We start from the raw sequence: 72,089 nt of genomic DNA, 5'->3' as shown, positions 1-72,089 counted from the left end.
CTATTCATCTTCAATGACATAAAACTTGTAGTATTATTTAGAATTTAAAAATGAAGTACACTAATGAAATGTGTAGAAATGGTTGAAGCTTAAGATTATAGTTTTTAATAATTATTTGGAATAAGAAATGATATATTTTCCTAATTTTTATAGACAACTTTTTAGTTGTTGAAAAATGCTAAAAATTTAGGGTTTAGTTCCCACCACAAAACTATATGGAAATAAACTTATTTTCATTTGAACTCAGACTATGTTATAGATAGCACATATATCTAGAACAATTAAAAATAAAAAATGACTTTAGAGCTGTATTTTTTCTTTTATAGTGATTCAAATTTGAACTCAGTTAAAATCGATAGTTTTCATCTCCCATCACATTTTTCAAAAAAAATCTATTCTAACGAGAAGAAAAATTATACATTCTGAAAGAGGACTCTCTCCTCTAGAACGTCATATAATTTTTTATTTTTTTATATATGATTTAATATTTTTTTGCTTCTCAAAATTGATATCTTTTCAAGTGTTAAAATACATGCTTGTAGAATTTTTTTACTACAATATACTATATCTAATTAAAACACTCTAAAATCTATTGGAAATGATTGAAATGATCATAAGAAAAGCTGTTGGAATGATATATGGAACTAGTAAAGAATGTTCTCAATCATTGTTTTGTTATTGATGTCAAACTTGCTACTTCCAGGAATGACAATTTCTTTAGTGATCCAAATACTATCAATTAGTTGATTGTCAAGGAGGAGGCAATCAATAAGATGTAACTAGAACACCTAGAGAAAGGTTGAAGTTATGATGTTGTAATGAAGTACAAGGATCAACTAAGCCATTGATGAAAAAGTGTATTTGATGACATACTATAAGATACAATGAATGGGCACACTGAAACATATCAAAGATGTAAGGTTTTAGTTAAGACATTTGTAAAGATCAACTAAGTTCATTAGAGAGAAGAACCTGAGTAAGCTAGTATGTGCTGAGAAAATTCCTAGTAAGTGCCGAGTAAACTTCAAGAGCCGAGAAAGTTTAAGTGCCGAGTAAACTTCAAGTACTGAGCAAGTTCAAGTGCCGAGTAAACTTCAAGTGCCGAGCAAGTTCAAGTGCCAAGTAAACTTCAAGTGCCAAGCAAGTTCAAGTGTCGAGTGATATCGAGTGTCGAGTAGAGATAGGTGTTGAGTAATAAAAAGATGCCGAGCACCAGTAAAACCAATAGTGCCAAGTAACATAGAGATGCCAAGCACTAGTAAAACCAATAGTGCCGAGTAACACAGAGATGTCGAGCACTAGTAAATCAATAATGTCGAGTTGCTGCATTATTTTGAAAATTGAAGATTCGCCAGATCTAAGCTGACAAGGTTGTTATCTAGAAGTTTGTGAATTAAAATGGAAGATAAGAATGATGAGCTGGTGGCACAGAAGTTTACAACTGACAAAGTTTGAAGATAAAACAAGATATGAGGTAGATACATTGTATCATACCTAATCCATTCGAAACCCTAAAATTGGAGAGGGAGAAATGAGTGGCAAAGGCAAATCAGATTTCTATTTAAGGAGTCATAAGTTAATAAAAGAGAGAGAGAGAGAGAGAGAGAGAGAGAGAGAGAGGTGGTCAAGCATGAAAGCATGAAATGTTGAAGGAGGTGCTAAGGAGATGAAATGCTAAAGGAGGTGCTAAGGAGATAAGAGAGCATAGTGACTCTTTTTCAGTAAGAAGACCCCTGATATGGATGTATTGGTACAATGAGTTAGAAGACTCAAGGAGACGAAGCTTGAGAAGAAGTCAAGCAGTCAGAGCTGAAGTGATTGAAGCCAAACATTATAATTGAACTAATAGTGTGATATGAAATCTACAAAGTATGTTGTAAGTTATATCAGATCAAAAGACCATTATCGTTACTTTCTAGCAATTGTAACAGTAAAGTTTAAATCCTATGGACTTAGGTTGGTTTAATAGCCATGAGATAAATCCTTTAATAGGGTGACATTCCAAGTGAATGTTCTAAAGTCCTTTAACCAGGGCCATTCCTAACAGTTTGGTGAAATCCTCTAACAAGGTCACATTTAATAGTGTGTTGTAAGCCTTTAACAGGGTAGGCTTTTAATAGGGCATCACTTCAGAAGAGTGAGAATCAAGTAGCATGTTACTGGTGGTTTTTTCCAAATTGGGTTTCCACGTAAATCATTGTGTCATGTGTTGATCTTGCATGTTTTATCTTTGCATGTTGATTTACTGTAACTTATTAATATGATGGATGAAAAGTGTATGGATTCATTAAAAGTAGTGAAAAAGTATTAATAGGGCATTTGGACCTTGGATAACTGATTCACCCCCCCCTCTCAGTTATTCTAAAGAATTCTAACAATTGGTATCAGAGCCTTATTGCTGACTCAGTTTAAAGGAACTATAAGCAGAAAAGATCAAAATGCCTAACAGAGAAGTTTTCAAGCTCAATAAAGACAACTTTGTTGCATGGTAAGGCTTGATGAAGCTACATATTGGATCCATAGGAGATTATGTCGAAAATTGAATTGTCACTGAACATGTAGATCCAACAAGTGCTCCTACTGCAGAAGATATGAAAAACAAGCAAGAACACAATCAGACAATGCTGAAAATTGCCTCTGCACTCAGCTATGCTGAATTTGATGATATCAAAGGATGTGATACTGCATTCAAAATGTGGAAAGCCCTATCAGACATCTATGGAGGAGATCAAAATGTACAAAGACCAAAAAGAGAAAGTCTCAGAGGAAAGTTTGATGACATGAAAATGGAAGAAAATGAGAATGCTGCTCAGTATGGTGCAATAATAAAGGAAGTGGTAAGTGCAATAAGATGCTTGAGTGGTCAATTGGATGAAGATACTGTTAATAGTAAGTTCTTAAGAACCTTGCTTCCTATCTATGCTATTAGAGTATTAGCAATACAAGAGCTAAGATGTATACTAGGAAACAATCTAAGTTTTGAAGGTATAATAGGTAGACTCGTTGCATTTGAGTTATCTAATTTTGACAACTACAGACCAGAGAATGTTGAATTTTCCTTTAAGGCCAAGTTATCACTGAAAGATGTTGAACAGGTAAAATCAAAGAAAGGAAGAAAAATGAAGTATGTATCCAGTGACAACAACACTAATGAGGAAGATGTGGAACAATTGGAAGCATTTCTTGCTAGAAGATTTCACAGAGGTAAAGGAAAATTCAAAGTTAAGATGCCTATCATTTGTTTCAATTGCAATGAAGTAGGTCATATTGAAGCTAGGTGTCTACAGAAAAAGGATTACAAGGAAGGCAACAAAAACAAATTCAAAAGAGATGATGACAAAAGAGATTACAAAGAAAAAGGTAAGAAGTGTTACATTGTTGAAGAAAATTGTGATGAAAATGATGATGAAGTTGTTTATGTAGCCATGAAGGATCAATTTGATGAAGAAAAACCCACAGCACTAGTAACATGTAAAAACAAGAATGACAAGTGGATCATAGACAGTGGATGCTCACATCACATGACAGGAGATAAAAGTAAGTTTGTTAACTTTACTCAGTATGATGGAAATAGTGTTAGATTTGGTAATGATGCTCCATGTCAAATCAAAAGAAAAGGTTCCATTAAGCTCACAGAACAAATTTCATGTGATAATGCATACTATGTTGAAGGATTAAACCACAATTTACTCAGTGTCTCACAGTTAGAAAATATAGGATGCAAAGTAGAATTTGGCAACAAAACTGCAAAACTATATGATACTAATGGTAAACTTATAGGAAAAGGAGATCAAACAAAGAGTAATCTATTTTACCTTGATATGGATGATGTTTCTTGTTTTATTGCAAAATTTGATGATGAATGGTTATGGCATAGAAGATTATGTCATGTCAACTTTGACAATCTGGTCAACATCAGTAAAATGAAGAAAGTCAGAGGTTTATCAAAATTGAAGAAGCCTGATAATATCATGTGCAAACAATGTCAGCTAGGAAAGATGACTAAGTCAAGTTTCAAGAGCAAAAACTATACTTCTAAAGAAGTACTTGAATTAGTTCATACTAACTTATGTGGTCCAATGAAAGTACAAAGCTATAGAGGAGATAAATACATAATGTTTTTTGTTGATGACTATTCCAGGATGATAACTATTATGTTCTTAAAACAAAAATCTGATGCTTTTCAAATGTTTAAGTGGTATGTGGCTAGAGTTGAAAAGGAAACAGAAAAAAGCTTGAAATGCCTAAGATCAGACAAAGGTGGTGAATTCACATCAAATGAATTCGAGATATTCTGTAATGATAAAGTAATCAAAAGACAAATGTCAGCTCCTAGAACTCCCCCACAAAATGGAATTGCTGAAAGAAGAAATAGATTTGTGATTGACTGTGCTAGAACACTAATGATGGAAAAGACTATTGCTCTAAAATACTAGAGAGAAGCTGTAAGTGTAGCTATTCATACACTGAACCGAGTACAAGTCAAGAAAGTTACAAATACAAGACCTTTTGAATTATGGTATGGTCACTCACCCAATGTAAAACATTTCAAAGTTTTTGGTTGCAAATGTTTTATCCTTAAAGATGCTAGAAATGGAAAATTTGATGCAAAAAGTGATGAAGGTATATTTCTTGGTTACTCCACTAGAAGTAAGGCATATAAGTGTTTGAATATTAACACTAAAAAAATTGTGGAAAGTTCAAATGTAAATTTTGATGAGAACACAGAAGTCCAAGCTGAAGTACCAAAGAAAATGGAAGAGTAAAGAACCTTTGTGTATTCTTATGAAGGAATGACTGTTGATGAGGATGATGTCAATCAAATTGAAAATTAACAACAAGTATCATTTTCAGCCAAGTCACAACCAGTGAATGCTGAGTTGCAGAATGAAGCTAATGCACAATCTGATTCTAAAAATAGTACACATGATGAAGAACAACCTAACAACGAAGTGCATAGTGATCCTGAATCCGAAAGATCAAACATGGAAACAAGGACAGAGCCAAGATTATCCAAATATGTAAAAAGACATCACTCTGTTGAACAGATAATTGGTGACAAAGATGCAAGACCAATGACAAGGAAAAAACTAAGACATGAATCATGTCTAATCAAAAAATCTAAATCTAAGATAGTAAATGGTGCATTACAAGATGATGACTGGTACAAAGCTATGGAAGAAGAGATTGATCAAATAAAGAAGAACAAAACCTGGAGTCTGGTTCCCAGACAAGTTGACAAGAATGTGATTGGCACCAAGTGGGTATTCAAAAACAAGCTAGATGAGAATAGTGAGATTACCAGAAACAAAGCTAGACTAGTATGCAAGGGTTATGCTCAAGAAGAAGGAATAGACTATGGGAAAACATTTTCCCCTGTTGCTAGAATGGAAGGAGTAAGAACTTTACTTGCATATGCTTCCTACAAAGATTTTAAAGTCTATCAGATGGATGTAAAATCTTCTTTCTTAAATGGTATACTAGAAGAAGAAGTCTACATTGAAAAACCAGAAGGATTTGTTGATGAAAACAATAGGGATATGGTGTGTAAGCTACATAAAGCACTCTATGGTTTGAAACAAGCACCTAGAGCATGGTATGAGAGACTTCACAATTATCTAGTGCAAATTGGATTTGAAAGAACTGATGATAACAACAACATGTACATCAAAGCAGAAGAAGATAAATACATTATTGTATCTGAAATCTTTGTGGATGACACAATGTTTGGTGGAAAGGAAGTGCTTCGCAAAGGCTTTGTTGACAAAATGAAACATGAATTTGAGATGTCTATGTTTGGAGAAATCAAATTCTTCGTTGGATTGCAAGTACATCAACTCAAACATGGTATATTTGTGACACAATCAAAGTACATCAAATAGATTCTTAAAATGTTTGGATTGGAGGAATCCAAACCAGTCAGCACACCAATGGCAATAGGAAATAAGCTGTCCAAAAATGATGAATCTGGTGAAGTCAATCAAACAATGTACAGATCCATGATTGGAAAACTACAATATGTTGTACATAATAGACCAGATATAGCATTAGTAGTTGGAATAGTAGCTAGATTCTTTGCTAATCCCAAATAAAATCATCTCATAGCAATAAAAAGAATAATGAGATATCTTAAAGGAACTGATAACTTTGGTCTATACTACAAAAAGAATGAAAAATTTGAGCTCAATGCATATACAAATGCAGACTGGGGAGGCAACATTGATGATAGAAAAAGCACAAGTGGAGGTGCATTATTTCTAGGCAAAAGGCTAGTTACCTAGACTAGCAAGAAACAAACATGTACATCCTAGTCCACTGCAAAGTTAGAATATGTAGCAGCTATAATCAATTGTACAAACATTGCATGGATCACACATCTATTGAAAGGAATAAAAGAAGAGGTAACAAAACCTATGATATTATATTGTGATAATACAAGTGCTATAAACATATCCAAAAATCCAGTGATGCATGCAAAACCCAAGCATATCGCAATCAAGTATCATTATGTCAGAGAATTGGTAGAAGACAAATAAGTGAAGTTGGAATACATTCACATAAAGGAACAAACTACAGATATCTTCACCAAACCATTACCCAAGGATGCTTATGAATATCTTAGAGGCAAGTTGGGGGTAATACCCCTAACTTAAGTAGTTTAAACCAACAAGGATGCTGCCCTACATCAACAGAAACAAATCATTGAAATATCAAAAGGGTGATGCAGAGGATGATAGCAGGAGCAGAAACTCCAAATCAATCACAGGCATGGTGACAGAGGGAGAAAACAACAAGAAGCCAAAGCTCATATTTAGCATGATAAAGATGCTACATCTTTGGCATTTATGTCAAAGAGGGAGAAGTGTGTAGAAACCTAATCAATATATAAGAAAGAGGATGATATATATAAAAGAGGGAGATATATGAGATCAGTAGTAAAAGATGCATCAGCAAAGAAATATAGAAAACAAAGTATACAATCTTGATGGTAACTAAGTTGATCAATTGATCAATTTGGTTTGCCATCAATGCCAAAGAGGGACATTGTTGGAAATGATTGAAATGATCATAAGAAAAGTTTTTGGAACGATATATGAAACTGGTAAAGAATGTTCTCAATCATTGTTTTGTCATTGATGTCAAACTCGCTACTTGTAGGTGTAGACACCTAAATTTGATTACACTGCTTTGGTAATCTAATTTAGCCATCTTTAAAGGCATCATTAATTAAATTCTTATTTAATTAATCCTTTGCCATCCCTAGTTGATTAAATTAATTAATCATCTATAGTCCTAATTGATAAATCAAATAATCTATTATTTATCAATTAAATCCTATTCTTCTATCTAATTCGAAAAATCCCCATTTATTAAATAAATCTATTTGATAAATGAAATCCTCAAATTCAAAAACCCCTAACCTATCTCTAATCCTCCATTTAGCCTAATCCACCCCCTAATGTTGTCACATTCCTTAAACAAGTTTAAGAATTTCCTAATCCAAACCAAAGTCTCCCCTCAAAAAAACCCAACCACTAAGTCATGAGTGCTCTTACAAAACATAAAAGACTCTTAAAAGCCCACTCATGACTCTTACACCCATCTTCCACACTCTTCCCTCTTCCACACTCATTCCTCTTACATCCCTCTTACATATTCAACCCCACTCATCATGACTTTAACCAACCCTTTACCCTACCCTCTCACACTCATCCTCCTTGTGACAACTGTCACCTTCTCATTGGTGCTAAACAAGAACAATCCATGTGCTCTCCTTTGAGTGCATCCTAGCCCTCCTTAAGCCTTCATCCATCCTTTCATCTAAGCCCTCCATCCCTCTACCCCTTAGCCTATAAATTGAATCCCATCCCAAGCCATTTCATCAACAATCTTTGAGCTAAAGTTACCATGCTATTTTGAGAACCAAAGCCATCAACCATACCCTTATAATGCCAAATTGAGAGCTCACAAAGCTACCAATTTGCCATTACCCATCTCCATTGAAGCAGCTTTTGAGCATCTTGAGCATACATCCACAGCAAAAGGACACATCTACAGAATCAAGAAAGCATGGAGTGTTTTCTCTTGTGAGGTTTGCACTTCTTGTTCTATTTCTTTGTCTAAGCATATATGTGAATTTAGTTTTTGGTTTGTGAATGTTTACTTTATTTGTTAATGTTCTTTGCACACTAAAATTCTTGTTCTACATTTTGGCACGCCCGGTGGGACCCCACTATGGGTCATTTAATCATCTATTTTCATCTATATGTCATTTTTCTAACCATCTAATGTTTGTTGTTGTTTGAGTGTGTTGTGAGGGTGTTTTGCTTATTTTTGCAAGTTAAAGAACGCACTTAGGAAGAAGAAATACCATCTAAAAAAAAAAAAAAATTGCATTTTTCAGCTTTTTTGGCGCAGTTTTGGCGTCTACAACCTGTTCTGTCTGCGAAAATCCGCATCTGCGAAAATCGACTTCTGCGAAAATCCGTGTCTGCGCAAATCGACATCTGCGAAAATCTGCATTTGCGCAAATCGACATCTGCAAAAATCCGCGTCTGCAAAAATTGACGTCTGCGAAAATCCGTGTCTGCTCAAATCGACATCTGCAAAAATTCGCGTGTGTGAAAATTATCATCTGCGAAAATTCGCATCTGCGCAAATTGGCGTCTCTGCTTGTCACCTATTTTTTGTGCTTGTTTGAAAATCTTTATTTCTGCACTTTGTAGCAAAAAAAAAAAAAAAAAGGAGTATAAATCAAAATTTGACTTTTAGTGGTTCCATAGGATTTAGACCATTTTAAGCATTTTTACGCGTAGAAAAAACAACAAAAAAAGTTAAAAAAAAATTTCCCATAGTTAAGCTCTCATTTTTGAAGATTTTGGCTAACTAACTAAATTGCTTTTTTTTTTGTCTCATTGCAGGTTGGAGCACATATGGAACCACTAATCATGTTTCTTGTAGGTTTTCATGTTGCTAAAAAATGAACTTGAATGTTTAACCATTTGTCTTTGAATGCATGTTGCTAAAAAAATGAACTTGAATGGTTAAACACATTTTCCATTGAATGAATGTTGCTCAAAACACACTCTTGAATGTCATGGATTAAAATCAACTTTCCTTGGAATGCATGCTTAAAACAAAAAATCCAATCTTGAATGCCAAGGATCAATTAACCATTACAATATCAAACACTTCATTTGGAGGTTCTAAAATTGAACGAAACAAATCTCTTTTTCACATGCAATCTAGGTAAAGTTTGATTTTTGGACATTTAAGAAACTTTGTTAAGTTAAAATACAAATTTACAAAAATCAATTTGAGTAGTTCCTTGGACTCACCTCTTTTCTAATCACCCATCAAATATTAACCATTGGTTGCAATCTCAGTGCCATTTATGGGGATGGGTCTACTTGGAAAAGTTGTTAAATGTTCCACAATCTAACTCACTCACTTGGTCTTTGGACGTTTGCTTTAACTTTATCAAAATTCTTAAATGGCCAAAACTCTAGATTAAATCGATCACACTTCAAGTTTGGGCACTAAAATTGAACAACAACTGACATGGAGAGCCTCCGGGCGTGCGCTTGAAATCGAATCTCACACACTTTTGTTTTGGGCTTAAAACAAACTCACACTCAATCTTGAACACCTTAAAGAAAATTAATCGATACTTGACGTGGAGGGCCTCTGGGCGCGTGAGTTTGCTTTTGTTGACCCTAACTCTTCTTATTGTTTGCATTCTTTGATTGATTTACTTTTGTTGGCGCTTCAAGTTGGAATTGAACATTGTCTCTTAAACATAAGTGCTTGCAAAGTCTAGATAAGCACACATAAGAGTCAGTTGGTAAAAGAACAAGCGTGTTTTTTAGCCCAAGGTCATCCAAGTCTTCTCTCCCCTTGTCGTCTTTCGAGGCCATCTTGGGTGCATAAGATTAGGATCCAAAACCTTGTTTCTTTTTAGGAGGCTTGCTTGGGGATTTCATCACCCCTTGGACGACCTCAACTCCAGCGTTCCGGCGGAGTATAAGCATCGGGAGGTGAATCGAAAGACACCTCTCTTGGGATCGAGATTTTGTCATTCAGGCTAAGCCTCAAGGAACTTTATACCCTTGAGAAGTGAAAGAGGAGAAGTGGGTTACCGCTCCTCTCAGCTGTGTGACATCCTTTTGGTCTCATCTACGGATTTGGGCCTCACGTACCTTGCATATATCGAGGACTCCCTAGCTAAACCAATTGTCTGCCTTGCAGAAAACCATCTAGGATGTTAATGTGTTTGGAGTGACTGATCGAAACATTTGTAGAACATACACACTCATTGGCGCAAGTATCACATTCTAAGAACCACAAACTTCTATCTGGGTGTTCCTATCTATTGCTTGTTTTTTATTTTACTTGTTGAATGAATGTTTGCCAAACTTGGTAAATCCTAGCTTAGGGCACACTTAGCGTAGTCACTGCCTATTTTGGAAGTTGAACAAGTTGAAGCAAAACAACTGAGATTTTTCCCAAAGCCAAGCAAATTCAGGAATTTATGTCGGAACAACACAAACCCAAACAGAAGTTTCACAAGGTCAAACTCAGGCCATCTCTAGCATACCAAGAACTTTCAGCCAAGAGAAAAGAAATAACACCAAGCCCACGAATTTCCAAACTCCACAAAGCAGAGGACAAAGCTACCGACGAAGCACTTCAAGAGGCCTGGTTAGAGCGCACCATCAAATTTAGCCAACATCCAGGAGTTAATCCTGCTTATGCCTTACCAACTAGGCATGATTTCTATGATTAGACACCCTTGTTTCTCCACATCTTCTTGGATAAGCTTCACTTTAGAGTCATCTTTGTAGAAAAGCCAGCCATCTTAGGTTATCCCCTTAAGCAATATTAGCTCATCCATCTCATTTATAATCAAACCATCTAGCCAGCAATCCAAAATCTGCACATCTAAGCTTTCAAAATTGTTGTCGCCTTGCTAAAAGTTTGCCATTCTTAAAATCTTCCAAATCCACCAATCTCACCAAGGTTATCCCTTTGACAGAGCTTTGTCTAGGGTAATCTAGCTTTGTTACTTGTTATCCTTCATCACCTTGAGCTAAAGGTTGGGATCCGCAAGTGGTCAATCTCGTGTTCTTCCTAAAGGATCATCAGTCTATCCTTAAGTTGACACAATCACCACCAAGCTTGCACATAGGAAAGCAGACCTTTTGTGCTTTGACAACATATCTTTGAAGTTAGAATCTCCAACCCAATCCTCCTTAGGTTTTGTCATATAGCTTTACCTCAACCTAGGAAATCATTTGCATAGAAAAGCCTTCCCCCTTTTGCATCCATCAGCATTATTGCATCTCATCCCTAGGAGCATTTTTCATGCCACCCGTCACTCGCTTAGCCAAGAAGAAAGAAACAATGGAGCCCTATCATTTGGATCGAACAGCCTCACCCCCCTTGAGCACTCAGCCATCCTTTAGCCCAGAGCAAGATATGCCATCACCTACTGACATTGAAGCTTTCATGAACCAACCAGGAAATGCAGTATTGGTAAATGCCATTATAGACAAAAACAAAGAGACAATCATGGCTAATTTTCGAAGGGACAATGTACGAACCTTTGACTTTGGAAGACCCCCTCCATTATCAGATCCATCTCACCCATTGTTTGGGCAGCTGCCACCACCCATAGGCTCTTATGATCCAAATTATCCTCAATATATTCCAAAAGAAGAGCCTCCAACCAATCCATATGACCCAACAGACCCAAACATACCATCATCCACCCAAGTTGAAATCTCCATGCCGCAAGCCAACCCAACCACCACCACTCCATCCTTGGTTCATACCTCTCTACTCCAAACCCCCTTTACTCAAAATACCTCACCGTTCACCCCCTTCACTATTGCTGCTGCTCCCCAACTCAGCCTTCCAAATCCACCCATCTCCCAAATCAGTGCTAGCATCTTTGGCCAACCTCAGCAATATACAACAGGGATGCCACCCATGGGGCCAAGTAATCAACCTTTCATCGCCCCCAGCTTGTTCACCACAACCCAAAGTACAATCCCATCATTTCCATTAAGTCTTGGGAGCTCAATACCACCAGCAACAAATCCACAAGCTACTACCTTCACTCCACAAAGCTATCAAATCCCACAAGCTACAACCAATCTTCTACCAAGCTCCCAAGTGACCCCAGCTCCCACCACCACTCTACCAAGCTTCCAAATCCAGCCACAAAGCTATCAAACCCCATCAATTCCATTCCCAAGCTCTCAATTCCCACCACCTCCACCACCAACTAATCCATTACCTCCAATTACCAACTACTTTTCAATGCCACTTCTAGGAGGTAATCCACCACCCCAGCCAACCACCAATTATTTGTAGATGCCATCCCAAATGGGGGCACAACCCACATATATTGGTCAAACCCCACAAGCCCTCTGATCCTTTCCCCAAGCCTCACAACCATCTTATACCTTACCTCCACAAAGCAATCCATTTACCCCACAGCCAGCTTATGTTCCTCAATCCCAACCTCAAATCCCATATCAACAGCAAGCCTCGCAGCACATGCAGCAATATGCACCACCTCCCCCTCAACAACCCATCATCCACCATGCAGCTACCCAAACAATGTACAATCCCTATCAACAAATCCCTCATAACCATCCATATTCAATGGCCCCATCCAGCACATACCTACCTCAAGGCACTCCTACATTGGGGGTACCCCAACCATCACCTATCAATTCAGAGTGGGAGAAAATGAAGACATCTTTGAAAGCCATCCAAGAAGGGAATGATCCAAAGACATTCAAGTTTGAGAATGTGTGTCCTTACCCATTTGACAGAGCCATTACCACGACACCATTTCCCAAACACTTTGAGGTACCTAAATTTGACAAATTCAGAGGAAAAGGAGACCCTGTCACACATATCAAAGAATTTTACATGCATTGCCAAGACGTGGCATACAATGATGTCTTCCTCTTGCGCCTTTTTCCCAAAAGCTTGGCTGGACCAGCTCTTGAATGGTTTTATAGAATTCCCTATGGCACAATTAAAAACTTTGCTGAATTATCTGAGGCATTTGTAGCCCAATATGCCCATATTGTTGAAACATAGCTATCAATAGTTGATCTTGTCCACACCAAGCAAAAAGGTGGAGAAAGCCTTGTTGAATACCTGCAAAGATGGCAAACCCTTACCACCCGCATATCCTGCACCTTGCCAAAATGCCATGTGGTGAAAATGTTTATTGATAATGCACATCCCAGCTTGGCTCACCACATGACCATGAACTGTTTGCAGACCTATAAGGATATCAAAGAGGAAGGAATGATCCTTGAGCAATGACTCATCAAAGATGGTGTGGTAAAGCTTTACAAAGAGGCCAACCAAAATCAATCACATTCCAATGACAAGTCTAGGTATTGGAACAAAAATAAGCATGTTGCAATAGATGGGGTTACTGACACTAGACATGTGAATATCGTTGGTCCTTCTCAAAACCAGTCTAACCCACCATATCAAACAAACAACCAACAAGCTACCAATTACCAACAATGAAATAACCATCAAGCTAATGCCATCAATGTAGCTGCAGGGCAAAAGCCCAGATTCTAACCTGCACCTAGAAACTATACACCCCTTGGTGAGCCATTGGATGTTATTTTTGAGAAATTGGCTAAGGAAAACCTCCTCAAATTTCCTCCTACCCAGCAAATTGATCCAAGCCAATCCAAAGCTGCATGGTACAAGGACAATGAGTATTGCAAGTTCCATAGGGTAAACGGTCACACCACCATCAGATGCATGAAACTGAAAGACTATGTGCAAGACCTCATTGATCGGAAGGAAATCACTGTTGGCGCCCAAACCTCTCCTAATGCAGGCTTACAGATTTATCAAAATGCTTTCCTCCACACAACAACCAAAATCCTGGAAAAGCACCTATCCAAAACAACACCAACAACCGCCAACCAAACCAACAGCATGGGAAGAAAAATGACCACACTTCATCCTATATAGACTATGGTAGCCTTATAGGTTGTATATCTAAGAAAGAGCCTTCTGTCAATGTTATCAATATCCGAGGACCAAACAATGAGTGTGCGGTCGCCACTCGAAGAGCGCGATTTAACATCGCAAGCCCACCAGTTTCATCAACACCATCAGCTCCATCAAAAAGCCAGTACAATATCTTGGAACACCTTGGGAACATGCCAGCCCAAATATCCATTTTAGACCTTCTCCGCACTAGTCCTGTGTACAAAGACATCCTTGACAGTGGTCTCATAGAATCCCGTGTCCCTTCTGATATCAATGCTACTGATTTTCATAATCTTGTTGGACACCTTTCATCCTCATGTGCCCTATCTTTCAAACACACCGACATATCCGCGGTTGAGCTAGATCACACCCTTCCGCTTCGCATAGCCATCATGGTATCCAATTTTGCCATGAAAAGAGTAATGATAGATAATGGATCAGCCTTGAACATTTGCACTCTAAAATTCATAAAATAAGCTAGGTATACTGAGGCAGATATGATCAGTGAGGTTATCACCATCAAAGCTTATGACAACTTGGAAAGGACCACAGAAGGGACTATTTTGCTACCAATCAAGGTTGGGCCAGTCATTCAAGAGATAGTTTGTCATGTTGTTGATCTAAACCTACCATTTAACATCCTCCTCGGTCGCCCATGGATTCATGCTATGAAGGCCGTTCCATCCACCTACAATCAGTGCATCAAATTTCTGCATCAAGGCACTGAGGTAACCATCCATGCCGATCCAGAACCCTTTGCTTACTGCAATGCGGTTGAAGCTTCATATACAAACCATTTCCCTGGAATAGACATCGACACAGCCATCGCCAGCTCATCCCACACTTGTAATGATGCAGAAACCATCCTTGCCTCCACCCTATCTACTGTAAAGATCAACAACAAAGGTTGTGGAGAATATAGTCTATCAGATGCATTTGCTCTCGGAGCAATCCCACTTGATCCACATACCCATGGACAGCCAACATATCAAAAAGCTAAGGAGATTCCACCTCCTCGATACAAACAATTTGGCCCAACCACCTTTGTGTCCTCAAAAACCCCTCTTCATGAGGAGCTCACTCCAGATATCAACAATTGGTTACATAAGGATGCACCTCCAAGAAATCAAGCACGCCTTGATCACTTCAGCCAGTCCCCAACAACATAAGCTCATCATTGAAAAATGGAACTATCAAGGAGGTTGACTAGGACCAGAAGAAAGGGGCATGCAATGTCCCATCGAAGCACATAATTGGGAAATAAAGTCAGGTCTTGGCTTTGGCATACCCACATCTGGGGGCACCAACGAGAATGGTCACGCTTTTTCGAACATCCACCGTGACCTTGTCAAAATTGAAGACATTCCTAAGGAAGTTGAAAAGAGAGCCTACGACGATATCCCAGACCAAATCTTCCTAGGAGACTTTGTTCTCCGAGAACTATCCATCCATCTCATTGACCTACCACTTGCTCATCCACAACTCATAGATTGGGACCAACCAAGTGTCATACATATTGATGAGTTCACATCAGAGGAAGCGCTTCTAAGATTCATGGGAGCTGAAACTCCTCATAAGAAGACAAAGCCAGATTCTACCTACATCTACAAGCTAGATCCCAAGGGGTATTTTGGAGAAAATCCCCAACCTAGTTTCGATACACCCAAAACTAGAACTAAGGTAAATCTGGGACTAGCTAAGGCAGCGAAGAGAACCCCTCAGCAAGAAAATCCAGAGCCACAAGCAGAACATGAGGATTTAGTATTGCCTCCTCAAGATAATCGACTAGAGGTGTCTTTTATTCTAATAGAGGATACTAGAGAAGTCAACATTGGTTCTTCAGAGATCCCTAGAATTGTTCACATTGCTGCATCCCTATCACAAGACCAAGCTGACCTCCTCTTTGAGGTTTTACGAGAGAACATTGGCCGATTTGCATGGTCATATCAGGACATGCCAGGACTTGATCCAAAGCTTGTAGTTCATCATCTTGCAGTCGATCCAAAGATCAAGCCCGTCAAACAAAAGCTTAGAAAAATGCACCCCAAGGTGGCATTACTAGTCAAAGCTGAACTAGACAGAATGTTAGCTGCTAAGGTTATCCAACTTATCGACTACTCAGAATGGATCTCCAACATGGTCCCTGTCACTAAGCCTTCCAGTGACATCAGAATCTACACTAATTTTAGAGATCTTAACAAAGCTTGTCCAAAGGATGATTTTCCCTTGCCCAACATAGATATGATTGTAGATCTTACAGCTAGACATGAAATTCTGTCCCTTATGGATGGATTTTCTGGGTATAATCAGATCAAGATTGCAGAAGAGGACCAGCATAAGACATCATTCACTACCCCTTGGGGAACCTTTTGCTACACCATGATGCCTTTTGGCCTAAAGAATGCTGGGGCTACCTATCAAAGAGCTATGATAGCCATTTTCCATGATCTTATCCATAGCATTTTGGAGGATTATGTGGACAATATCCTAGTCAAATCTCACACCTTCATGGATCATCTTGCTGACCTAGAGAAAGTCTTTGATAGGTTGGCCCAATATCATCTCATGCTAAATCCCAAGAAGTGTGTCTTTGGGGTCACATCTGGAAAGCTTCTAGGCTTCATAGTTTCTAAACGAGGTATAGAGATCGACCCCAAAAAGGTCAAGGCTATCTTAGACATGCCTCCTCCCCAGACACTGTGACAGCTTCGCTCTCTTCAAGGAAAACTTCAATCTGTTCGGCGCTTCATCTCCCAACTTGCAGATAAGTGTACACCATTTTCACACTTGCTAAAGAAGAATGAGAACTTCAAGTGGGATCTTTTATGTCAGCGTAGCTTCGATCAGCTCAAGCAGTATCTCACCAATCCCCCTATCTTGGTTCCACCAGTTCCTGGTTGTCCCTTGATCTTGTATATATCAGCAACACCTACTGCCCTAGGGGCACTTCTAGCACAACATGATGATTATAGCAGAGAGAGAGCCATCTACTATATCAATAGAACCCTAGTTGGTTATGAACTCAATTACACTCCTATGGAAAAAGCTTGTTTGGTAGTTATTTTCTCAACTCAAAAGCTTCGCCACTACATGCTAAGTCATACCATCCAACTAGTCTCCAAGATTGACCCTCTCAAGTATATGCTCTCTAGAACAACACTTACAGGCCATTTGGCCAAATGGGTTATGCTACTAAGTGAGTTTGACATCCAGTATGTGGACAAAAAGGCAATCAAAGGGCAAGCTATAGCAGATCACCTAGCTGATGCACCTCTAGTAGATGCATATCCTTTGCTCACAGAATTTCCAGATGAGCATATCTACCTAATTGAAGAATAGCCCCCATGGAAGCTTTATTTTGATGGCTCATACACCTCTCATGGATCAAGGGTAGGAATATTATTAGTTACACCTCAAGGAGGTTACATTCCAAAAGCCTTCAAGCTACAATTCCCTAGCACCAACAATATAGCAGAATATGAAGCTCTTGTAGCAGGATTAAAGATAGCTGCAGAATGGAATATCACTGAGTTACAAGTCTTTGGTGATTCCCAACTCATCATCAAACAAATCTTAAATGAATATCAAACCAAAGATGAAAAGCTATTACCCTACAAAGAGCTCGTTGATCAGCTGACCCAGCATTTTACAAAGCTTCAGTTTACACAACTGCCTCGAATGCAGAACAAGGTAGCAGATGCCATGGCCACTATCGGCTCGCTCTTGGAAATTCCCCAAGAAGCTACGCAGTATGATTTTTTAGTTGAGCAGCTCCTCACACCTACCTATGCGAATGAGGATTCAAACCCTGTTTGTATCTTGGTTGGTCCCCAATCCCCTTGGTACCATGAAATTTACGCTTACCTTAACGATGGTATCATATCCCCTCACCTCACACGTACCCAACGCTAGAACCTCATCCGAAAATCATCCCACTATGTTATCATAGCCAATACCTTATATCGTCGGGGTTATCATGATACTCTCTCTCGATGTTTAGATGAAAATGAGGCCACGATGGCATTAAAAGAAGTACATTCTGGACTTTGTGGTGCCCACACGAGTGGTATTGTCCTAGCACGAAAAATCCTTAGAGCAGGCTACTATTGGCCTACCATTGAAGAAGACTCTTGTGACTTTGTCAGAAAGTGTCTCCCATGTCAGCAGCATGCAAATCTTGTGCACACTCTAGCACAGGATCTACAGCCTATTGCACCACCTTGGCCTTTCGCTTGTTGGGGCCTTGATCTAGTTCGAACTATCACCCCTCTCTCATCTGATGGACATAAATGGATAATAACAGCTACAGACTATTTCACTAAGTGGGTCAAAGCAGTCCCCCTAGTCTCAGCTACAGGAGTTCAAGTCTCCAAGTTCATCTTGTACCACATTGTTTGCCACTTCGGCATCCCATCCACCATCTTCACTGACCACGTTGGTAACTTTGAAAATCTCAACATGGAAGAATTATGCACTTCCCTCCGCATCCATCACCACTTTTCTAGCCCATATTTTCCACAAGGTAACGGCCAGGCAGAGGCAACTAATAAAACCCTCCTCAAAATCCTAAAGAAAGTTGTCAATGATTTCGGCCGTGATTGGCACCTTCAAATAAATCCGGCTCTATGGGCTTATCAAACTTCCTTTCGTACATCCACAGGAACAACTCCATACTCCCTAGTCTATGGTGCCGAAGTGGTATTACCTATAGAAGTTGAACTTCCCTCACTACGCATATCTTTGCGAGGGCAAATCTCAGATGAAGAATACAGAGTAGCTCGACTCACCCCTAGCTAGATCTCTTAAACGAGAAGAGACAACAAGCCTATGACCATCTCACAATCTATTAAACTCGTCTCAAAAGGAATTTCAATAAGAAGGTGCTCCCACTACACTTTCAGCCAGGTGACATGGTCCTCAAAGAAAATATGAAAGTCCAAGCAGATCGAGAAAAGAAAGGCAAGTTTGAACCTACATGGCTTGGTCCCTATGTGGTTACTGCCTCCTTTGGCTCCGGAGCCTATCAATTATCTACACCAGAAGGAGAACTCTTGAATGATCCCACTAACATCATTCATCTCAAGAAGTTCTATGCTTGAAAATCCTTGGTATACCTAGCTTTTGAAAAAATACAAAAAAAATAGTAAAGAGAAATAAGCGTCCAATGGTGAAAACTTGGTAATTCAAGTGCCTTGGATAGGTACCTTGGTGAAAACCTGGTAATTCAGGCGCCTTATGTGCTAAAGACTAATCCATTATCTATCACTATCCTATCCCTCATCCATCCACCCACCATCCCATAAAACACCTGCTTGTTCCTTGGGTGTTCCAATCAAATATCCAAAATCTGATGGAGCTTGTCAATACCTCCTGTACAGCTTGTAAATCTTGTACCAGAGCTTGTATTATACCTTGTAAATCTTGTACCATACCTTGTATATATCTGAATCTTGTCCAAAGCTTGTACCATATTCCAGCTTGTAAATAATCTTGTATCCTAGCTTGTATCCTATCACATGCACACACAGAATCCCATTTTCCTTAATCTTTTCACAAACCATCTACCTATCCACCTATCAACTATTATAGACATCCCATCCTTCACAAACATTTCCATCTCACAAAAAACCAAAACATGAACAAACTTGTACATTTGTAACATATCTTGGTCTATCAACTTGTACATCCTCTTTAGCTTAGTATCATTGTATCTATCCGGCTTTCGTGTTAGTTCATCCTTGGTCAACATCTTGCACACATCGCACACTTTGGTTAGATATTCCAATACATCCTTTAGCTAGATCTCATGTCACCAAAGTGTTATCCTTCTTAGTTCAGCTTGCCAGACACATCACTCATCTAGATCCATCAGCTTAGGTGCTCTGTGATAGATCCTTGCATGATATAGCTTTCCTCATGTCTGATCTTGGTCCGTTAGTACGTCGTCCTACCCATCTCGTTGGCAAACAGTTCTCTTTTGGATTTTCGCTTTCTTTTGATTTGGGATCTTCCCTTTTTGGGTCTTGAAATATCTTTTCCAAGAAATCTCCTTGTTCCCTCCTCAAGGTTGCCACGATCTTCCATATCATGGTACGCTGCGAATGGGGCAATTAGAGCGTAAGGTCTTGATCAGGTCTTTTTCTTGTTTTCTTTTTTTGCTTGTGGGTTACCTAGTGTCGTTTCCACGTTGCTTCCTCTGGGATTCATGTGTGATATTGGGGCAATCCTTGTGTGTTTGTTTTGAGTCAGTTCGTCAGTCCTCTAGACGGTTGGTAAAAAGGCCTTGATGTTCTTGGTAACCCTGGCAATTAACCAACAGCCCTATAGTAAATCTAGTGCTCAACTACATGGTGGTACTTCTCTTTGAAGTATCCCCCCACTCAAAAAGCTTCAATGGATTCCCTTCATCTCCATTATCCCCCATCCATATCCTACATCTGTCGCTCCTACCCCAGCTTATGCATCAGTATCTCTTTGAATCATTCCTCATGCTTAGCTTTAGGGATCCACAATCTTAGTCTTAGGGATCCACCAATCAAATCAATCCACCAAGCCTCATCTTTCGAGATCCACAATCCTAGTCCTAGGGATCTCCGAAACCCATCTTCCACCAGTCTGACTCTTTGAAATCCTGTTGCATTAGCTTTATCATTCTATCATCCATCTCCCTACCATGGATTCCTTTTATAGCGCTCCGCTCCTCCATCTCCCCCCCCCACCCCCAATCCTGGAAAGTCTTAAGCTTGCTTTACTATTGTGCCTCTAATTTCCCTTTATCATTCTCCTGTAGTGAAAGTTTGAGCTAATTCAGCCCCTTCTCTTTGCCAACCCATGTCTTAGCTCATCTCAATTTCTTGTACTTTTCAAGAAGTCGTCGAGCCTCATTTCTCTCCCCACCGCCTTCTTGAGGGGGCATCATCTAAGTCTAGTCTCTCCTCTTCTTATCCGAGACTAGGGCAACCTTGTTACTAAAACATCTTCCTCGTGTCATCTTCATTCAAACTTCTTTGAAATAGTGTTGTCTCAACACTATGTCAAAGAGGGGCAAAATGTAGACACCTAAATTTGATTACACTACTTTGGTAATCTAATTTAGCCGTCTTTAAAGGCATCATTAATTAAATTCTTATTTAATTAATCCTTTGCCATCCCTAGTTGATTAAATTAATTAATCATCTATAGTCCTAATTGATAAATCAAATAATCTATTATTTATCAATTAAATCCTATTCTTCTATCTAATTCCAAAAATCCCCATTTATTAAATAAATCTATTTGATAAATGAAATCCTCAAATTCAAAAACCCTAACCTATCTCTAATCCTCCATTTAGCCTAATCCACCCCATCCACCCATACTAACCAAGCTTAGCCACTAACTCACCCACCCTCATTAATGTCATCCACTTGCACATCTCTAACATCCCTAATCTAATCCTAAACCCAAGCCTAATCCACCCCCTAATGTTGTCACATTCCTTAAACAAGTTTAAGACTTTCCTAATCCAAACCAAAGTCTCCCCTCAAAAAAACCCAACCACTAAGTCATGAGTGCTCTTACAAAACATAAAAGACTCTTACAAGCCCACTCATGACTCTTACACCCATCTTCCACACTCTTCCCTCTTCCACACTCATTCCTCTTACATCCCTCTTACATACTCAACCCCACTCATCATGACTTTAGCCAACCCTTTACCCTACCCTCTCACACTTATCCTCCTTGTGACAAGTGTCACCTTCTCATTGGTGCTAAACAAGCACAATCCATGTGCTCTCCTTTGAGTGCATCCTATCCCTCCTTAAGCCTTCATCCATCCTTGCATCTAAGCCCTCCATCCCTCTACCCCTTAGCCTATAAATTGAATCCCATCCCAAGCCATTTCATCAACAATCTTTGAGCTAAAGTTACCATGCTATTTTGAGAACCAAAGCCATCAACCATACCCTTATAATTCCAAATTGAGAGCTCACAAAGCTACCAATTTTCCATTACCCATCTCCATTGAAGCAGCTTTTGAGCATCTTGAGCATACATCCACAGCAAAAGGACACATCTACAGAATCAAGAAAGCATGGAGTGTTTTCTCTTGTGAGGTTTGTACTTCTTGTTCTCTTTCTTTGTCTAAGCATATATGTGAATTTAGTTTTTGGTTTGTGAATGTTTACTTTATTTGTTAATGTTCTTTGCACACTAAAATTCTTGTTCTACATTTTGGCACGCCCAGTGGGACCCCACTATGGGTCATTTAATCATCTATTTTCATCTATATGTCATTTTTCTAACCATCTAATGTTTGTTGTTGTTTGAGTGTGTTGTGAGGGTGTTTTGCTTGTTTTTGCAAGTTAAATAACGCACTTAGGAAGAAGAAATACCATCTAAAAAAAAAAAAAATCACATTTTTCAGCTTTTTTGGCACAGTTTTGGCGTCTGCAACCTGTTCTGTCTGCGAAAATCTGCGTCTACGAAAATCAACGTCTGCAAAAATCCGCATCTGCGCAAATTGACATCTGCGAAAATCCGCATCTGCGCAAATCGACATCTATGAAAATCCACGTCTGCAAAAATTGATGTTTGCGAAAATCCGCATCTGCTCAAATCGACATCTGCGAAAATCTGCGTGTGCGAAAATCATCGTCTACGAAAATCCGCATCTGTGCAAATCAGCGTCTCTGCTTGTCACCTATTTTTTGTGCTTGTTTGAAAATCTTTATTTCTGCACTTTGTAGCAAAAAAAAGAAAAAAAAAGGAGTATAAATCAAAATTTGACTTTTAGATGTTCCGTAGGATTTAGACCATTTTAAGCATTTTTACGTGTAGAAAAAACAACAAAAAAAGTTTAAAAAAATTTTCCCATAGTTAAGCTCTCATTTTTGAAGATTTTGGCTAACTAACTAAATTGCTTTTTTTTTGTCTCATTGCAAGTTGGAGCACATATGGAACCACTAACCATGTTTCTTGCAGGTTTTCATGTTGCTAAAAAATGAACTTGAATGTTTAACCATTTGTCTTTGAATGCATGTTGCTAAAAAAATGAACTTGAATGGTTAAACACATTTTCCATTGAATGAATGTTGCTCAAAACACACTCTTGAATGTCATGGATTAAAATCAACTTTCCTTGGAATGCATGCTTAAAACAAAAAATCCAATCTTGAATGCCAAGGATCAATTAACCATTACAATATCAAACACTTCATTTGGAGGTTCTAAAATTGAACAAAACAAATCTCTTTTTCACATGCAATCTAGGTAAAGTTTGATTTTTGGATATTTAAGAAACTTTGTTAAGTTAAAATACAAATTTACAAAAATCAATTTGAGTAGTTCCTTGGACTCACCTCTTTTCTAATCACCCATCAAATATTAACCATTGGTTGCAATCTTAGTGCCATTTATGGGGATGGGTCTACTTGAAAAAGGTGTTAAATGTTCCACAATCTAACTCACTCACTTGGTCTTTGGACGTTTGCTTTAACTTTATCAAAATTCTTAAATGGCCAAAACTCTAGATTAAATCGATCACACTTCAAGTTTGGGCACTAAAATTGAACAACAACTGACGTGGAGAGCCTCCGGGCGCGCGCTTGAAATCGAATCTCACACACTTTTTTTTTGGGCTTAAAACAAACTCACACTCAATCTTGAATGCCTTAAAGAAAATTAATTGATACTTGACGTGGAGGGCCTCTGGGCGCGCGAGTTTGCTTTTGTTGACCCTAACTCTTCTTATTGTTCGCATTCTTCGATCGATTTACTTTTGTTGGCGCTTCAAGTTGGATTTGAACATTGTCTCTTAAACATAAGTGCTTGCAAAGTCTTGTTCTACAGTAGGAATGACAATTGCTTTAGTGATCCAAATACTATCAATTAGTTGATTGTCAAGGAGGAGGCAATTAATAAGATGTAACTAGAACACCTAGAGAAAGGTTGAAGTTATGATCTTGTAATGAAGTACAAGGATCAACTAAGCCATTGATGAAAAAGTGTATTTAATGACATACTATAAGATACAGAGAATGGGTACACTGAAACATATCAAAGATGCAAGGTTTTAGCTAAGACATTGGTAAAGATCAACTAAGTTCATTAGAGATAAGGAGCCGAGCAAGCTAGTATGTGTCGAGCAAATTCCTAGTAAGTGCCGAGTAAACTTCAAGTGCTGAGAAAGTTCAAGTGTCGAGTAAACTTCAAGTGCCGAGCAAGTTCAAGTGCCAAGAAAGTTCAAGTGCCGAGTAAACTTCAAGTGCTGAGCAAGTTCAAGTGCCGAGTTATATCGAGTGCCAAGCAGAGATAGGTGTCGAGTAACACAGAGATGTCGAGCACCAGTAAAACCAATAGTGTCGAGTAACACAGAGATGCTGAGCACTAGTAAAACCAATAGTGTTGAGTAAAACAGAGATGTCGAGCACCAGTAAATCAATAATATCAAGTTGCTGCATTATTTTGAAAATCAAAGATTCACTAGATCTAAGCCGACAAGGTTGTTATCTAGAAGTTTGTGAATTAAAATGGAAGATAAGAATGATGAGCTGGTGGCACAGAACACCATGTAAAATGTTTTAAGGATACAACTGACGAAGTTTGAAGATAATACAATATATGAGGTCGATACATTGTATCCTACCTAATCCATTCAAAACCCTAAAATTGGAGAGGGAGAAATGAGCGGAAAAGGAAAATCAAATTTCTATTTTAAGGAGTCATAAGTTAATATGAGAGAGAGAGAGAGAGAGAGAGAGAGAGAGAGAGAGAGAGAGAGAGGTAGTCAAGCATGAAAGCATCAAATGCTAAAGGAGGTGCTAAGGAGATAAGAGAGCATAGTGACTCTATTTCAGTAAGAAGACCCCTGATATGGATGCATTGGTACAATGAGTTAGAAGACTAAAGGAGACTAAGCTTGAGAAGAAGTCAAGCAGTCAGATCTGAAGTGATTGAAGTCAAGCATTAGGATTGAACTGAAAGTGTGATCTAAAATCTGAAAAGTATGTTGTAAGTTATATCAGATCAAAAGACCATTATCGTTACTTTCTAGCAATTGTAACAGTAAAGTTTAAATCCTATGGGCTTAGGTTGGTTTAATAGCCATGAGATAAATCCTTTAACAGGGTGACATTCCAAGTGAATGTTCTAAAGTCCTTTAACCAGGCCCATTCCTAACAGTTTGGTGAAATCCTCTAACAAGGTCACATTTAACAGTGTGTTGTAAGCCTTTAATAGGGCAGGCTTTTAACAAGGCATAAATTCAGAAGAGTGAGAATCAAGTAGCATGTTACTGGTGGTTTTTCTCAAATTGGGTTTCCACGTAAATCATTGTGTCATGTGTTGATCTTGCATGTTTTATCTTTGCATGTTGATTTACTGTAACTTATTAATATGATGGATGAAAAGTGTATTGATTCATTAAAACTAGTGAAAAAGTATTAATAGGGCATTTGGACCTTGGATAACTGATTCACCCCCCCCTCTCAGTTATTCTAAAGAATTCTAACAAACTCTATATGAAAATATTCTTGACTTTGAGATCTACGAAATGGTTTTTTATATTTTACTAAAAATATATCATAAAAAGTAGTAAAAGTTATTGAAATGCCAATTTTATTAAACAATACTATTTCTTTAGTAATTGGATACAAACTAGTATAAAACACACATTTAATAGACATTTCCAATTGGAAAAGTGTGAGACCACATATAACATAGCTAGAATTAATTTATCTAGATTATATGTTTGAGAAAAAATGATTTTTGGATAGAAATACTCAAATTTAGTCATTTTGATAAGTCAACCTAAAAGGTGACACAACTTTGTACTTTTACCCATCTTCATCAACTTCATCATCAACATTTATGCCCTTTTGGGTATACTTAATGTTCTTAATTCTCTCCTTTTTCTTACTTAGATTCTTCCCTCCTTTTATTTATCTTTTCTCTCTTCATTTATTCTCTCATTCTCTACTCATGTATTCATTCTCTGGCCCTTTAGACATTGTGTCCCCCTTTGATAACAATACAAAAGGTATCTAAAATTTCCAATGTAAAAATTATAAAATTATGTGGTTATTTATTGTACCTTACATGTACTATTTACATAATTTCATCACAAATATTTTTACAAGCCTATGATATATCCCTAAAGAGTGAACTCTTGCATCAACTCCAAAAAATATATATGATCATCCATGAATTGATGCAAGATGCATCATTATTTAGTGAATCTTGGATAGGGAAAATACCTCTAACTTACTTCTTAAATATTCAAAGGAATCCTTAGGCAATGTCTTGGCAAACATTTCTATAATTTTTCCTTTAGAATTCACATATTTAAGCCTTACTTTATTCTCTTGTCCATTCTCTCTCATGTAGTGATACTTAATAGATATATGGTTGGCTTTTGCATGAATCACTAGATTCTTTGATATATTTATTGTACTAGTATTGTCACAATAGATAGTAACGGGATCAATAACTTCTTCTTGCATCCCTTCTAACATTTTCTTAATCCACATAATATTATAATAATTCCTTGTCGAATAAAAATACTTAGCTTCTATAGTAGATTTATAAATGTAGCTTTGTTTTATCCTCAACCATGTATTCATCTTTCTCGTAAGGTGAAATTTCTACCACTTGTAGTCTTTTCGTAATGTACATTACCAATCCAATAAAAAATTGTGTAAACCTTTAGTTTGAATTCATCATCTTCTTTGTACCATAATCCAAAATCTTTTAAAGTCCCTTTAAGATCTTTGAATATTCTTTTAAAAATAATCATGCATGTTTGATTAAGGTTAGAGGAAAACCTTACAACTATTCTAACTCCCTATGCAATACCTGGTTTACTATGCACAACATATTGTAGCTTAAATCCAATCATTGGTTAATATTGTGTCTCATTTACCTGAACTATAATGTCTTCATTATATAATTTTCCTCTAGTCACCATAAATGTATCAGGTGGCCTTGATTCATTCATTCCTAAAGTCTTCAAGATCTCCTTTATGTAGTTAGTTTGAGTCACAAATATACCATTCTTTATTTGATGAACTTGTAAGCTAATGAAAATTTTGAACTCACTAAACATAGAAAAATTATTTTCATAGAAAATCATTACCATCAAATTTAATGTCATCAATAAAAAATTCAGCAATCAATACCATGTTTTCAACTACACTCCTCAAATATAAATTACTATTTCACTAGTTCTTGCATATCCAATTTTAATCAATTATAAATGTGACCTTTCATAGTAGGCTCTTAGTGCTTACTTTAGCCCATACAATGTTTCTTTTTCAATTAGCAGATTATGTGCCTCTAATGAGGTTCAACAAATCCTTGTGGTTGTTTTATGCATACTTTGTCTTAAAGTACTCCATTCAAGAAAGTAGATTTAAAATCAATTTGGTACACTTTGAATCTCTTATGAATATTATAGGACAACAAAGTTACAACTCATTCCAATCTTACATTAGTAGAAAAAGTCTCACTATAATCTTGAGCATATCCTTTACAAACTAATCTTTCATTGTTCCTCACAACTACACCATTTTCATTCAACTTGATTCTAAAAATCCATTTTCTTTAAATAGATTCTTATCAATAAGTCTCTATACAAGTGTCCATGACTTGGTTTCTTAATCTGATCAATATTTTCATTCATATCATTTGATCTAATCTTTGTTCTCAAGTGCAACATCAATGGTTCTAGGTTGAAATTAAATTATTAAACATGTAAGGTTCTTCACTTTATTTCTTATCATCGATCTAGTGCTCTTAGCTATAGTGATTTGTTCAAGTGAATGGTTCTTTATCACATACTTGGATATGGAATTTTTAGTTCTTTAATCTCCAACATTATCTCTACTCAATTGGGGCTCTTCATCTTGCTCAAGTTATTCTATTTGTTGTTCACATAGAATAGATTGTTGCTCAGTAGCATTAAGTTGATGTTTCATAGAATTATACTATTGTATGAGTATTATATGTTGATTCTTGGGTACTAGATCACTTGTATCTCATCAAATTCATAGAAAACGTTACTATAATCATTATGTTCCTTTCTGCTATTCTCCTCACTCTTTTCTACAAACTCATCAATTCTCACATTTGCACTTTCAATCATTGTGAACTAGTAGTTTTATTCGAATATCTATAACATTTTATCTTAGAGGAATAGCCAAGGAAAATACCTTCATCACCTTTGGAATCAAATTTGCTACTTATTACTGTTGTAGCATGTACTTTCAAATACTTTAAAATAACTCACATTAGGTGTATGACCATACAAGAGTTCATAAGGTGTCTTGTTTGTTACTTTCGTCAGTTGAATTCCTTTCAAGAGAATATAAACTATAGTACTAACTGCTTCTCTCAAAACCATTTTACCAATCCATTTCTCAACCATTAGTGTCCTTGCATTATCAATAATATAATTATTTCTTCTTTTAGTAACTATATTATGTTGTGGTATCCCTAGGGTAGACACCTACCTCTTAATTCCATTCCTAGCATAGAAGTTAGTATACTCAATATTAATAAATTCACCACCTCTATTAGATCTTAAATATTTCAATTGGTTTTCAATCTCCTTTTCAAAACTAGCTTTGTACCAATTGAGCATATTAAAAGAATGTGATTTAACTTTAAGGAACATGAGACTCATCATTCTAGAATAGTCATTAATAAAAATATGAAATATCTGCTACCATAGTAGCTTCCCTCTCTGATTGGTCCACATAAACAAGTATTCACAAGTTCCAAGATATCATTAGAAGTATCTTTTTACTTGCAAAATTTGACTTTGTCATCTTACCAAGTTGACATTCTTTGCACTTAGATTTCTTAGGTTTTTCAAATTTTGGTAAGCCTTCAACTCTTTTCTTTCTATTGACCTTAACTATGTTCTCAAACTTAACATAACATATCCTTTTGTGATACATCCATCCATCTTCAATGTTTTCAAACAAGCATGTATCAACAGTATGATTGAGGTAGAATAGACTTCCTTCAGTTTGATTAGTAGTACCAAGAAAATTGCCATCATCATTAAAGATTTTCACTTTCCTATTTTGAAATTCAAGCTAAAGACTTGTATCATTCAACCATAAAATAATCAATAGATTATATCTTAGTTCTTTTACCCAATATACATCATCCTATTGTAATTTATGATTAAGCATCAATGATTCTCTACATTAATTTCACATGGAATGTCATTCCCTAGCTTAATAGTTCCACCATCAAATTCTCCAAATTTGTCAAACTTACTAAGATCACCAGTGATATGGTGTCAGTATCCACTGTCAATGATCCAAGTATCATTCTTGATAATATTGAAAATAAGTACTTCACCCTCTTCATATTTTTCCTCATTTGGGTTTTCTTTAAAAGAAACATACACCACTTCTACTATATATTTCTCATTATTAGTATTTGACTCGGTGTGCTCTTCCTCAATAATATAGCTTAATTTCTTCCCCTTGTATTTGTACTCTTTATTCTTCTTGTACTTGTGATCTTTCTTTTCATCCTTGTACTCGTTAGGAAATATAGCTACAAAATTTCTCGCTTCATTAACTTGAAATATATAAGAGCTCATTTACCTTTGAATTTACCTTTGGCTCTAATTAATCTCCTCCCAAGAAATACTTCAATATCAGCTATATCATCATTTGATTCTGACTCAATTTCATCTTTATTTCTCTTGTCTTTCTTTGAACTACCAATTTCTAGTGAATAGTTGAAAGCATTTCCTAGTCTAGGCCTACTATTATTGTAATTGATTAATTCAAATATAGTTAACCAACCAACAAAACCACAAAGTGTAAGAGAATTACCAGGAATAGCTCTAATTTCTTGAATTGCAAAACCTTTAATAGCATAGACAAGTAAGATTTTTCTAATAATATTACTTAAAAATTTACTATCATTCATAACTCCTCCAACACCTCTGATTTGTAGCTTACAACTTCCTTCATTATCATGTCATCAAATATTGTCCTCTCAAACTTTTTGACTTATCTCTCAATAAATTATCATCTCCACCATGTACTAGTGCCAATGTATCCCACATGTCTATAGTATTTGTGTAGTGCTTGATATCATAAAATTCCAGATCATTCAGGGAAGATGCAATTTCAATCATCATGTTGTTATATTTTCTTTTCTGATTCATTTCATCCAAATTCATAGGACCAACAAGAGCAATCTATGAAATTTCTAACCTGTTTAGAGCATGATCTTCAAATCTAGATTCATGTAGATTTATTATGTTTTCCATGAGGAGAAGTTCTCCTTGTTTAGGTTAGCTGCCTCTCTCTTTAATAACATCTTTGAATCTTTAGCTCAAGTCTGTTTAAACTTATTTCCTTCAAGCACATAGCTTTGATACCAATTCTTAGATAATGGAGAGGATGGTGAATCAATTATAACTAGTTATCCCATGGGCCTTAAATATAATTGAAATCCAAATTAAACTTTTAAAAAAAATTGCAATACTACCTCCGTAACCACATTCACAGTAATTATTTAGATTATACCAAGCTAAAGTATAAAACATAAATTATTAAATAAAATTTCCAATTCATATTAACAAATCGCACAAATGAACACAAAAGTTTAACTTCTAAATCCTCTAAAGGGAAAAACTACATGAGATCGACGACTCAAATAATTCACTCCTTTAAAGTAAGCTATGTTTAGAGCCAACCTTACAAAAGATATATATGCAAAATTGTAGTGTGACCTAGTTAGATGATTTTAACCAGAGATCATCTAGACCTTATTACTCCTTGACATTTCTAAAGAGTGACCATCTTTAAAGGACCTACAAACATCACTTATCATCTTTTCAATATATTATTTTATAGAGTTCTTAGGTCCACTTGGCTAAGAGATTTTATCTTCTATAATGGAAACAAAGCAATAGTCAAATGATCTATTTAGGTTTAGCAATACCTTTTCTTTATTAGATCTTTATTCTACTTCATCTTGTTCCTTCTAATCTTTTTAAAACTAATTCACACTTTTTCTTTTTCATGTTGCACTTCCCCTACTTGATCTTCTTTCTTCTATTATGACCAATTCACTTTATTCTTCTTCTCTTGTCAACTTCAACTATAATTCACACTTAATAAACATTCAACCAACAACTAATCAACAACCAAAAGGTCTTAATCATCTCCTCATATAGTTAACTTTGACCTTCTAGATCCTTCCAAATTTTTCAATCAAAACACATCCCTTGATCTAAGATTATCTCAAATACAATGATACTAGAAACTCTAAAAATAGAACATTATTGAGATTTGTGCTTGTCTTTATCATGCTTAAGTCTTCTTCATGATATCTTTATTACATTTTTCAAGCTGAAGATCTCGTAACAAACTTTGACTTTAGCCTTTGAGTTTCCTATACATTTTTTATTTTCATCATATGTCAGCCTCGGATCTTAAATTTCTTAACATGCTCTTCTAGTTCATGCTTATTGAATATTATGACTTGACTTAGGTAATGTTGTACTAAGTTAACACTAGAATAAATTGGTTAACACAAAAATCCATGTTTACTTTGTCAAGTGCTCAGTTAATAATTTCGTAGTTTGAAAATACTACGTTCCTTCTTTCACCAACCATGCAGTTATGAACTTAAATACAAAATTACATGGTTATAAAATAATTAAACCAATATTACATTATTAGCATCATATTCATTCAAGTGTCCATTGAATAATGATACTTATCAAGTCTCTCATCATCATGCTTTCTTCAAGTGCTCTTCATCAATCATATCCTCCCCATAAATCAAATTATATGGCACCCTAATGAAATAGCATAATGTCTAACAAACTAAGTCTTGACACAAATGGCAACATAATAACTTATATGACTCTTTCACCTATAATAATAAAATTATTATTTATAGTATCAATTGGGGCTAGCACTTATTGTGTGCAAGAAAATCTTAAAAATAAATAAATTTGAATAAAAAATAGTGAATGCAAGACCCTCAATACATAAAAGTATAAGATCTGGCCCTTACTTTGGTATAGAGATCTCATTATCAATTATATCAAGTTGGAAAAAAAAGATATTATGATAAGATCTAAAAATATGATCTTACATGCCGATGAAATTCTAATGAAATACAATATTGCTTTTCTCATGCCAACCTCTCGTAGTCATACATCCACTACACACTTTTCAAACACCTTCCAGACATGATCATAAACTGATCTCTCATTGATATAGATTATAGGGAATAAACATATACTAGGTGTAATAGCCTACCTAGCATAATAAAAGATATAACAATTACACTAAAACACACCAATGTGGTTCAAAATAAGATGATTAGAATGTTTATAGGACCCAACTCTTTAATGAAAAATATTATACACCATCGCTAATGCACTATGGAATGTCATAGTTTTTTACTTCATCAAATTGGGTAGGACCTAAATGAAGAAACACCTACATGCTATTAGAATTTCATTTCAGTATCCTTAATCAACACAAACCATCAATGTGATAATCACACAATCTAAGAACATAAACAAGAAACATGAATACAATAAAAGAAGATAGCGTTTTTTACTCAAAATCATAAATAATAGCAATTACAAACACAATGATAAGGAAAAAATATAATATGAGATCCACAACCTCTTGATCATCAACTTTAGAATTCTCATCATCTCCAATAAGAATTACATATGTGGATCTTCACTATAACACCTAAATCATGCAAAATACCATTACAATATTCATTTTCTACACAAAAAAATAATATATTGGTATCAATAAAATAAAAAAACCATTAATGTATCATACCATAGACGTCTAGTCATATCCATGGCTTATAAAAGAAAATCTAGTAATCTCAAACAATATTCTCAATAGCTAACTTATGTCAATTACAAAAAATTACCAAACATAAATTTGTAATTTTTTTGACATAGCATAAGGTATACTAACTTCTAGAATTGTTGTGCTCATCTTTTGTGGTTTTATGCTAGGGTTTTTTAATATCATTTGATGATTTCATGTAGTTCATCTCATGTATTTTTAGGACATGAGATGGAGGTTTTGTGTAATGATCCTATACATTTTGGTTAGCCTCATTATCTCCATATAAGAAGGTTTATTTTCATGTTTATTATGCTATTTTGTTTATTTCCAAATACAATTTTACTTTAAATTCCTTAGATGGGATCTCTTTTTTCATACATATTTTTATTCTTAGAATGAATATTACTTAAATTTGTCCATGGATACGTGTTATTCAACCCACATATTCCCTTGATCTATTATCGTATTTCCAAGTGGCCACTTGTATAGTACCATGACAAATATTGTGATGGATGTAAAAATTGATGATTTACATTTAAAATTAAGGAAAATACAATATATTTTTTATGGCCATTTTCATGTGATGGAATATGCTCATTGCTATATATTAAAGCAGTAAGAGACACTTTGACTCTTCATAATTTATTTAGTCCTTCTACATCAATTTTTAGGATAGAGTCTTTTCTAATGGGATGTTTCCTTTCCCTTCTTTTAGTAAGGTATAGTCTGTATTTTCTTGTAATGGCTTTTCATCTCCTTGATTGATATGAACACATGTTAGCTTTAACTAATTCAAATCCTTGACCAATTTTAATTATGTACTACCTGCGCACCATTAATTTGAGACCACTTTACATGATGACTTTAAAGATTCAATCATCCAAATTGATAAAGATTTTTTAGCCAATTTTGATAATAGTTAATGCATTCCAAACCCTATATATGTATTTTAAAAAAATCATTTTACTTTAATATTTTAATATCTAAAAATACATATATTGGAATTACTCACTTTTTCCTTTTGATAAAATTAAATTTACTATAATTTCATTTTTATTTTAACAATATTTATTATAATATAAACTATTATTCATTATTAAACAAATTGATGATTTTTTTATTATCTCAAATTATTATACATATCTAATAATTTCTTCATTATTATCACATAGAATGTATTTGATTTACATTATTTATTTTGATTTACTTTAAAAATATTATAGTATATATATATATATATATATATATATATATATATATATATATATAAAATATATAATTAATTTTTATTTTTAATTTTAGAAAGTCGCCAATCATTAATAATAACTCATTTGTATAATGTTTGGATTACAAAAACCTATATATATATATATAGTATAGTTTTACTACCACTATAATTATTTAATAAAATATAGATAAAATAACAAACTAGATTATGCTTTTTCAACAACCATACTATTACAAATTTTCAATCATATATATTACAGTAATAAATCTTAACTCCAACTAGTTAAATTTCCATTTGATTAATATTAAAGCTTATTAATACTTAACTACCTTTTAACATTTCTTTCCTTTAAATAAATTTAATATTAGAAATTTCTATGCTTTTTCACCGTATTTATAGTTAATCCAAAATGGAATATAAAGAATTTGTCTCTAGTTCATCTTAAAAATGTGAGAACATTTTCATGTGGTCTTCATTGAAAAACAGTGATTCGAGATAGTCGTTCTTGAATACTGGCCCTCACTTATGAAGAAAAACGTGTTTGCATTCAATTAGAGCCGTGTAATTTTAGAAGATTGGTTGTATTCATTCTTCAAAGTAGCGGTGTCATTATGATCTAGTGCTGGAAGCACGTTGGCCCTCATCTTTCATGGAAAGATATTGATGGATCACAATCAATAGAAAACGATAGATACATTGTCTAACCACTTTTCGGACAGGTGGATAAAGTTAGGCTTGACGACGCCTTGCTGCTTTTGAATTTTTAGTAATTTTGCCCCTCTATGTCAAATAGTGTGCGCATCAACGTGGACTGAACCAACAATGAAGCTGACCACTATTAAGAACATCAGCAAATATCAACATACAAAGGACAAGAACAAACCACGATGTTTCAGGGTGGTGAGGAACGAAATATATCCACAAATACCATAGAAAGCTCTCTAATGATGTTTGAATGTAATAAAGTGTTCTGTGTTGATACAGCAATATTATGATCATTTCAATTGTGGTCCATTTTGTTGGGAATTGGAGGGTCCCTTAAATTTATGGAGATGTCAATTGATAATCTTTTGGACGATAGAAAGATCATGAGGAGGGTCATTAGTTGTTAGTTCAGAACATTACTTGTCAATGCAAATGAATTGTTGTTGTTTGAGTGCATCGAACAATTCTCCTCTTTGTTTTGCAATTCAGGCACATCACAAGGAATCACAAGGAATCATTTCCATTTTGTTTACTCCAACCATTCTACACACTAGAAAGATAAACTGATTGAGGAAAGACATTATTTCTTTAATAGTAATAATGTTCACACAATTTAGCAAAGAAGAAATGTTTCTTTGTACTAACCACCTTCTCAATCACAATAATATCTTTCAAAGAGAAGATTCTAGCTTTTGAGACCTCCTCATTCAAATACTATAATGGTAAGCTATGAACTCAAATTAATATTGCAATTTTTTTAATTACAAAAATTGTATAGATCTAAATCTAGTTCACATTTGTCGAAGAGGATAAATGTTGTCTAAAACTTAGTTAAGGCTAGTAATTAATTTTCTTTAGGTTTAATCAGAGTTTAATTGTATGTAAAAGAGAACTTAAATGAGAATTTTTGTGTTGGTAGAACATCATTATGATCATTTAATTGGACCTACTTTGTTGGGTTTTGGACTGTTAGAAAAATTTATTGAAAGAAGAATCTTTTTTCTTTTTTTTTAATATTGAAGAATGAAACATGATTAGGAGGATCATAAGTCACAACTAATTGAAAAAATCTACGCATCACCAATGAGTTGTTGTTCTTTGACTTTATCTAGGTTGCAAAAAGGACAATTTTCTCTACCAACCCCCACCTACTAGAAACTATTGACAATTTGAAGGGGGGAAGGATCCTATGGGTACCTAAATATTTTATGTTCAAATGTACCAAATGTAGTAGAATAATTTCCTATCGTGTGACAATTCAAGTACATTAATGAATAAGGAAAGACACTACTAGTCACCTTATCATTCACAATAAGATCTTTCAAGAATGAGCTATAGTTGTTCATACTTCTTCATCCCAATATACTATAATGTTAAGCTTGGAAATTAGACCCCATTAAAAAATTTTGAATAACAATTTTTTAATAAATCAAACCTACTTGCAACATTTTAAAACAGAAACAAAATTTATTAAAATCCCATAAATTTTTATTTTTTTTTGATGACAATCAATAATTTATTAAATTTGTTTTGTTTTCAAATATGATAATAACCTGCTTTCTATTTATCAGATAATAAAACTACTTTGACTATGCCCCTAAAAGCTATCATTTCTACTTGATATGTCCCCAGCGTTATCGTTAGACAAATATGTTTAATAGAGTTTCCTAATAAAAAGTTATAAACGTCACACTTTTACTAATAGAGAAAGAGCACTCGAGAAAATATATTGTACATGAATAAACAACTAGCACTAGCAAAAAAACATCATACTTGACTAAACAGTAGACATACAAGGAATCTGTCACCAGTTGTTGGGTACCAAGTAAGTTCTCATGATTATTTTCAACCTCAAGATAGAAAAGCTCACGGAATAAATGCTGGTGCATGCATTCAAACCTTGACCGGAACGTGGAATTATAGGGTTGCCTTCAATCCTTTTGAATTTAAACCTAAAATTTACACAAGACACAAGGCACAACTTCAACTAAACAAAACATTTATGAAGAATCCTGAAATTTCTACGAAGCTTGATTCGGTGGCCTCTTTATTAAAAAATGTACAAATGTACAAATCCTTGCAATAACATAAGATTTCCGACATGGAAGTTATATGCATGCTATTCAATAAAAAATCAAATGTTCAAGTGCATGAATAATCTGATTTCAGTGGTTAATAGAATATAATAATATCATCCGTATTAGTGGTTATTGAAATAAGTTTATGAAGGTTTCTCAGTAATAAGCACGCCAAGATAGTGCCAGTCCAATCCCAACTTTCTTTATTTATTCTTTTCAAGCAAAGTGCAAATCAGCAAGTCAAAGAGATCAGGTTAACTTACACTGCCTTTCATAACCTTTTCCTGGAAACTTAGCCCATTAAATTAATTAAAAACCCCAACCATTTGAAGATTAATAAATCAAATGATGGTATTGATTCGATCCGAAGAAGGACAACTAGAAGAACACATGACGTCTAACTTTGTGGACATCAAATTACAAACATAAATGATAGGACCCACCCTCCACTACTACATGATCACGCTTTCTGTATATAGATTATTATGGTCTCTTTTTTCTACAGTTTTCATAAATCAAGGCATTTGAGATTGTTAAAAGATGGGTAGGACACCATGTTGTGATAATGCTACTGTGAAGAAAGGGCCATGGTCCCCTGAAGAAGATTCTATGTTGAAGACCTTTATAGAGCAATATGGAACTGGAGGCAATTGGATAGCTCTCCCCCAAAAAGTCGGTATGTAATCTTCCTTCATGCTTAGTAACCCTAAAAGCCCGACTTGAAACCCTGCAATTTTTGTTTCTTAGCCAAGGAAAAAGGTTTGTGATTGGAGATTGTACTAATTTTGAAGAGCTTAGAAAGAAGCCATACTTTAGAACCTGTGATTGTAGTCTGTCATAAGACCTGACCAGTACAAAATCCATATAAATATCATGATGATAAGCAAAATAGCTTTACAGATAAATAGTCCCAATGTTTAAATGTTTTTATGTGGGTATATTAATGTTAACATTGTGGATAACAGACTTTTACAATCTATGATATTATATTTATGTTTTTGAATAAGATTGTGTGTAATTTTATTAGCATTAATATTTCAGATCATACTCAATGATTCATTATCTGAATGAGAGAATTAACACGATAAAATCACACAAATAGAATGTTTAAATTGTTTGTCTTCAGAACTTTGTAGTAAAATCAATTGAAACAGTCGATCTTTTAGCTGTTTGTGTTTTGGACATTTTATAGATCAGAGGAGGAAAAACATATCCTAATTTAGAGACTGGGGTCAGGATTTTGTTACGAGAGACGAGAAAGTGGACCCGCTCTTTATGGGGAACCATGTTCATTGCCATCTCAGGATTTTCTAATGTAGAAGAGTAGATTTGAGGGTTGAATCAAGTGCCTACCAGTTTAAGGTTGTGTATCTTATTTTTTGTTTTGTAAGATCAATACAAGTGTTTCAGAGTACAAATATTCGAGTAATACCAGTTCCTTTTTCCAGCAATTGCGTTAGAAATCGTCTATGAACGTAAGAGCTTAGAAATCTATTTTAGAGGCCACTTTTATGTGAGAACATATTATGAAAACTTAAGAAACCCAACTTTAAAAACTCTATCAAATACGTCTTTGTGGTTTCAACATTTTGAAAAATTAAATTCAACCCATTGAACAACACATATCACAACTAGGTTTTGGAAAGGTTTTAAGATTTACTTGTCATATTAGAGTCTGCGTTTGAGATCTCTTTTGTAAAAACCATATGAATACATTGCCATTGTTTGGATTATTACTTGTCTCTTTCTGAACGGACAGTATTCCTCAAGAACCTCCTTACAAAGTGTGTGTGAAAGAGCGATAGATATTAAGCATTTGTACATCATTGTTTGCTAATATTGCTAAGGTATCTTGATTAAGGCAGAAGTGATCAAGATGTTGTAATTCTGCCACTTTTTCTTTGTATGAAGTCTGAGAGCTTTGTCCCACAACATTTGCTGACAAGTACCCTTTGGTGCAGGCCTAAAGAGATGTGGAAAGAGCTGCAGACTTAGATGGTTGAATTACTTGAGGCCCAATATTAAGCACGGAGGATTCTCAGAAGAAGAAGATAATACCATTGTCAGTCTCTATAGTAGTATTGGAAGCAGGTAAGATCCAATTTGACCTTTAAGAAATTAATAGCCATGAGAACTGAGAAAAAACAGTCTTTTCATTCAAATAACTATTTCTACCATTTTTTATGAGATCTAACACATTGATTTCATTCAGATGGTCTATCATTGCAGCCCACTTGCCAGGCAGAACAGATAATGATATAAAAAACTACTGGAATACAAGATTGAAGAGGAAACTGTTTGGAAAACGCAAGTATCAACACAAATGTCGCCATCAAACAGTAGTAGTCACAGAGCCAGCAGAAAAAGCTGAAGTGAATAACTTAAAAGGTAATGACGTGCCCAACACAAGTTTATATGGGACACAAGCGCTGTCTCATGGAGTATTTCCGCAGCTATTTGATCAAAACATTTGTATTAAGGTAGGCACCTTGGCTGAAACAAGCCCAATCACATTGCAAGATAGATTTCATCAAAATCACCAACAAGGATATGATCAGGATATGTCTATGTCTGAACATGGTTGCTCTTTGAAGAAGCTGGTAGAGAGTCTTGAATCATCTCTTACTGATAATAGGAACGACATGACAAAAATGAACACTTATCAAATGCAACAATCTAACGGCAATAGTAATTATAACATTGGTTCTACTTTGGAAACAATAGCCCTGGATTTAGATGAGATTGAACCAGCTGCTCCACAGGAATGTGGAAGATTTGGCGAGAATCATGAAAATTCAGAAAGCCCAACTATACTAGATGCGGCAGTATTACCCCATAATGATGATTCACTTGGGTTTTCTCAAAATTCTTCCTCTATCGGTTGTGGGTCTTCTCATAGAAACTATGAATCAGACTGGATGGAGAGTTTCAATGAAGGTATTAACAGCAAAATTAACTTGGAAGCATACATAACATCTATGGATTGGAATGATCTTCTCAACTGCACAAACAATTATGATAGCTATGTGCTGGTCGAACAGCAGAGAGAAGAGGGCGATTCTCAAGGCATATTACTCTAGCGGATACTTCTACCCTAAAAATAAGTTGTAGGAGAAAGAATGATTGTTTATGTATTTGGCATTTATTTATTTGGGTTATGTTCACTTACAAAATCAATCGAATAAAGAATAAGATAATAAAGCAATTCTCTTTTGGCTGATTATATGTTTTTGAAATTAAAAAGTAGTAAAAAACAGGACTGGTTTAGGAGACAAAATGTTATGAAACAGTTAAAAATAAAAAAAATTCTAAATCAGAATATCCCAAAGTCTAACAGTAAACCTACTAATAGCCATAACTATAATATGTACAAAATCATTAATTACAAAAAATCCACAAAAACACTATAAACAAAGCCCATATGGATCAACTGCTGAAGTAGAAAACATATCAAAACCCTAATAATCAATAGAAAGCTAGCTGTTCTTACTCTTCTTCTTCCAGCCAAAAACCGGTAAAGTTGGCCAGTGGTGCAGCCAAAATCAGTAGATTATATGTTACGTGGGTTATAGAAACAAAATTGGAGGAATGAAAAACAGCTATATAAAGGCACGTTATTACCTTGTAGTGAAACTTTATTGAGGGCCGATAAGAAAAAGGAACTAAAAAGATGTTAAAATTAACGTTTTCACCATGATGGATAAGGCGAGTAATCTTAGAAGCGTCATTATATATGTAAGCATTAAGCTTAGATGCGGATTTTTGTTTGTTTTGAGATTATTTATATCAGTGTTCTGAAAGTAAATTTATTGGATGAACATCAAATGATATGTTATACATTATATATAGTGGTATAGTAATCAAGTCTTTATATCTGAGACAAAGATTACCTTCCATTTACTTGAACTTAAGCTAATCTCCAGGGGTGATCAAATAATAGAATGGATGGAGAGCTATAATATTAAATTAATATAAAGAAAGAATGTAAGCATGTGCATACTTCTAAAATGATCCAAAGCTACAAACAAGTAATGAACAATGTTTTATGAACAAGTAATGATATTCACATCACAAGTAATGAACAATTATTTCTTCAATAATTTTATGAAATTTTTTTACCATCTCTTAATAATGTTCAACTTTCAAACAAAAATTAATAAGCAAAGCAAGATCAAACACATAAAAATCATAACACTATGGTTTTTTTTATCAAGAAAAACCCAATTAAGACAAAAACCCTCGTGGGAATCAGTACCATAAATATCTCACTACAGAAGTAATAAGGTGTCATATTTAAGGCTACTTGGTTAAAGACTTAAGTACAAAATAGAGAATGCACTTCCATTTAGGTCTACGGCCTAGAGCTCATTCTTCAATTATAAAATCCAAATATATAAAGAGATAAAAACCAATTACATATTCAAAATGAACTTATACTCATCTACCAAAATGATTGTCCTAGCATTACAATTACTTTTGAATAGTTTTTCTGAAGCTTAGCTAGAAAATATTGTCACACAACATTATATCTGAATCTACAAATAATATTTTCTAACCTTACTTCACATTCCAATAGCATCCATAATCACAACCAAAACTTGATCTTCAATAGCAAGTCATAACACAAAAATATAACTCTGTTGGTTTCCAAAAATAAAATGTGTGTGATCCCTAACTCTTCCACAACCAAATCATAAAATTATATAATGATAACCAATATAAATTATGTGTGATGTCAAATTTAACAAAATGTAGACTACAAATATTGATCATGTATAATGATGTATTATACCCAACTACTTAGTTCTTCATAACAAATGTTTACAAGATATTCAATAATGAATATCTCATACATTTTTCAACATTTAGTTCTGCAATCATTAGATTAGACACAATCCTATGTCTAGTTAATTTTTCTACTATTCCATTAGTGACCTTGACAAAATATGTTTGATCCAACCATAACATATGAATGGTCCAATGGACTACTTTTGGTACAAAAATAACTTTAAGTAATAAAATCTTCTAGTGCACCTCTTTATATCCAATCATTTTCAAGATTAAAGATAAGTAGCTCCTACAATGAAAACATACCACATATATAATACATTTTTGCTAACACTCTCCAACTTTGGAAACATTTTTGCTAACACTTTGTAGCTTTGGAATTGATGGAAACAAATAGGAAAAAATGACTAAGTGTGTATTCCAAGTATGCTAAAGAAAATTCCCAAGAATTGAACTCCCATTTGGCATCAATGGCAAATTCAATCAAAAGATAAAAGTCAAATTGTCTATAAAATATATTCTATTTGCATACACATGTGTAGAAGTGATAAACAAAATCTCACAAGATTTTGACAAAGTTTTCATAATTTATCGTCAATGCAATGATTTTAGTTTCCCACATCTTCCTCAACCTATATCCAAAATCTAAATTTATGATTACAAACCATAATCATTCTCCTGAAATGAATAAGATCCAGGTGAAGTGGAGAATTTCTTAGAGTCACTACATCCTCAATAGTTCTTCATAGACTATTTTACTTAAGAACTATTACATTTTGTAAGTCGATAAATCTTCAAAACACTCTGTTCTTCTCAACCTCAAGTGTTTCAGTAGTATCAAGAGGCTTCAATATCTCTCCTATGTATATACAAGAAAATTGCTGAAATATTAAATGCAGATAGACATTTTCCCCTAGAGCCAAATGCCCACCTAGCACCCTGACCATGTAAGAAATATTAATGCTCGGTAGGTGAGTTTCAAATTTGGAAACGAGGGGGAAAACATTTTGAATAGAGACAAAAAGGAATGTTTTTTATTCATTTGATGGTTTAGTATATTAGAAAGTTGGAAGAATTATAGAGTAGAGCAGTGCAAGTGCACAAAGCTCTAAAGGAAATCGATCAACAGATCCAGTCATCATAGTTTAGAAGATAGAAGGAAGTTTGTTCTTGTTTCTACAGTTGCATGTGTTTCCTCTTGTCATTTTGTAAGTTTTCTATTTATTGGATTTGTCCTATAAAGTAATGACTGCTCCAGGCATTGTTGTATGCAGCCATTAGAGCTGCAACTTTAAAGTTTTATGTTTTACCAGTTTAAAGATTTTAGGGTTTTTTGGTTAAAGCTGAATGCTCCCAAATTTTTTAATAATTTATCATATTTGAATAGCAAGAAAAAAGTAGGCATACATATCTTGTTGTTCTTCTCTTATTCATTACTGCATGGTTTGCATTTGAGAAGTTCTTTGTTGAAATCTTCATACTTCAGCTCTATTGTTTTAATGGTGCAAAAATCTATGTTGTGAGTTTAGTTTACAACTCACTTAGTTTGGTCTTTACCAAGTCCCTCTTTTTTTTTCTTTCACCGAGTTCTCTCTATAGTTATTACTGAGCTCACTCATCATCCTCTTCTGTCAAGTACCACTTTGTAGTGGCTACCGAGCTCACTCAATATCGCTTGTTGTTGAGCTCATTTGGCATATACTTGTGCCAAGTTTCCCTTTGCTTGCTGAGTACACTTGGCTTCCTCTTGTACTGAGCTTACTTGACACCCTCTTGCCACTCAACATCCATTGATGTCGAGCAAAACTGCCACTTGACACATTCATGTGGTGAGCAAAACTAACACTCAGAAATAGTTGATGCCAAGTGAAATTTTTAGGGTTGTGATTTTTTTTTCACATGGTATCAGAGCTTTGAGGCCCCACATCCACAGTGAGTTAGGGCATTCATTTTTTTTGGGATATTGGACATGGCAAGAGATGCAGGAAATATATGGCAGCAACCACCATCCTTCATTAGAAAAAATTATGATACATGGGCAAAGAAAATGAAATCCATAATGGTTGTAAATAATTTGTGAGAGTTTTTCATTAATGGGTTTAATGATGTGATAGACCTAACTCAGTATGTTGCCCTTACCAATAATCAAAAGACTCACCTATAGGAGTCAAGGAGAAAGGATACAAAGGCATTAAGTTTGATTAAGGCAACAATGATAGAGATAGTCTTCCCCAAGATTGCAACAACAAATTATGCAAAGGAAGCATGAGAAATCCTTGAGATGAACTTCAAGGGAACTGATAAGGTCAGAGTAATAAAGCTACAGATAATCAAAAGAGAGTTTGAGAACCTTCAGATGAGGGATAATGAACCCATTGTAGAGTTCAGTTCACAAATCTCCACTTTGATAAACTAGCTCAAATCAAATGGAGAAGACTATGATGAGTAAAGAATTATAGAGAAAATATTGAGGAGTTTACCTTAGAAATATGAAAACCTTGTGATGACCATAAAGGAAGCAAAGGAGCTCACTGCATTAACCATAGATGAGTTGATGGGAACTCTTCAAACCCATGAGCACTGGATAAAGAGATCAGCAACTACCTCCTAAGAGCAATCTTTCAAGGCTCAAGAGAATTCAAGAGATGGAGAGACGAAGAAATGGCTCCTATAGAGGTTCAAGAAATAGAGGTTGTGGAAGGAATGGTTAAAGGAATGCTCGTGCAGAAAGCTCAAGAGGAGCAAGCAACCAAGAGGAAGCAATCATCTCTCAAAATAGCTCTAGAGGAGGTAAAAATAATTACAACTCCAACAAGAGCAATGTTGAATGCTACTACTGTAATAAGTATGGGCACTATGCAAGTGAATACTGGAAGAAATAGGGTAATCAATCAAAGCAAAATGCTAATGTGCCTGATGTGAACATGGGAAATGCAAACAATCTCATAGCCTTCATCATGTGTAACATTGGTGAAGAAGGACGCCCTGAGGTAAGGTACCTAGATATCGGTTGTAGCTAACACATGAGTGGTAAAGAAAGTTTATTCTCTTTCATTAATAAGACTTTAAATTCTGAAATTAAAATTGAAAATAATGGAACCATTCCCATAGTGGGCAAAGGATCTATTATGGTCCACACCAAGCAAGGTGAGAAGAAAGAGATACAAAATGTGTATTATTCTCCTGATATGAAGCACAACTTGATGAGTGTTGGACAACTCATTCAAAATGGATATAAGGTGTTGATGGAAAATAACAAGTGTTTCATTCATGAGAAGGATGAGAGTAATAGGTTGCTTGTAGCAGTCTAAATGACAAAGAACCAAATGTTCCCATTGAGGATAGAGACATGTTTCTCCTCTCAAGTCAGTTATGCACCTCCCAAGCATACATGTAGAATAGTACACTATCAATCAGCTCTTAGGAGTGTGATTGAATACCCCTCCAAGCTTTGGCATCTCAGGTATGGACATCTTGGCTTTGCTATTTTAAATTTGTTGTCCAAGAAAAGAATGGTATATGGTTTTCCAAACATAGTAGATTCATATGACAAGTGTAAGGCTTGCATTTTGGGTAAGCAACATAGTGTAACGCCCCGCCAAGGGATCCAAAAGAATTAACCTAAAGTTTCACTAAGTTTGCTAAACATTTTTTTTTTAAAAGTAAGAAAGTATAACATACACATCAAACACATAGTAGCGGAAGCAATAACATGTAATCATTGACAAACATACATTGTAAGTTACATTTCTTAAAGATCCCAAGACGTTGAGTCACGTTTAAATTTAATTAATTCTAAGTCTAACAACTATCACATACATATGAAAGAATAATCAAAAACTCCAATGTCCATAATATACATTTGTTCCGAATGCTCCTTGGCAAATTAATTCGGAATGCTCAATCATCCACTATACATGTCATAGGGTATGAAAGACTTAAAAGAATATACATATGTAAAGATAAACATATAACATCCTCAAATCCATTATACAAAGTACAGTAAAAAAAATATGAAACTATTCCCATACATGATACATCCATACATCCATAATGATAAAACATCTATCATAAAATCTAACCATCCATCATAATAATCCAAGAACATAGTGAAGGTAAATACCAATCACGAAAACTCCAGCCACAGTGACCACAGAACGGATCTCAATGGTAAGAGTAAAAGCACTACCACCCGACCGCGTGGAACCTAAATGGTCCACTCCCACCGCGCTAAGGAGATAGTCTCAAGTCCCAAATAGGATAACAAAACCTATAATCATAAGTACTCTCTAAGTCTAGGAAATCCTATAAGTATGCTAACTCAAGGGTTCCTAAAAAGATCGACATCTAAATCCCAGAGGTACCACAAGACACATAGGAAACCTAATATGCAAGCGAAAAAGTGTCATCGCAAAAGTCACGTAGAAGTTACCCCAGAAATCCCTTAGGAATCTCGGGTCACTACTGATCCTGCGGCCACTAGTATCCTCTCGTACTGACGAGGCATACTATGGAATGCAAGGTCGTAACTAAGCATTCTCTCTACCCCACCCTAGTCTGTACTAGCACTCAAGGCATGGGAGAGAACATACAATTATCTTGTTAGGTTCATTTTCTCTCATTTAGTGTAAATGTTTTCACTTATTAAAAATGACTTACAATGGGTTTCTCAAGGCAGCCTCTTAGGGCTCCGACCCCCATTGCAAGCCACTTCCCAACTCTACACATAGATAACCTACCCTAGCTCATGAACTCGTAAATCAAAGAATCATAATAAAACCACCTCAGTCCTATACAAGCAACTGAAAAACATCATAAAAAGATAATCCACAAAATTACATCAGTTCTTCATGAGCAACAGATAATATCAAATAGTAATCATGTAATCACGATAGTTCTCTATTAGCAACTGAAGGCATCAATGATAAGTCACAAAATCCTATGGTTCTCCAATGAGCAACCAAAAAGTAATACAAGTATAACTGATTGAGACTTAGAAATGGTTATCAATATAACTGATCGAGACTCAAAAATGGTTAAGTTAGGTATCTCAAATACATACACCTCAACTTCAAACAAGGAAACTAGAAAGCAATAACAACTAGTAAAAACAATCATTTTATAGAGCACTTCATCACATTACCATGGTCGGGTTAAGGAAGATCGAGACCAATTCATCATGACATCACATTCAGAACCCCGAGCCTCTGGTAACAACCTAAACTGGTCAACGCTAAACCAACCCCAAAACATTCAAAGTACAAAGACAACATCAAAGTCTCAGAGATTGGATCTGAAAGTATATTATTTGAGTTAAGGTAAGGTTTATGTTTCAATTTAATGTCGAATTCAAGTAACTAGGTTTTCACAACTACCCTTTACGATTAACCCATTTCTATAATAACTTTCATTAAATCAATAATCCAAATCTATAATTTAGTCAAATAATATTCATTAATAATTAACTTAATTAAACTAACTTTAAATTAAATTAATCTATAATTGCCTATTCTACTTACTTATCTTAATCTATTCACTAATTATTAATTTATTAATTTTATACCAAAATTAATAAATTAATATTTACAACTATGTTTATGCATTTAATATTTATTTATTAAATATTAATAAAGTTAAAGCTATTATTAATTTAAAATATATTATAATTTTATTAATTAAAAAAAAAAATTAAATAATAAAATTTGTTTAAAAAAAAAAATTAAAATTATATTAAAAAAAATGAAATAAACAAAGTTGTCTTTTTTTTCAAAAATTAATAAATGTTTATAGCCCGTCGGCTTGGTCGCAGGCCTGCAGTCGCAGGGCCTACGGCAGTAGGTACTTTGTACCTACTGTCGCAGTACCTACGACGCAGGTACTGTCGGCCCGCCGACTGTGGGGGACGGGTACAGGGTGATTCCCTCCCCCCCCACTAAGTACATTATAACTATTATTATATATATATATTTTTTTATTTTTTTTTATTTTAATATAAATAAAATAAATCCAGTTTTATTTTAAAAATTAGTTTTGTTTAATTTTCAATAAAACAATTTATTTTTTAAAGGATATATATATATATATATATATATATATATAAATTTTTATATCTAGAACTTTCAATTTCTAAAAAAACAAAACCCTTACTAAATTAAATCTTAATTTCTAAATCAAGAAAGCAAGGGTTCTAATAATTCATCCAGTCTCCATGGATACATAAATTATTGAAGAGCAATTAATAAATTCACAATATTGAACAGTTAAAACTTTCATCACAGAGAATTCAGATCTACAAACCCCAGACACAAAGAAGACAGGAAGGGATAATTGCATATTTAATGGATAATAAAAAACACAAGACCCTACCTGATCCTGATGCTATTATGCAATCTCCAGGAACTGTATGCAAATTCGCTCCTCTCAATAAGCTTCTCTGGAAAACTTTCTTGGTATCAGCCTTCTGAAATTTGCTACCAAACATTGTCTCCCAAAAATTCCCGTCCAAAATCGTCTCTTCCAAAAATGAACCCCCCAAAGTTGTGATAAGCAATTTCTCCTCAAATCGAGGCACTAATTGTGCGTTTACCCAAGAAGACTCTTTGCACAACTCAGTTCACTCCAAATTAACCTTTATTATCTTTTCTTATTCTATTGCATTCAACTTTCATGCACATTAAGTTGAATTATTAAATAACTTTATTTAATATTTCACTTGACTTCTATTCTTAATTAATTTATTACTTTAATCTTATGTGCACTTTTAAGGAATTAAAATAACATTATTAATTTCTATAATTTAATCTTTTAATTTAATTCTCATATTTAAACTCATGTTTAGATCATGGGATCTAAAATTCTTAATAATTTAATATCTTTCAACTTTTAATTTATTTTAGAACTTAATTGATAACATATTTAATTAATTTAAATAACAATAATATTTAGCATTTATTTAAAAATGAACTCCAAATATATTGTTATTAAATTAAATAAATATTATCCTGTTCTAGATTTATCTTTGAATTTTAATCTCCAAAATTTAATTCTTTTATTAATTAATTAATTAATTAATTAATTAAATATAAAGATATCATAATAATTCTCTATTAAATTAAATCATTAATTAATGTTTTTTAATTAGACTTAACTAATAGAAAATACACCAAGGACTCATAAAGCAACATACGAAAACCCATCATAGAAAAATACATACCATATAAAAAAAAAAGGGTTATAACCATGAAATTACATCATTTGATGCATTCGGAGGGTACTTAACTCAGATACTTGTCCTACTTATCAATTAGGACAATTGGCTAAAGGGTTTAGGATTTGGACTTAAGAGTTTATCTCCCCTCTCTTACCATTGAGACAGTGCGATAGGGTACGCTCATCCTGACAATTCAGGGAAGTCAATACCCGGTACCTGCAACCTGCATAAAATCCACACATGTACAAACACAATATTCTAAGCTAAACAGACAATGGCAGGAAGTGGTGCATCGTGTAGATCCCGACTAGCAGGTGACTACGACTCCCTTCCTTAACCATATCAGAAATACCATACATAAATAAAACAACACGCACACCATACACATGCAGTATGGGGTAAGTATCCATAAGAAGCACATGGAATAATAAACCATCTAACTAATCATCATCGATAACTGAAACCATTGAATAATCATCATACATGCATGAAATATAGAGTACCAAGTAATCTCATCATATAATAAACTGAGTGTAAAACAACATCCGATAATATCTAAAATAATAATACTAATCATCAAACATAAATTGGCCTAAAAGAGTTTGGCAATGATATCATAAATGTAGTTCGAAAATGTAAACTAGGGGCAGGCACTACATCCACCCCCCCTAGACTTAGGCTTACTCCTAGAAGCCTATAAACAAATAGGGATATAAATCCCGTAATCTAGATGCATCCTCCCATGTAGCTGAAGAGTCATCAGTAGGGTCCCATTGGACCCTTACCTGCTCTATGGTTCGACCCCTGAGGGTCAACTCCCGCTGCTCCAGAATACGTATTGGCTACAAAGCCAGTTGCCCGTCCTCTACCTGCAATACATTCCAATCAAGAACATGTACAACATCAGGGATATACTGTCTAAGTACTGAAACATGGAAAACATCGTGAATGCGAGCAAGGCTGGGCGGTAAAGCAAGATGATAGGCAACTGGACCAATCCTCTCAAGAATATCGAATGGTCCCACAAAGCGAGGTGCTAGCTTTGAGCCCTTTCCATAACGGATCGGACTCTTCCGCGGACGCACTCTCAAGAAAACCTTCTCTCCCACAGAAAACTGCTTATCTGACCTATGTGCATCAGCATACTTCTTCTGCCTATCCTGTGCCGTTGTCAAGTGCCCTCGGATATGCACCACCTGTTGCTCCATGTCATGAAGCATTTTTGGACCCAACAGGATGCGATCCTCAAGACTATCCCAACTCAAAGGTGTACGACAAGGGCGTCCATATAAGGCTTGGAAAGGTGCCATGCCAATAGAACTGTGATACCCATTGTTGTAAGCAAACTCCACTCGGTAGAGATAGTCCTCCCAATGAGTTTGCCTATCCATCACGTACATCCTCAACATATCTTCGAGAACCTGATTTACTCTCTCTGTCTGCCCATCTGTCTCTGTGTGATATGCTGAAGTGAAGTTCAATTGCGCTCCAAGATCATGCTGTAGTGATGTCCAAAATGTGGAAGTGAAAACATGATCCCTATCCGAAATGATCTTTCGAGGAATACCATGTAGTCTCACAATGTCACGCATGAAAACATTAGCCACAGAAGCTGCAGTGTAGGAAGACCTAATTGGTGCAAAATGTGCCACCTTGGTCAACCAGTCAACGGTGACCATGATAGCATCATGATGACAAAGAGTCATAGGTAATCCTACTATGAAATCCATAGAGATGATGTCCCACTTCCATGAAGGAACAAGATTCGGTTGCAAAAGTCTTGCCGGATGTTGGTGTTCTGCCTTGACTCTCTGACACTCAAGACATCTAGCCACAAAATCAGCAATGTCGTGCTTCATCCCGGACCAATAGAATAAACGTCGCAAATCTGCATGCATCTTCTTGACACCTGGATGTGCCGAGTAAGGTGCACGATGGGCTTCTGATAGGATCAATAGGCGAAGCTCATCCAATAGCGGCACATAGATCCTTCCTGAATGTCTCAAAAGGCCATCTGACTCTAGGACATAGCCTAAAAACTTACCCTCCAAGGGTCTCCCTGAATTGATCTCACTGCACACCTCCAGATACCATGAATTAGTGGGGAGTTCCTGAAGTATCTGACACCTCAAATCGACACTAAGAGTCATAGATGATATCGCATGTTTCCTGCGACTCAAAGCATCAGCTACAACATTCTCCTTCCCCTGGATATACTTTACCTCAAAGTCATACTCGCACAAAAACTCAATCCAACACCTTTGCCTAGCATTCAGATTAGGCTATGTGAATATGTACTAAAGACAACGATGATCGCTATGTAGTTCAAATCTATGTCCCAACAAGAAATGTCTCCATCTCACTAAGGCATGAACTACTGCTGCTAACTCAAGGTCATGTGTGGATAATTCAACTCATGATCCTTGAGTTTGCATGATTCATATGTAATCACTCGACCATTCTGCATTAGAACTGCTCCAATACCCTCAAGGGAAGCATCTGTACACACCATGAAATCACCTTTTGGATCAGGTACTGCTAAGATCGGTGCACTGGTCAGAAGCTCTTTGAGTTTCTAAAATGCTTCTACACACTTTTCTGTCCAAAGAAACTTCTTTCCTTTCCTCTGAACGGAGGTAATAGGGTGTGCTATTCTGGAGAAGTTTTGAACAAATCTGGGATAATACCCATCTAGACCCATGAAACTACGAATCTCCAACATAGTAGTGGGTGCAGGCCAATCTACTATTGCCTGGATCTTCGCAGGGTCTACAGAGATACCTTCGCCTAAAATAACGTGTCCCAAATATTGTATCTCTGATTGAAAGAAATCACACTTTTCCGCATTGGCATAAAGTTGATTATCTCTCAAGCACTGCAAAACTAAACTCAAATGTTCCTCATGTTCCTTTTGGGACCTAGAATATATCAGAATATCATCGAGGAACACAAGAACAAATCTATCAAGATAGGAACGGAACACCCCATTCATTAAGCACATGAAAACTGATGGAGCGTTCGTCAGTCCAAAGGGTACCACTGTGAACTCATAATGCCCGTAGCGAGTTCGAAAGGCGGTCTTATGAATATCAGCCTCCTTGATGCAAAGTTGATGGTATCCTAACTTAAGATCAATCTTAGAGAACACTGAAGCCCCCTTGATCTGATCAAATAAATCATCAATCCTTGGTAAAGGATACCTATTCTTTATTGTCACCTTATTCAGCTGTCTGTAATCAATGCAAAGGCACAAAGAACCATCCTTCTTCTTCACAAAGAGCATTGGAGATCCCCATGGTGATACACTAGGTCGAATACTACCCTTGGCCAAAAGTTCCTCTAACTGCAAACGCAACTCACTTAGCTCTTGAGTGGTCATACAGTAAGGAGCTCTAGAGATAGGTTCCGCTCCTGGAGTGAGCTCAATGCTAAAATCAATGTCTCTCTTCGGAGGCATGCCTAGAATCTCACTCGGAAAGACATCAGCATACTCCTGTAAAATAGGGTGATCTAGGGTCTTCCTCGTAGATTCTTCCTCATCTAGCTCATTTACCGTAATGGCAAATACCTGACATCCCTTACAAAAGCTTCGCTTTAGTTGCATAGCAAAGATCATCCGTAGGGATATAGGCCTCGGTATCCCCACAATCTCAACATCCTTCCCTTGGTCATCCTGACACACAATGGTCTTCTTTCTGCAGTCTATACTAGCCCTATGAGAGCCAAGCCAATCCATACCTAAGACCACATCGTAGGAGCCAAGAGGAATAACTCAAAAATTGACTGAAGTCTCAAACCCTCCTATGCTAAGTCCACAATTATGAACTACAGAATCTGTGGAAACTTTAGCGCCTGAGGCTAGTTCCACTTGCCAACCATGATCTTGCTTAACCGACTCCAGCTTACACTTATCAACTAGAGATGGAGAAATGAAAGAATCTGTAGCACTTGAATCAAATAATACAGAGAGAGGTGTACCTCGGATAGCTCCTGTAGTCTCAACTATTGTCCCTTGATGGTCTGCCTAACGGTGATCTACCGCTGCAAATACTCTATGAGATCCACCCACATTTCCAACTGTAGGCTCAGATACTGCTGGCCTGGGTCCTGAATACTGAGATGCTCGTTGTGGGCAGTATGCTGCAATATGACCAATCTGTCCACACGAATAACATCCCGTGCCTCTACCAGATCCTCTCCCTATAGGTGGTGCATTCGATCGCTAGTGGCTACCCCTACTAGCAAAAGATTGGTTGCTCTGTGCAGGCTGAGATTGCTGATTCTATCTATTACGTTGAGCATTGCAATTGATCCTAGAGTTGGATCCACCGCCACCACTCTGTGCCTGTGGGTAAAATCCCTTGTGCTGCTCAGGCTGCTTCTGAGAAAGCTACTAAGAATACTGATTCCTCCTAGGGAAGGGAGGCTTCCTGATTCCACCAGAATTTTGGTTGCCCTTAGATCCTGCTATAGTAGGTGCTCCCACAAAACCCCCTTGCCCAAAGTTGACACTCTGCTCTACCAGGATAGCTTGATGTACCGCATCCTTGAGGGTCTTAGGCTCAAATACCTTAACACCCCCAATAAAACGGTTGTTCAAGCCTCGAATGAAATGTTGTGCCAACTGCACTGGGTTGTCACTAAATCTTGAAAAAGGCATGAGCTCATAGAACTTGCGCTCATACTCTACAACGGTCATAGTGAACTGTCTTAGGTTATGGAACTCATCTACTCTATGCTGCTTCCATTCCTCTGGTAGGAATCGCTCATGAAAACTCTCCAAGAAAATCTCCCAAGTGACACTACCCATGCTAATGCCCAACTTCTTCTCCTCAATAGTCCACCAGGTGGCCCCAAATAACTCTAGATTGGTAATGGCAAACCTCGCTTTGACATTACTGTCAAAGTCCTGCATAGCAAAAATCCTATCAAGGGCAATAAGCCACTGCTCAGCTACATACCCAGAACCTTGCCCATTAAAGGGCTTGATCTTGGACCTCTGAAGATCCTTCATCTGAGAAGATACTATGGCTCTATGTCGATCCCTCTGAGGACTCCTAGATCTGCGTCTATGCTCATGTCCAACCTGGTGTGCTCTATCCTGCTCAAGAATAGGAGGTAAGCGACCAATAAGGGTTCGCATCATTTTCCTCAGATCAACCTCCTCAAAGTCAGCATGTCCCTCTTTGTGGTTCTCTTCCTGATGTTCACCGACATGCTCTTCCCTATTCTCTTCCTGAATGGGGCTCTCGTGGATAGACTCATGAACACTAATATCTCTGCTTCGTCCACGGCCTCTGCCACAGCCAAGACTATGGCCTCTAACAGAAGATCTCATCCTAGATACCATCCTACAATAATATCCAAGACATAAGATGCTAAAAATACAATGAAACATACTACTGAAACACATAGATAGAAGACACATGTTTTGCAAACAAGATATTTTCAATTTTCAGTTTACCTATAATTTCAGTTTTGAAGTTTTGAGTGTTGAAGTATGAAAAATAGGTAACTAATAATTACATATTGTTTTAGTTCAACTAGTTTCAAGTTTCAGTTTAAGGTTTTCATTTTTATTCAACTAGTTAACACTCATGGCATTCTAATATACCCAGACCTCCCAATGTAGAAACTTGGGCTCTGATACCAGATGTAACGCCCCGCCAAGGGATCCAAAAGAATTAACCTAAATTTTCACTAAGTTTGCTAAACATTTTTTTTTTAAAGTAAGAAAGTATAACATACACATCAAACACATAGTAGCGGAAGCAATAACATGTAATCATCGACAAACATACATTGTAAGTTACATTTCTTAAAGATCCCAAGACGTTGAGTCACGTTTAAATTTAATTAATTCTAAGTCTAACAACTATCACATACATATGAAAGAATAATCAGAAACTCCAATGTCCATAATATACATTTCTTCTGAATGCTCCTTGGCAAATTAATTCGGAATGCTCAATCATCCACTGTACATGTCACAGGGTATGAAAGACTTAAAAGAATATACATATGTAAAGATAAAGATAAAACATCCTCAAATCCATGATACAAAGTACAGTAAAAAAATATATGAAACTATTCCCATACATGATACATCCATACATCCATAATGATAAAACATCTATCATAAAATCTAACCATCCATCATAATAATCCAAGAACATAGTGAAGGAAAATGCCAATCACAAAAACTCCAGCCACGGTGACCACGGAACGGATCTCAATGGTAAGAGTAAAAGCACTACCACCCGACCGCGTGGAACCTAAATGGTCCACTCCCACCACGCTGAGGAGATAGTCTCAAGTCCGAAATAGGATAACAAAACCTATAATCATAAGTACTCTCTAAGACCAGGAAATCCTATAAGTATGCTAACTCAAAGTTTCCTAAAAAGATCGACATCTAAATCCCAGAGGTACCACAAGACACGTAGGAAACCTAATATGCAAGCTGGAAAGTGCCATCGCAAAAGTCACGTTGAAGTTACCCGAGCAATCTCTTAGGAATCCTGGGTCCCTACAGATCCTGCGGCCACTAGTATCCTCTCGTACTGACGAGGCATACTATGGAATGCAAGGTCATAACCAAGCATTCTCTCTACCCCATCCTAGTCTGTACTAGCACTCAAGGCATGGGAGAGAACATACAATTATCTTGTCAGGTTCATTTTCTCTCATTTAGTGTAAATGTTTTCACTTATTAAAAATGACTTACAATGGGTTTCTCAAGGCAGTCTCTTAGGGCTCTGACCCCCATTGCAAGCCACTTCCCGACTCTACACATAGATAACCTACCCTAGCTCATGAACTCGTAAATCAAAGAATCATAATAAAACCACCTTAGTCCTATACAAGCAACTGAAAAACATCATAAAAAGACAATCCACAAAATTACATCAGTTCTTCATGAGCAACAGATAATATCAAATAGTAATCATGTAATCACGATAGTTCTCTATCAGCAACTGAAGGCATCAATGATAAGTCACAAAATCCTATGGTTCTCCAATGAGCAACCAGAAAGTAATACAAGTATAACTGATTGAGACTCAGAAATGGTTATCAATATAACTGATCGAGACTCAAAAATGGTTAAGTTAGGTATCTCAAATACATACACCTCAACTTCAAACAAGGAAACTGGAAAGCAATAACAACCAGTAAACACAATCATGTTATAGAGCACTTCATCACATTACCATGGTCGGGTTAAGGAAGATCGAGACCAATTCATCATGACATCACATTCACAACCCCGACCCTCTGGTAACAACCTAAACTAGTCAACGCTAAACCAACCCCAAAACATTCAAAGTACAAAGACAACATCAAAGTCTCAGAGATTGGATCTGAAAGTATATTATTTGAGTTAAGGTAAGGTTTATGTTTCAGTTTAATGTCGAATTCAAGTAACTAGGTTTTCACAACTACCCTTTACGATTAACCCATTTCTATAATAAATTTCATTAAATCAATAATCCAAATATATAATTTAGTCAAATAATATTCATTATTAATTAACTTAATTAAACTAATTTTAAATTAAATTAATCAATAATTGCCTGTTCTACTTACTTATCTTAATCTATTCACTAATTGTTAATTTATTAATTGTATACCAAAATTAATAAATTAATATTTACAACTATGTTTATGCATTTAATATTTATTTATTAAATATTAATAAAGTTAAAACTATTATTAATTTAAAATATATTATAATTTTACTAATTAAAAAAAATTTTAAATAATAAAATTTGTTTTAAAAAAAAAAAAAAATTATATTAAAAAAAAATGAAATAAACAAAGTTGTTTTTTTTTTAAATTAATAAACTTTTATAGCTCGTCGGCTTGGCCACAGGCCTGCGGTCGCAGGGCCTGCGGCGGCAGGTACTCTGTACCTGTCATCGCAGTACCTGCGACGCAGGTACTGTCGACCCGCCGACAGTGGGGGGCGGGTACGGGGTGATTGCCTCCCCCCCCACTAAGTACATTATAACTATTATTATATATTTTTTTAAATATTTTTTTTAATTTTAATATAAATAAAATAAATCCAGTTTTATTTTAAAAATTAGTTTTGTTTAATTTTCAATAAAGGATATATATATGATATATATATATATATATATATATATGTATGTATATATATATATGTATATATATATATGTATGTATATATATATATGTATATATATATATCTGTATATATATATATGTATATATATACATATACATATATATATATATATATATGTATATGTATATATATACATATATATATGTATATGTATATATATATATATACATATATATGTATATATATATATACATATATATATATATATATATATAAATTTTTATATCTAGAACTTTCAATTTCTAAAAAAACAAATTCCTTACTAAATTAAATCTTAATTTCTAAATCAAGAAAGCAAGGGTTCTAATAATTCATCCAGTCTCCATGGATACAGAAATTATTGAAGAGCAATTAATAAATTCACAATATTGAACAGTTAAAACTTTCATCACAGAGAATTCAAATCTACAAACCCCAGACACGAAGAAGACAGGAAGGGATAATTGCATATTTAATGGATAATAAAAAACACAAGACCCTACCTGATCCTGATGCTATTATGCAATCTCCAGGAACTGTATGCGAATTCGCTCCTCTCAATAACCTTCTCTGGAAAACTTTCTTGGTATCAGCCTTCTAAAATTTGCTACCAAAAATTGTCTCCCAAAAATTCCCGTCCAAAATCGTCTCTTCCAAAAGTGAACCCCCCAAAGTTGTGATAAGCAATTTCTCCTCAAATCGGGGCACTAATTGTGCGTTTACCCAAGAAGACTCTTTGCACAACTCAGTTCACTCCAAATTAACCTTTATTATCTTTTCTTATTCTATTGCATTCAACTTTAATGCACATTAAGTTGAATTATTAAATAACTTTATTTAATATTTCACTTGACTTCTATTCTTAATTAATTTATTACTTTAATCTTATGTGCACTTTTAAGGAAATAAAATAACATTATTAATTTCTATAATTTAATCTTTTAATTTAATTCTCATATTTAAACTCATGTTTAGATCATGGGATCTAAAATTCTTAATAATTTAATATCTTTCAACTTTTAATTTATTTTAGAACTTAATTGATAACATATTTAATTAATTTAAATAACAATAATATTTAGCATTTATTTAAAAATGAACTCCAAATATATTGTTATTAAATTAAATAAATATTATCCTGTTCTAAATTTATCTTTGAATTTTAATCTCCAAAATTTAATTCTTTTATTAATTAATTAATTAATTAATTAAATATAAAGATATCATAATAATTCTCTATTAAATTAAATCATTAATTAATATTTTTTAATTAGACTTAATTAATAGAAAATACACCAAGGACTCATAAAGCAACATACGAAAACCCATCATATAAAAATACACACCATATCAAACAAAAAGGGTTATAACCACGAAATTACATCATTTGATGCATTTGGAGGGTACTTAACTCAGATACTTGTCCTAATTATCAATTAGGACAATTGGCTAAAGGGTTTAGGATTTGGACTTAAGAGTTTATCTCCCCTCTCTAACCATTGAGATAGTGTGATAGGGTACGCTCATCCTGACAATTCAGGGAAGTCGATACACGGTACTTGCAAGCTGCATAAAATCCATGCATGTACAAACACAATATTCTAAGCTAAAAAGACAATGGCAGGAAGTGGTGCATCGTGTAGATCCCGACAAGCAGGTGACTACGACTCCCTTCCTTAACCATATCAGAAACACCATACATAAATAAAACAACACACACACCATACACATGCAGTATGGGGTAAGTATCCATAAGAAGCACATGGAATAATAAACCATCTAACTAATCATCATCGATAACTGAAACCATTGAATAATCATCATACATGCATGAAATATAGAGTACCAAGTAATCTCATCATATAATAAACTGAGTGTAAAACAACATCTGATAATATCTAAAATAATAATACTAATCATCAAACATAAATTGGCCTAAAAGAGTTTGGCAATGATATCAGAAATGTAGTTCGAAAATGTAAACTAGGGGCAGGAACTACACATAGGCTTACCTTCAATTTTGGAAATTTTAGAAGGGCTAGAGCACCATTAGAATTGGTGCATTCTAATTTGGTAGGCCCTATGAAAACTACTTCTATTGGGGGTAGTACTTATTTTATGACATCCATAGATGATTTTTGTCATAGGACATGGGTGTTTTTTTTGAAGAACAAATCTGAAGCATTTAACAAATTTGTACAATTTAAAGACCTGGCCTAAAAAGAATGTGGACACTATATTAAGGTCCTTAGATCAGATAGAGGAGTGGAGTATATCTTCAGTATGTTTGTAAATTTTTGCAAGCATAATGGCATCAAGAAAGAGTTGACAACTAGTTATACTCTATAGCAAAATGGAGTTGTAGAGAGAAAAAATAGGACCATGTTGGAATGGCAAGAAGCATGATGAGATCAAAAGGACTCCTAACTAAATATTGGGGAGTGGTTGTAGCAACAATCGTATATTTGATCAATAGGTGTCCTACAAAATCAATTTGTGACAAGATACCTCTTGAGGCTTGGTCAAGGAATAGATGGATAGTTTAGCACTTGAGAATGTTTAGATATGTAGCATATGCACATGTGCCTTAAGAAAAAAGGAAAAATTTGGATGACAAAGGTGTAAAGTGCATCTTCATAGATTATAGCTTAGAATCAAAGGCCTATAGGCTATATATGATCCAATTAACAAGAAGATCATAATTTCAAGAGATGTGGAGTTTCTTGAAAATCAGTCATGGGATGGCTCAGTAGATGAATCCTCAAGCACTTCAAGTAAAGTGCCTAATATTGAAGGGGGAGAAGATGAAATTGGTGATTAGCAAGAAGATGGAGCAACAAACATGGATTGCAGACAAAGGCAAAAAGTGAAGCAACCATTAACATGCCAAGTAACAACTCCAAGCACTTCAAGATAGCCCCGAGCTAGTATGCAAAATAGTAGCAGTAGCAATACTAAGAATTCAGATCCTACTCTTGCCTCCCTATTATCAAGAAAATCTAAAAGTCTAAAGGATATATTCCAAGAAGAAAGGTATGATGAAGATCATGATGAGAGTATAAATTTTGCATTATTTTTTCATAGTGATCCAATATATTTTGAGGAAGTTGTGAAAGAGGAGAAATGGTGCAATGCCATAGATGAGGAAATAGATGCTATTAAAAGAAATGAGACATGAGAGTTAACTACATTGCCTACCAAGAAACAAGTAATTGGAATGAAATGGGTTTATAAGACCAAGTGCAATGTTGAAGGAAAAATAGATAGGCATAAGGTATGTTTAGTGGTCAAGGAGTATAAGCACTAGTATAATAGAGATTATGATGAGACATATGCCCTAGTTGCAAGAATGGAAACCATGCATACTGTCATAGAAATTGCAGCCCAACACAAATGGAAGTTATATCAAATGGATGTGAAGTCTACCTTTCTAAATGGTGTATTGAAGAAAGAAGTTTATGTGGAGCAGTCACTTGGTTATGAAGTTGCAGGTGAAGAGAACAAGGTGTATAGATTGAAGAGAGCTCTATATGGACTCAAGCAAGCTCCAAGGGCATGGTTCAACAAGATTAACTAATATTTGATGACCAATGGCTTTAACGAAAGAAATGGTGAACCCACACTTTACATCAAGGTAGCAAATGGTAATGTGTTGATTGTTGTCTTGTATGTTGATGATTTAATCTTCACTGGAAATGATAATTTTCTAATTGGTGAGTTCAAAGAGGCCATGAAAAATGAATTCTAAATGACAGACTTAAGTCTCTTGAAGTATTTTTTAGGCATATAAGTAAAACAAATGCATGATGGCATTTTCATCTCTCAAGAAAAGTATGCAAGGCAGATCTTGTAGAGACTCAAAATGCAAAATAGTAAGACAACCCCAACACCAACAATAGTGGGTCTAAAGTTGAGCAAGGAAGATTGTAACAAAAGAGTGAATCCAATGCTATACAAGAGCATGGTTGGAAGTTTGATGTATTTGACTACAACTTGGCCAGACATAATGCATGCAGTAAGTTTAATTTCCATATTTATGGAAACACCAAAGGATTCTAAGGTATGTGAATAGTACCAAGGGATTTGGAATTTTGTATAATGTAGTAAATGATTTCAAGTTGGTTGGTTACATAGATAGTGATTGGGTTATAAGCTTAGATGATAGGAAGAGCACTTTGGGATACATGTTTCATATGGGATTGGGTGCAATTTCATGGGCATCCAAGAAGAAACTTATTGTTGCTCCATTTACAATAGAGGCTAAATACATAGTGAAAAATGTAGCAGGATGTCGAGCTATTTTGTTAAGGAGAATCTTGATAGATTTGAGTGAAAGGCAAGAGGATGGAACCACAAGTTATTGTGACAACATCTCATCAATTGAATTCACCAATACTCCAGTCTTCCATTGGAAAAAAAACATATTGAGATCAGATATCACTTCATCAAAGAGTTGACAGAGAATGGGAATATCAAAATAGAATTTTGCAAGTTAGAGCAGCAGCTAGTAGACATATTTACTAAGCCTTTAGACATTAGAACATTTGTACACCTAAGAGAGAGTCACCATGTAATTGATGTGGATCAGCAGTGATCCTTGTTTTGTTTGGCTCGGGAAAAAGGGTGAGTGTTAAAATATTAAATGCGGATAAAGGTTTTCCCCTAGAGCCAAATTCCCACCTACCACTCTGACCATGTCAGAAATATTAATAGTCAGTAGGTGAGTTTCAAATTTGAAAAAGAGGAGGAAATTTTTTTGAACGGAAACAAAAAGTAATGGTTTTTATTCATTCGATGGTTTAGCAAATTAGAGAGTTGAAAGAATTGCAAAGCAAAGAAGTGCAAGTGCATGGAGCTATGAAGGAAATTGATCTACAGATCTAGTCGTTAGAGTTCAAAAGACAAAAGTAAGTTTGTTCTTGTGTCTACAGTTGCCCGTGTTTCCTATTTTCATTGTGTAAGTTTTTTGTTTATTGGATTTTTCCTATGAAGTAGTGACTGCTCCAAGCATTATTGTATGCAGCCATTAGGGCTACAAGTTTAAAATTTTAGATTTTACCAATTTGAAGATTTTAGGGTTTTCTCATTAAAGCCATATGTTCCTAGATTTTGTAATAGTTTAGCATATTTGAATAGCAAGCAAGCAAGTAGGCATACATATCTTGTCCTTCTTCTCTTATTCATTATTGTATGTATTTCATTTGAGAAGTACTTTGTTGAAATCTTCATACTTCGGCTTTCTGCTTTTAATGGTGGAAAAATCTATGTTGTAAGTTTGGTTTATGGCCCACTCAATTTGGTCTTTACCAATTCCCTCTTTTTTTTTCTTTCACTAAGTTCTCTTTGTAGTTATTACTGAGCTCAGTTGGCATCCGCTTCTACTGAGCAATATTTTGTAGTGGCTACCAACCGCACTCGACATTTCTTGTTGCCAAGCTCACTCGACATATACTTGTGCTAATTTTCCCTCTATTTACCAAGTTCACTCAACTTCCTCTTGTACCAAGCTTACTTGGCACCCTCTTGCCACTCAATGTCCATTGGTGCCGAGAAAAATTGCCACTCAACAGCTTCATGTGCTGAGAAAAACTAGCACTTGAAAATTGTTGTTGCGGATTGAAATTTTTAGGGTTGTGATTTATTTTCCACAAAAATGCCTTTGAAAAATCAAAATTGTCTTCTTTTCTTTCTAGTTCTACATGAATTTGCATAATATGTTCAATAATGTCCTTCACTCTAGAAAATGGGTTTATAGAAACTCTCAAATATTTATTGTCTTCTTTAATTAAAGTACAAAGATGTATATATTGTTTTACACTAAAATCCTCTACATTTTCTTGAGAAAACTTGACTAGACTCTCATTTTAAGTACTAAGACTACTAAAAAAACTTCCAATCTCCTCAAAACTTATAGTAAACATAAGCACAATTTTCCTCAACATGTAAACATTAATGGGCCACATGTGAAAATGCACCATTTAGGTTTTTTTCTATAGACTTAAAATAGTGGAACTTAAATATATAACATGGATTCTCAAGGATACCAACTATCTTAGATGTACTCATAATTTCTGGTAGTTTAAATTTTTAGAAAGAAAAGTCCACTGAGATAATGTTGAAACTTTAACAACAGGTCAAAAATTGTTCCTACACAAAAATCTAAGAGCCTTTCCTCATCTTGTTGCACCTTAAGTTTAGGTTTAGGATTAGGCATTTCCTCTACATCATTACTAACATCCCTGAGATGTGCACATCTTCTCTGAGCTATCTCACCAGCTTCAAGTTTCACAATAATGTATTTGAACATGTCCATTATAAAATTGTATGCATTTCCTCTTTGTCTAATCATTTAGGTAATAGTTCTTGCAAGATTTTAAATTGTACAAGTTATAGGTTATTTTCACATATGCAAGTTAATAGTTCCAACTAAGGTTCTGCACAATCCAAGTTACCAAAAGGAACTGAGATTTGATACCACCCAAATTAAGGAATGAAAGTAGACTCAAGGAAGATAAACTCAACTTAAACTACTAACTCTCTTCTTAGAGTACACATGGAAGAAAAATATAGATTTGAAGCAAAGGGACTATTCAATTTATAGATTTTCTACTTGTTTGATAAGCTAACAATAAAAAACATGCTTGATTGTGAGGCCTTGTGGATTTTAACCTTATATGACAAATTACAAGATCAAATTCCAAATGCACAATCCTTATTTTACTTTTATTGTTCATTCTACTACTCTAACTCTATTTCTATCTTGAATCCAAGTGTTTATATATCCATCTAAGCCACAACTTGGCTAGTCAAGTATTTAATTACAATATAGAGCCAATATTTGAGATATTAACCATAACCTGAGAAATGGACATTAATTGTTCATTTTCTCTTTAAGATAAGTCCACATACACATTAGAAGTCATCTCCTAATTGAGAAATATGCCATGTAATCATAGGAACTACACCAAATGAAACAACACACCTCACATGATGAGACCATTGGAAAAGAAATGATAGGAAAGAATAACATGGAACTCAAGAAATATGACACATTAGCATTTGGGCTTACAACATAAGGATTGATAATACATCATCAACATTATACTAATTATGCATGACATTAAACTCAAAGTAGAAACAACTGCAACACAAACAAAAAACATGTATAGAAAATAAGTAATATTTTTGGGTGATGCAAGATTTCTTAGATGCTCTTGCATTAGGCCCCTATGGATATTTTTGTTATGGAGTATATTGAAATGGGTCATAAGTTATGCTATGAATCCTTTCAACCCATTCAAATAAGAGAAATAGGTCATGTTGACTCCTAGGACTCCTATGGATGTATATTATTATGGAATGCATTGACAGGGGTCATAGGTTATCCTTATTGCAAACTTACAATAGGAACAATTTATCTTTTTTCATTGATGTCAAATCTATGGATGAGAAATATTGCTACCTAATCTAAATGTCATATATATTTGATTTATGACAAGGATTTGAGACTTACTCATAAGTATAGCACCTAGAGGAATGATTATAGTTATGAAAATGAGTTACAGTAGATATTTTATTAGATAGACTTTCATAAAGAAAAGTAATTGTTTATGTCAAGGAACCTAAGGCAAGCCATGCAAAAGAGTAAAATAATAAGGAGTGTCAAGTAAAGCTAGTCTTAATTGAGCCACACTTAGTGTCAAGAAAATTTAGTGTTGAATGAGCATTAGAATCGACTAAGAAAGTTAGTTGATACCAAGCCAAGAAGTTTTAAAAGTGACCAGGTATTTTAGTATTAATAAAGTTTCAAAATCAGTGATTGTTGAGTAACAATAAAAGATCAAATTCAAAAAAAACATAAGATCAAGCTGACTCAATTGATTCCTTGGGAGATGTAAAACATGATGTAGGTAAGATTGATGAGTTGGATCATTAAATTCACACTAATAATTAGGAAAATACCCAACAGGATGATTCTACAAAAGTTTCTAGAGGATGATCAAGAAGATGTACAGATACATTGAATCGAGTTCAATTTTATCGTAAACCCTAAGACCTACAATATATGTAAAAAAATGGTAAAGCACAAATTGCATATATATGGTGATATAGAACCAACAATTTGGTGCCCAATCTAGCCCCAACCTGTGTGTGTGTGTGTGTGTGTGTGTGTGTGTGTGTGTGGGTTTCTACATGAAGGAATTCGTATAGAGAAAGGTTGATAAGATACACACAAATGAGTGGATGCAAAGGTAAAAGAGGAATCTTGCAGATGTAATGTTGTTGTTGATAAGTGAGTTTGAGGAAAAGGCTTAAGTGTTGATGACAAGAGTGGATTGATTTCTTGAAGGGTTTCCAAGTAGATCAAGATCAGAGATGAAAATGAAGGCTTATCACTGAACCATCATAAGGACCAAACAAAGATTTGAACTAGCAGAAGTGAGTTGTAATCATATATATCAAAACCTATTGTTTTGTTTCATATCATTGTAAATTTAGTTTGTATTGGAATCCTTTTAATAGAGATTGAACTAACATTCATTTGAAGACTTAATAGTCTATGGAAACCCTTTAACTAGGTGAAATTCTAAATTAAATGATCAAATTCCTCTTACAAGGCTACTCCAAACAACATGATTAAATCCTCTAACTAGATCACATTTAACAATGTGTATTGTAACCTTTAATATTGTTTGCTCCTAATAGATCTAACTTCGAAAGAGTGAAAAAGAGTGACATTTTGCTAGTGCTTTTTCCCAAATTGGGTTTCCATGTAAATTGTAGTGTCAAATTGTGATAAATCTCTTATGAATGTTTTACATGTGATGTTTTCATCATGCAATTCAAGTTAAGTTTATTATTATTTTATAGTGGTTACCAAGTAACTTTCAAACCGTGGGGCCTTTTGTCCTAATTCTTTTTTTGAAATGCTCTAAATTACAATTACAATCATCTGACCAATTTACACCTTCTAATTCACCAAGATGATGGCTCAATAACATACTCCTATTTTTTTAGCATTTACACGTATACCAAGGTGCTCAAATACTCTATCCTAGAACACTTATAGTGGAACTCTGAGAGTTGGAACCTTTATTTGACCCAAATGGGTATCTAGAAATGAAAACACATGAAATAAAAACTAAGTCTAAGTACATTTTTTTTGGGTGACACAGGATTGCCATTAAACCTCTGGATGCTCCTACATCAAACACCCAGGGTAGATTGAAAAGTGACCCTGTCACTTTATGAATGGTAGAGGAAATCCCAAATGAGAAACCTCAGCTGCTGAAATCCAAGTTGAGTTCTCGATCGATCGTCCTTTCCACTTGACCAAATACTCTTCATACTGCCTATTACTGGTATTCCTACCCACACGATGATCTAGAATGATTTCTATCTCTTCCTTTTTAGAAGCAAAAATTGGACATGGCTCTAACATCGGCTCCTCATCTGCACCATCATCATGATACTCTGTTAAGTCTGCAATGTTGAAAATAGGAGAAATGTGAATACCATCTAGCAACTCCACCTTATATGCGGGGGCCAAATTTCTTCATTTTCAGCTTGTTGTAAGTACCATCTGGAAATCTTTCTTTTCATAAGTGTACCATGACTAGATCCCCTACTTGAAATTCCTTATGTCTTCTCCTTTGATCAGCCCTAGCTTAATACTCTTGATTCATCTTGGTAATGTGTGCCTGAACCTCCTCATGTAGATGCTTGATATGTTCAGCAAATTCTTCAGCTTCAACACTTGTCCTCTCCCCTTGCTCTATCCTCCTCAATTGTGGTGTAGTCCTTGGGCTACTTCCATATACAATTTGAAATGGTGATCTACCAGTACTCCTATTTAGAGAGTTATTGTAAGAAAACTCTGCTTGTGGTAGAATCAAATCCCATCCCTTGGGCTTATCCCCAACTAAACATCTCAGTAAATTGCCCAGACTTCTGTTTGGCTATCAGTTTGCAAGTGATGTGTGCAACTAAATTTCAAGTCTATTCTCAACTTCTTCCACAATGTTCTCCATAAATAACTCACAAATTTAGTGTCTCTATTAGAAACTATACTCTTTGGGAGGCCATGTAGTCTTACCACCTCTCTAAAAAACAAGTCTGCAATATGGACAGCATCATGAGTTTTGTGGCATGAAATGAAATGTGCCATTTTGGAGAACCTATCAACCACCACAAATATTGAGTCATTACCCTTTTGTGTCCTCAATAATCCAAGAACATAATCCATACTTATGTCCTCCCATGGCTTTGATAGAATAGGCAATGGCTGATATAGTCCAGTATTATGACTAAATCCCTTGGCAACTTGACAAATCTGACAACTCTTTGCAAACTTCTTCACACCCTGTGAAATTTGAGGCCAAAAATAATGCTCTCTAAGAATGACAATGGTCTTATCTTGACCAAAATGTCATGCCATCCCTCCACTGTGTTTCTTCTTAATCAAATTTTCCCTCATGGAACTTCTTGGAATGCATAATTGACTGCCCTTGAATAACATACCATCCTAAATTAGATAGTCTAACCACTTAGTTCTGTCTACAGCAACAGGCTCTTTACAAGCTTTCCATGTTTCAGGAAAATCAGGATCCTCAGGGTACATATTCTTGAGTTCATCAAACCCAACTACTTCAACCTAAATTACTATAAGCAACAACTGTCTCCTACTTAGTGCTTCTACAACCCTATTAGATTTTCCACTTCCATGCTTCAACACAAATGTACAGATCTGCAAGAACTCTACCCACTTCATATGCCTTTGATTCAATTTACCTTGGCTATTTAGGTATTGTAATGCCTGGTGATCAGTATACAAAACAAATTCCTTTGGCAATAAATAATGCCTCCATTTCTTTAAGGCCTAAACTATTGCATAGAACTCATGATCATAAACATAATACTTCTTTTTTGCATCATTCAAATTTTCACTAAAATATGCAATTTAGGCTTAACTTCTTGGCTTAATACAACCCCAATAGCGCTACCACTAGCATCACAATCCACCTAGAATACCTTTCTAAAATCTAGAAGTGCCAACATAGGTTGTTCTATGACCTTCTTCTTCAGCAATTCAAAACTTCTCCCAGCTACCGCAGTCCATTTGAACTCTTTTCTATCTCCTCTTATTGTGTCAATCTAGGGTGCACATATGCCACTAAATTTTTTAATAAACTTTCTCTAAAAACTAACCATACGATGGAAAAATCTTACCTCAGTAGCAGACCTTAGAGTAGGCCATTCGAAGATGGTTTTTACCTTCTCTGGATCCATTTTGAGACCTTCAGGTGATATAACAAACCCCAAGTAGACTAACTCCCTTTTTGCAAAGATACACTTCTTTAGATTAATTAACAGTTTCTCTTCCCTTAACCTTTCAAAGACACTACGAATATCCAATAAATGTTCTTCCAAAGTCTTGTTGAAAATTAAAATATCATCCAAATAAACAATAACAAATTTTCCCAAGAACTTCTTAAGTACCTCATTCATAAGCCGCATGAAGGTGCTTGGGGCGTTTGTCAATCTAAAGGGCATGACTAACCACTCATAAAGACCCTCCTTGGTCTTGAAGATTATTTTCCACTCATCTCCTTCTCATATCCATATCTGATGATAGCCACTCTTGAGATCTATCTTTGTGAAGTACTAACCTCTACTCAAGTAGTTCATAAGACCATCCATTCTTGGAAAAGGAAATTGATACTTGATGGTTATCCTATTTATAGCTCAAGAGTCTGTACACATCCTCCACTCTCCATCCTTCTTTGGTGCCAGTACTACAGGTACTGCAGATGGACTCAGGCTCTCTCGAATCAAGCCCTTCCTCAATAGCTCCCACACCTATCTATTTAGCTCCTCAGTTTCAGTAGGAGTCATCCTATGAGTAGCCTTGTTAGGAAAACTAGCTCCTAGGATTAAATCTATCTGATGACTGATTTGCCTTACCGGTGGCAATCCTTCTAAAACATTATCAGAGATGATATCTCCAAACTCACCTAGTAAATCTAAAACTTCAAGTGGTATTTCACTACTACCTTCTTTATCTTTCCTAGGGATCAAAGCATAGCACATACGCTGATGTTTCATGCCATCTAAAAAATTCCTTCCATCAACAAGAAAAATCCTAGCACTACTACATACCTTTTTGCCTTCCTTTTTCATGGGCTTCAATTTGTGGTGAATGCCATCCTTTGTTAGAGAGTATGTGTTTGCATGACCATCATGTATTGCACGCCTATCAAACTACCATGGTCTACCCAACAATAGATGGTAGACATCCATTGGAATAACATCACAGAGAACTTCATCATGGTAACTCCCAATTTTGAACTTCACTAAACATTGTTCACTTACCAAGACCTTATGATCATCTTTCACCCAAGCAATCTGATAGGGTTGGGGGTGTTTCTCCCTCTTGAGCTTCAGCTTAGAGACCATCTCCTCTGATACCAAGTTATCAGTGCTACCACTATCAATGGTCACATCACAACATTTATCCTCACACTTGCACCTGGTATAGAATAAACTCCTCCTTTGTCCTGGTTCAATCTCACCACTTAGTAGGACCCTTTAATTTAATAAAGTCTCTCCTCTTTCTGTATCCTCTGAATGTAATGATTGTGCATCCTCGTCCACATGAGAAACCCTAGCTTGACCCTCAGCTCTCCTATCTGTCCTTCCTTGTTGTTGAGGGCATTGAAAAGCACGATGACCTTCTTCATTGCAATGGAAATAGGTACCATGAAATCCTCCTCTTCCTTTTCCACGTCCTCTACCTCTTCCTCTTTGATTTCCAAAGTCTTAATCACATGAGCAGTTGAAACCCTCATTCCTCTAGTTCCTACTATTACCCACATCTTCATTTTTCTTTTTGGTTTCATTTCAGCCTCTAGATGACCTACCACTACCCCTTCCTCCTTGATTGGCCCTCTTTGTCTCCCTTCAAACATTTTATTTATCTTCTCTTCAACTCATAGGGCAAACTGGTATGCCTCTTCAACGCTGGTCATTCTTACTAGACTTAATTCCTCCTAGATGCTAGGTCACAACCCACTGATATAATGAACAACCTTATCCTTATTTGATTTTGCATGCCCTACTCTACTCAGAAGTCGATAAAACTCCTCTGTATATTCTTCAATCAATTTTCCTGGTTGCTTCAACCCATGCATCTTCTTAAACAAATCAAGCTCATAGTCAACAGGAATGAACTGCTTCTTCAATTTGTCCACCATGAGATCCCACCTTGTGATCTTATCCTTTCCTCTTCTATTTCTTTCCAATTGAACCTCTTGCAACCAAATTTTGGCATGACCTTTTAGTTTGGCCTTTGCAAACTTAACCCTATCTGGATCCCTGATATCCTCATACTCAAAGTACTCTTCCAGTTCATTGATCCAATCAATCAACTCATTTGGTTTCAAATTTCCTAAAAATACACCCACATCAATTGTAGGTATTTTCCCAAACTTAGTAATGGCCCTAAAAATCCTTTCCTCTTCCTGATTCAGAACTTCCCCATCAAATTCTCCTTTTGGTCCAATTTCTTCTTCTTTATTGTCATCCTCACTTTTGTCACCTTAGATAACATTTGTTACTCTACGAAGCTCCTCCTGCAATGCGTGTACCTAACTTTGAAGGGCTCTAACCTCCTTATGATTAATATCTCTAGCCCTTCCACCATGCTCTCTTCATGGAAGCATCTTCTTAATTCAAACCCACAACCACACAGTCCTGGTGCAAACTGCCTCATAGTCGGCACTTTGTCTACACACTCAAGAAAACCCGCTCTGATACCACTTGATGGGGATACAACCCAAGTATAGATTGGACACAACAAGAAAGGGAAAATTTTATTAAGTGTAAAAATATGCTAGTACACTTAGTGAGAAGAAAAAGACTCCGAAAACATGCCCTATGGGCTTACAATAGCATAAATCTGGAGATAAATTCTTCTCCCAGTACCTTCTCTCAAACTCCACTCTGAATTTCCTTTTACAATGCTCAAAATGTTCTTAAATAGACCCCAAAGGGTTAAGGATTAGGAATACATTCTAGAAAGTGCTAGTAAGCATCCACCAACCAAATAGAAGGCTCTAGAAGTCGCATTAGAAGTCGGTGCAAAATTAGAAGAATCCAAAAATGGTAACCAAACTTTTGGGAGGCATAACTTTTGAACCATAGCTCCGATTGACGAACCGTTTACATTTTCAAAAAGCTCTAAAAGAGATCTATAGCCCTATGGAGGAGCTTTTCTTGTACCCCTTTCTTTGGCCTTGTTTGAGGTCATTTAATGCCCCTAACCTAACTTTGAAGCATTCTTAGGAGGTCTCCAAAAACTGAAAAACTGCAATAACTTTCAAACTGTGGGGCCTTTTTTCCTGATTCTTTTTTTGAAATGCTCTAAATTACAATTACAATCATCTAACCAATTTAAACCTTCTAGTTCACTAAAATGATGGCTCAATTACATACTCCTATTTTTTTGACATTTACATGTATCCCAAGGTGCTCAAATACTCTATCCAAGAATACTGATAGTGGAAGTTTGAGAGTTGGAACCTTTATTTGACCCAAATGGGTATCAAGAAATGAAAAGACATGAAACAGAAACTAAGTCTAAGTACATTTTTTTTGGGTGACACAGGATTGCCCTTAAACCTTTGGATGCTCCTGCATCACCTCTAATTGCTGAATTACTAAGAAAAAAGTTAGATCATAACCAACCAATGTTGGAGATTGCCTCAGTCCTAAGCTATGCTGATTTTGATGACCTAAAAGATTTCAATACTACAAAGAAGATGTGGGATAGATTGAAGAACATATATGGAGGTGACATGACAATGTACTAAGAGTCAAAGAAGAAAACCTGACAGATAAATTTGATGATATGAGAATGATGGAAGGTGAAAGCATAGTACAATATTGCACAAGAGTTAAAGAAGTTGTTAATGCTATTCAAGGAGGAAATGGGACAATTAAAGATGAAGCAATGATAAGAAAGGTATTCAGGAATCTACTCCCTATCTAGGTAAAA

The 72,089-nt window shown here is 35.4% G+C and overlaps 1 protein-coding gene across 1 annotated transcript; it reads left to right on the top strand.

The window, feature by feature from the left end:
• The first annotated feature begins 37,078 nt into the window (after window positions 1-37,078).
• Window positions 37,079-40,110, top strand: LOC149537795 (uncharacterized). Its single transcript, XM_089799178.1, has 3 exons — window positions 37,079-37,581; window positions 38,867-38,996; window positions 39,118-40,110. The coding sequence occupies exons 1-3, from the start codon at window positions 37,446-37,448 to the stop codon at window positions 39,983-39,985; spliced, it is 1,134 nt and encodes a 377-aa protein (XP_089655304.1). The 5' UTR covers window positions 37,079-37,445; the 3' UTR covers window positions 39,986-40,110.
• The last annotated feature ends 31,979 nt before the right edge of the window (window positions 40,111-72,089 follow it).

Source organism: Cupressus sempervirens, chromosome 9 (genome assembly GCF_028749045.1).
Source record: "Cupressus sempervirens isolate cs-2001-9-10 chromosome 9, ASM2874904v1, whole genome shotgun sequence".
Taxonomy (NCBI): domain Eukaryota; kingdom Viridiplantae; phylum Streptophyta; class Pinopsida; order Cupressales; family Cupressaceae; genus Cupressus; species Cupressus sempervirens.
This window is presented reverse-complemented; position numbering and strand designations above follow the sequence as displayed.

Bases quoted from the DNA above. Each gene is read 5' to 3' on its own strand.
- LOC149537795 (XM_089799178.1), top strand. From the start codon at position 37,446: ATGGGTAGGACACCATGTTGTGATAATGCTACTGTGAAGAAAGGGCCA. The intron at 37,582-38,866 runs GTATGTAATCTT...CCTTTGGTGCAG, and splicing joins AGCTCTCCCCCAAAAAGTCG to GCCTAAAGAGATGTGGAAAG. The intron at 38,997-39,117 runs GTAAGATCCAAT...GATTTCATTCAG, and splicing joins TATAGTAGTATTGGAAGCAG to ATGGTCTATCATTGCAGCCC.